The following is a 72,089-nucleotide window of genomic DNA, read 5'->3' as shown; positions in this document are numbered from 1 at the left end:
ATGGATTTTGTATCAAAACAGAAAAAGAAAGAGGAATGGAAGATTGAGCGGTAAATTGGGCCGCTGAGAGGGATACCTTTATGGTGGGAACGGGTTGACCGTGCCTATGGTAGGAAGGCCTCCAGAGGCCGACACGTGTTGCATGTGAATGGATTGCAGACGGAGACGTTTAACCGTGAAATCGCGCGTGGAGATGCAACGTATGTAATGTTGTCCGCTGCTGCAAGTTAAAAGCAGAGGTTCGTACAGCCGTTTGCGTTTTCCAACGCAGTTTGGTGGGCGGGGGCAGTGTAATTGCAACTCAGAACCACTGCTCATTTATACATTTGCAAATCTACCCGTTAGCAAGGGGAAAATGCTGCCAAGGCCCTGGGCAAAAAATTATGCGTAAAGAACGAACCGAAGTTTGAACAAATAATAAATGTAAACCGCGCATGCGAGCGGGATAATAACTTGGAAGAAGGAAAAGCAGAGGAGAGGTATCCGTACTACTCCCTCCATCGTACTTTGATAGTCCAATTTTGCTCTTGCGTCTGTCCCAAATTCTCGTACATTTTTCAATTGAATTGAAAAATTTAGTTGTATTTAAATATTCGTAAAATAGCCTTATTAAATGTAAGTTGTTGTTACTATATACCCACTTTATATAATGAGAGTTGATTCATTTTTTACCAATAATTGAAGTTTCCATAAAGTTGTAATGTAATTAATGTGATGGTATTTTAGGAAAAAAGTTAGTTAAATTGATTGTTCGAAGAAAATGAACTGCTTTTTCTTAGACCGTGCGAAAAACAAATTTGAACAGTCAATGTGGGACGGAGGGTGTAGTTTCGAGACAACGGCTCCAAACACAACCTTTATGGTAGGAAACCTTTGAGCAATCGTAACGTAGGCAGACCCGTAACATGTGTATTTGTAAAATGAGGAGTTGACGCTCTGTTATCTTGCAATGGTAACACCCGTGCAGATAAACAAAACAAGACGTATGCGGATGCAGGCCTTTTTCCCCTCCAATTGCTGCGTTTAATGTGCAGTGTTTCCCCAGTGCTTTAATACATTTTTAAAAATTGTGAAACTATAGTCTTGTAATAAAATTAATAATAACATACCAACAACAAATACCCATGACATAAATATACTAAGCAATTACAAAAATATTTATGATTATGCACGTGTAGTTTAGAATTTGCTTCGAAACACCGTGGAACTAAATTTTTGCATTAAATTTGAAGACAGTACGGAAAAAAGACTGATTAATGAAAATACGATGTTAAAAAATTTTGAATTCACCGTCACAAAACATGAATTGGTGGGCAAAACCAAAAAGCAGGGTACTTTAATCATATAATGAAGCAAAAGTCATAAATTTGAAGGCAAAGTTTTCATTCATAAAAATGCCAGCTCTTCACCGCTTTGTTATCAGGCGTCCGTTGTATGAGGAAAGTGGCAATAATTAATGTGGTAATTTATTCGGTTTATATAAGTTATAAAATTCTTTTTGAATTTCGACAAAAAAGAAATGAAAAATGTGTAAGACAAAGCACAAAAGTCAATTTGATTGGTGTGTTAGGGGAAAGAATAGCAGATATGTAATGTACCTGTATTTCACGTTCAAAATACTGCAGTGATGTTTGTGAAAAACACCGTAAAAAACATGTAATTAAAATGGAACCAATTTTGATTATTTAAAATACCTAATATGTGAATGTGTTATAACTGATATCCATTGATATGCTAAAGCATCGGCATCCCACGAAATACCAGCACCTTAACACCCATTTTTTCCATAAACAAATTGATTGATGACATAAAATAAAACTATACCCATTTTCCAATAAATGGGTATTTCTTTGAAATACCCAGTGTATTATTAGAAAACGGTTTTATTTGTATTTTATCCAATAAATAAATTTGTTTATGGAAAAATGGATAGTATGTTGTTGTAATACATAAAGCCATAAAGAGGTGGGGTTGTATTCGAAAACAAGTACATTAAAATTTAATCGGGTTAAAGAAGTTGTATTCGGAATAAGGGGTTTTAAAGAGATGAAATTTGATGAAAAAATGATACATTACGATATCAATGAATAACAGTTGAAACACATACACATGCTTGGTATTTGAAATCACAGTATTCATCATTTAAAATACCAAATTTGGGAAAGTATTTGAACAGGTATGCAATGGTTTCGTTAAATAATATTTTTGGTGAAATAGCAGTTGTTGAACAGCTCTTTTGCCACAAACAAAATAATTAATCGGAATAAAAAAATCCGTCATCCAATAAAACACCAGCTTTTTATGGCGTTTATGTATTACAACAACAGAGTACCCATTTTCCCATAAAACAGCAGCTTTTTATGGCTTTTATGTATTACAAGAACAGAGTACTTTTCTTTTACATAAGAAAAGTTATTTAATGGATGAAATAAAAAAAACCCATTTTGTAAGACAAAGCACAAAAGTCAATGTGATTGGTGTGTTAGGGGAAAGAATGGCAGATATGTAATGTTGCTGTATTTCACGTTCAAAATACTGCATTGATGTTTGTGAAAAACACCGTAAAAAACATGTAATTAAAATGGAACCAATTTTGATTATTTAAAATACCTAATATGTGAATGTGTTTTAACTGATATCCATTGATATGCTAAAGCATCGTCATCCCACGAAATACCAGCACCTTAACACCCATTTTTTCCATAAACAAATTTATTGATGACATAAAATAAAACTATTCCCATTTTCCAATAAATGGGTATTTCTTTGAAATACCCAGTGTATTATTGGAAAACGGTTTTATTTCTATTTTAGCCAATAAATAAATTTGTTTATGGGAAAATGGATAGTATGTTGTTGTAATAGATAAAGCCATAAAGAGGTGGGGCTGTATTCGAAAACAAAAACATTAAAATTTAATCGGGTTAAAGAAGTTGTATTCGGAATAATGAGTTTTAAAGAGATGAAATTTGATGAAAAAAATGATACTTTACGATATCAATGAATAACAGTTGAAACACATTGACATACTTGGTATTTGAAATCACAGTATTCATTATTTAAAATACCAAATTTGGGAAAGTATTTGAACTGGTATCCAATGGTTTCGTAAAATAATATTTTTGGTGAAATAGCAGTTGGTGAACAGCTGTTTTGCCACAAACAAAATAATTGATCGGAATAAAAAAATCCGTCCTCCAATAAAACACCAGCTCTTTATGGCTTTTATCTATTAGAAGAACAGAGTACCCATTTTCCCATAAAACAGCAGTTTTTTATGGCTTTTATGTATTACAAGAACAGAGAACTTTTTTTTTTCATAAAAAAAGTTATTTAATGGATGAAATAAAAAAAACCCATTTTGTAAGACAAACCAGAAAAGTCAATTTCATTGGTGTGTTAGGGGAAAGAATATGAGATATGTAATGTACCTGTATTTCACGTTCAAAATACTGCAGTGATGTTTGTGAAAAACACCGTAAAAAACATGTAATTAAAATGGAACCAATTTTGATTATTTAAAATACCTAATATGTGAATGTGTTTTAACTGATATCCATTGATATGCTAAAGCATCGTCATCCCACGAAATACCAGCACCTTAACACCCATTTTTTCCATAAACAAATTTATTGATGACATAAAATAAAACTATTCCCATTTTCCAATAAATGGGTATTTCTTTGAAATACCCAGTGTATTATTGGAAAACGGTTTTATTTCTATTTTAGCCAATAAATAAATTTGTTTATGGGAAAATGGATAGTATGTTGTTGTAATAGATAAAGCCATAAAGAGGTGGGGCTGTATTCGAAAACAAAAACATTAAAATTTAATCGGGTTAAAGAAGTTGTATTCGGAATAATGAGTTTTAAAGAGATGAAATTTGATGAAAAAATGATACTTTACGATATCAATGAATAATAGTTGAAACACATTGACATACTTGGTATTTGAAATCACAGTATTCATTATTTAAAATACCAAATTTGGGAAAGTATTTGAACTGGTATCCAATGGTTTCGTAAAATAATATTTTTGGTGAAATAGCAGTTGGTGAACAGCTGTTTTGCCACAAACAAAATAATTGATCGGAATAAAAAAATCCGTCCTCCAATAAAACACCAGCTTTTTATGGCTTTTATCTATTAGAAGAACAGAGTACCCATTTTCCCATAAAACAGCAGTTTTTTATGGCTTTTATGTATTACAAGAACAGAGAACTTTTTTTTTTCATAAAAAAAGTTATTTAATTGATGAAATAAAAAAAACCCATTTTGTAAGACAAACCAGAAAAGTCAATTTCATTGGTGTGTTAGGGGAAAGAATATGAGATATGTAATGTACCTGTATTTCACGTTCAAAATACTGCAGTGATGTTTGTGAAAAACACCGTAAAAAACATGTAATTAAAATGGAACCAATTTTGATTATTTAAAATACCTAATATGTGAATGTGTTTTAACTGATATCCATTGACATGCTAAAGCATCGTCATCCCACGAAATACCAGCACCTTAACACCCATTTTTTCCATAAACAAATTTATTGATGACATAAAATAAAGCTATACCCATTTTCCAATAAATGGGTATTTCAAACCCAGTGTATAATTGGAAAACGGTTTTATTTCTATTTTATCCAATAAATAAATTTGTTTATGGGAAAATGGATAGTATGTTGTTGTAATAGATAAAGCCATAAAGAGGTAGGGTTGTATTCGAAAACAAGTACATTAAAATTTAATCGGGTTAAAGAAGTTGTATTCGGAATAATGGGTTTTAAAGAGATGAAATTTGATGACAAAATGATAGTTTACGATATCAATGAATAACAGTTGAGACACATTCACAGACTTGGTATTTGAAATCACAGTATTCATTATTTAAAATACCAAATTTGGGAAAGTATTTGAACTGTTATCCATTGGTTTCGTAAAATATTATGTTTGGTGAAATAGCAGTTATTGAACAGGTCTTTTGCCACAAACAAAATAATTTATCGGAATAAAAAAATCCGTCATGCAATAAAACACCAGCTCTTTATGGCCTTTATCTATTACAAGAACCGAGTACCCAGTTTCCCATTAAATAGCAGCTTTTTAAGGCTTTTATGTATTACAACAATAGAGTACTTTTTTTTTTACAGAAAAAAAGTTATTTAATGGATGAAATAAAAAAAACCCATTTTGGAATAAAACAGCAGTTATTTATTTGAAATACCTATTTATTGGATAACGGATATAATTTTGTTTGTATGCGATAAAGATAATTTATGTATGAAGAAATGGTTGTTAAATAGCTTGTATTTGATGGAAAAATGATACTTTACGATACCGATAGATAACAGTTAAAACACATTCACAGATTTGGTATGTTTAATCATAGTCTTGATTATTTAAAATACGAAATTTGGGAATATATTGTAATTGTTATCCATTGGTATCGTAAAATTTCAAATTTCATGAAATAGTAGCTGTTGAACAGCTATTTTCCATAAATAAATAAATGAATCGGATAAATAAAATAAATCCGTTGTCGAATAAAACAGGAGCTGTTTATGGGTTTCGTCTATTACAAAAACAGAGTACCCATTTTCCCCTAAAACGGCAGCTCTTTATGGGTTTTATGTATTATAACAACAGAGTACCCATATTTCCATAAATAAATGTATTTATCGGAAGAAACAAAATTAACCCATTTTGTGAATAAAACAGCAGTTATTTATTTGAAATAGCTATTTATTGGAAAAGGGGTATAATTTTGTTTGTATCCGATAAAGATAATTTTGTTATGAAGAAATGGTTGTTAAAGAGCTGGTATTTGATGGAAAAATGATACTGTATGATATCGATGGATAACAGTTACAACACATTCATAGATTTGGTATTTTAAGTAAAGGAAAATAGTGGAAAACGTTAGTCATATTTTGCAAATTAAGTTTTTTCGTCCCTCGCTCTTAAAAATGTAATTTTAAATCGCTTACAAAATTACATCGGTCAAATTTGGTACGTACTAAATTTTCGGAGTAATTTTTTGATCGGAATTGAACCCGCGCAACGCACGTGGTCATGTTTTATATAAAATTGGTCAAACGAGATTTGATATAATTGGATTCATAATTGCTGACATTTCTTCAAATTTATTGATCATGTGTGTCATTAGTTTTATTTTTTAAATCAGTGTATATATGAATTTAATTTCACTTCAATAGTGGAATACCATGTGAAATGAAATACACATATAGCACACAGTGTTCGTATTGTGAGAGTGAAATGAAATAGACGTATACATCAGTTAAAAAAAATTGATACTTTTTCACTTATATTCCTTTTGTTGGAGTAAAAATTTGAATATAAAGAAGATTTTGAATCCAAAATATTAGCGAGTGTTTATATCGAATTAAATTTGGTTAGAAAAAGTAAACAAAAGCAAAACGTGACAAAAACAAATGAGTGATGGGCAGTTTCAAATTTTAACACAATCACAATGAAAGTAATTGAAGTGTTGGTTAGTGTAAATTTGTAAGCGAGGGAAAAATACACGCAAGCGAACTGGCGGACGAAAAAATTCATCCTCGATAATGCGATGAACATTTTGAACGATTTATGCTTTAAATGAAAATGATTGGATCAGTTTGAATTATATGTTTTTTAGGGCATTTTGCAAAAGTAGCACTGTAGCATTTGGAACGTGCGATGCGAGTAGTATACATATACGGTATTGTTTTCCCTTTTAGACCGATCATCTTCACAGTTGTGGTTTCGAATATAAAATTTTCATTGGTTTTCAGAGTAAATTCTTGTTATAGGTTACATTCGCGTACGTCAATTTCGGCGTAAACGGTAATATGCTGTTAAACCTAATGTTATTGTCATTTTGTCCTACTAATAAAATAAGTTATGAAAATAGATAAATTATGAAGGGAAGGCACAATTAGCTGGTGGTTTATTGAATAATGGATTAGTTTTAGCCAATAACTATATTTGTTTTTGACAAATGGGTACTGTATTGTATCGATGCTGGAAAGCCTTTTAAGAGCTACTGTTTTATTGGTGTTGAAATTGGTTTATGTTTATTTTATGGGGAAAAAATTATGTATGCAAAAAAAGGTACTGTGTTGTTGTAATGGAGGAAAGTCATAAAGAGGTAGTATTTTGTTGAACAATTTATTTATTTTGAATTTAGTATGAACGTGAATACGATGAAATCTATTTTCTGGTAAAGGACACGTAATAAGATTTAAACTTGCATTAATGTATACGTTAAAAAAATGAGACAAGTGCTGTAACAACTAATACAATAATATGAATAACACATTTGGTATAACAAATTTAGTATACTGTGATATGTTATGTTGGTGGGCAGATAGTGGCAGGAATGTAAGATGCAAGCAGTAAAAAGAATGACATGCATATGTAATTTAAAAGTAAATGTAACACTTTGTGATCCGAATACCCGGTCGTTATTGGAAGCCGCTTCAAATATGCAATGCCATATTTGAAGCGAACTGCCGACGCCGTCGCCAAGAACCGGGTACCATATAATTGGAACAAAGGAAAGACCCGGACGGGAAACAGGCGGGAAACCTTTGCAGTAAATGGAGGGAAAATTAAAAGACGGTATGCAACTGGCGGGAAAAGCGATGACAGCTGGCACGGGCCCACACCCTTCTGGCCAAAAATGCGTGGTGGGGGTCAGGTTTCTTCTAAAAGAAGCATTGACGTAAGGAGTGTGCAGTCCAATTACACCGTCTTTGACTTCATCCCGCCAACCGGACACAAAACAGTGCAATTGTTGTTGCAGAGGTATTGTTGTTGTGCACCGTTCTTTGCTTTGTTGGAAGCCCAGTAAGCATGTAAGTATTTGAAGTTTTTAGAATAGTTGCTTGCATATTTTGATTTTCACTTTTCACGCATGTGCACATGCTTACCATAAGCGCTGTAAATAGTTGTAGTAAATGCTGATACACAAATCAATGGTGATCACCATAAATGAGGGAGAATTTACAGCCACCACAGTTGTCCGGTTTAACCACAATAAAGACATGCAGTAATCATGTAGGTAAACCGCGCCTTCTTTCATGCCTAAAGTTTTGTGTGTGAGAAACGGACACGCTAAAGTTGGAAATGGTTAACAGTACCATGCGGCAACTACTTTATCGTTTGTTGGTAGCACAGGGCCAGTCGCGGGCCACGAAAACTTTGTTATTTGTTTATTGGTCCGGATAGGTATTGAACAACAAAATTTTGGATTGTGCACAGGCGACGACAAAAGTAGGACATATAAATGTATATATAAAGCCAAATACACACGTATATATATATGTATGTGCATATAATATATGGGTTCGAAAACAACAGTTAGAGCAGCAAAACTGTTTTCAAGCCACATCACTAACTTAGCAGGCAACCCATAAACCACACCCCTGCATATATTGTTTGGTACGGTCGTTCTTCTGGGGTTTGCTGTGTAGGGGAAGCAAATGTTTGTGGATGTGGAGGCGTTGTGTTCGTTAGAGCATATTTTCCCAATTGCGGCTTGCATCTCATGGATGTTGTCTGGCGGTGCAACCGTAAAACGCAGGGACGACGAAGATGGGACTATGGACTGGAAGGTGCTCCTGTCACTTTACTCCAATTCATCCACAACTCCAATACCTTGCACAGAGGGGGAAAATTGCGCAGCTACTGTCGCAGGTGGCGCAGCTTTGTCAACGGATCTTGCCTACTTGTTGAGGTGTAGTCCGATGGGGGGAATTTCAAACAACCGCAGTACTCGTTCGTCACAGGGCCAACGTAGTGCAGGGCTGGCACTGAAGGTGAGTGAAGGTTCAAAAAAGGCCCCACTGTTTGCAGTTTATGCATAAGTTTACAAAAGAAGCATATGTCGGCAGTTTGCATTTACTAATTTCGTGAGTGTTGGATTGTTGCAGGGATGTACGTTGACTAGTCCAACAAACATGCTAAATGTGAAGGAAATGATTGATTGGCTGACAAGGGAGCAGAGAGAAGTTGTATGTGGCTGTGGTTTCACAGGCATTCTTGAACTTATGCCGTTAACGCTGGATCCACAAATGTTGTCCTGGATTATTAACAGTTTCAACAGCGAAATTGGTTGTGTGAGTGTTGAGGGCCACATTGTGCCAGCCACCGCATCAGATGTTGCGGCATGTTTTGGCCTCCCGCAAGGCAGCAGGGACATATGCAATGGTCTACGTATCACAGGCATTAGTGCAGCAGTTGAAGAGCAGCTCCACATCCCAGTTACAGAAGGATGCATTGTGTATTCTGAAGTGCATCGAAGCCTTCAGAATCTAGAAACGTGCGGCACAGAATTTAGGGTTAAATTCTTTGTACTTTTGATGTACTACCTGCTGTGCCCTGGGGAAAGTGACACTTTCTGTAGGGAGTTTGCGCTGTTTGTTGCGCGTGCTGGCGAATTGGCAGAGTATGACTGGAGCGCATTTGTATTTGATAAGGTCGTGTTTGGGGCGAGGACAGCACAAGCTTTAGCAGTCCGCGAGATGTTCGGATGTGTGACGTTTCTTGTGATGAGTGGTACGACTTATGTCGGCGTCACGAACTATATTCCACCATGGAAATTGCTGAAGCACTTCCCAAAAGAAGTAGTACATAATAATTTAAATAAATTGGGGAAGTAATGATTAAAACTGATGCGTCCATGTTTGTAGATAACGTACTTTGGCCGGTTTGGTTTGGGAGATGATCGTTTGCAGTGCAATGACGATGGTGGAATCCCATGGATTAGGCGGTGGCGGCAGGCTGACATTGATGCTGGCATGTCAAGGTTGAAGTCTGCGGGCTACATTCACGGGCAGATGAATTACCCGATAAGCAGATGCTAATTTTTTTTTGTGGGTTAATAAGTATGGAGGTATTGGGTTAGAGTTATGCAACTGTTATGTTAATCCACCGTGTGGCGAGGGATGAATTTGATTTGTGGCAGGTAAATGTGACTGTGAAGACACATCGTGAACGTGGAGAATGTTCACGCCCGGTTGAACCTCCTTCGTCGGTTGACCTAGACTCAGTCTTCTTGAGAAAAGTAACGACGAGTTGAAAGCGCACATAATAGCTGTAAGGGAAACGATGAGCAGCATGGGGCGGTTGTTGGATTTGGTGAGGGAAGCATTAGTCAGAGGGGACGAAAGGGCTTGTGTAGCAGATGACCACACTACAATTATGGGCCGACGCAGAGGTGATGCGCACCTCGTCCCATCAAAGGGTGCGGAGAGCAGCCGCGGGCGTGCCAACCGAGACGCGAATCTGGCCAAAATGAAGGCGAGTTCGGTTGTTCAGGTGTCGTCGTCCGGTGGCGGATACCAGCCTCAGTATACAGATGTGCAGGACTCTGGACATAGGATGAACCCTTTACACATTCGGGATTCCGACAGTGGCCAATCAAATGATATAACCTCCTCGATAAAGGATACTAATGTGAAGGTGAGCAGACGTAAGAAACCTCGGTGCATGAAAGCACTGTGGCCCTCATCAGCTGCACCAAGTGATGCAATTCCCCTGGTTCCTATTGCGTCGAGGGAGAACTCTCAAATGTCGTCCACAGCATCAAAAAAACTTGGGTCCGGTGTAATAAAGAAGTGTAAAGGTTTGAAAAGGTCAGCAAGCTGCAAGCTCAAAGGCAAGCTACAGACATCAGCGCGGCGTCGACAAAAGGTGGCTGTTGTATAGTGTCCCGTGCGTGCTTACGTTAGTGTCCTTGACATGTACCCAAATTCCTTATCCCCGTCGGTGTAAAGCATAAGTATGATGTGCAAGCAGTTGTCTGTGTGACAGATGACGTTCATTTTGCTAACAGCTTCATAATGTGTAGGGTAAGTTTCGTGGCGTGAGTCCACCGTCGCAACCAGACACTTCAGCGCTTAACCAAATATTCAACGCAGGAGTGAGTGATGGGTATTTGTATGTGTACATTTGTTTGTCGACTAAATGCTTCACAGTAACCCCTGTCTTACTTGTTCTCGTCTCCAACGCTGTCATGTGGCGATCCAATGGTAGGACAACAATGGAGTGGACTGCGGATACTTACCACTTCACACATTTGCCCAGGTTGTTGACTTCATCTTCCACAACCGGCATATGCAAAGGTACTATTATTTTTTTGGTATACCGTTGTTTTCATACCTACACATGCTCACGGGTTGGCATTGTAAGATGCAGTGAAACGCTGCTCCTCATGTTGGGTCAGATTGCATGTCGAGAGCATCTAATGAGTCTTTCTCCCGGAATTTGGATAAGTTCGGAGGTATCACGGTCTACAAAAGCACTTCGGTGCTTCGAATAAATTCCACCCACCACGTCTGCATTTTATTACAAATCTAAATTATATCAATACTGCTGTGCTTCAGGTCATCAACTGTTATGCTGCTTGGCTAACTTGTCGATTTCGGCGACTCAACCCATTTGCCACGGCAGCAACATGGTTTCTCCCTGCGGTTGTCCAGGTGCGTATATGCCGGTCTTTGGGCTGTGTTACCATAAGTTTGGTTATACGGACCGCAGGTCTTGAATATATGCATTAAAAAGTTTTCGGTTTACTTTACCACGAAGTTGAAGTTCGTCTTCAACTTCCGTCACACCCAAGTAATTCTTCCCCAACACACTCATTTGCGCACTCAATTGGTGTCCACGTACGGGTGGACGAAGTCAGCCTTCACGTGTACGTATTATGCATGTATGCGCATCATTTACTGAGAATTTGTTGCGCTGAATAGCACCTGATTTTGTCAACCAATGTGGCTGCCGAGACAGTGTACACCGACTACCTGACGGATGCCTCGTTTGGCGGACCTGTGTATGCCTGCAGCAAGGTATGCGTATGCCATTTGTAGTTTTGTTGGATGGTTGTTGAGTTACAGCAGACTGTGTGCATGGTGTAATTTGTGTGCATGGTTGTTGACTTTTCCGCATGCAATTTGTGTGCATGGTGTAATCAGGACATGTTTTGTTTGTTGCGTTGGTGCCTTGCAGATTTGTGTCCCAATGAATCATCGTTGTGAGCATTGGTTCCTGTGCATCATAGACATGACCGCCTCGAAACTGTTTATATACGACAGTTTGCCGGATGAACAACAAACTGCTGGGCGTGAGGCGATTACAAGAGTAGTGGTTAGTTTGCCAGCAGTCATCCACTCACCCATGACAAAGTAGTATTGTTTCACATTTACGTGTACTTCTTCAGTGTCATGGAAACTTATACGGGCCTACTTATGTCTGATAACATAAGTCCTGTGTTTGTCCAACTAATGTAATCTGTATACATGTTTGTTTATAAGGCAGCAGATAAGATGGTAATCCCTTTTTGTTGGTTTGACTCCATGTAGGTGCGCAGAATTCATGAGGCTCTGTTGTTTGGTTTTGGACCACGGTACAAGCAGAACATATGCCAGTTTCCCCTTGAAAGTGCATCGTGGTGCCCTCGGCAAACCAACACGTTACGGCTCCATCCTTATACTTCGTATCTTCTCTCAGTCCAACATCCCTAACCCATTCCTTACTCTGTTTCAGGTTTGACTGCGGACTATACGTGATGAAGTTCATGGAGCACATTTATGAGTTTCGCCCGGGATTGGATCTTCAGGTTTGACCCAACAATAAGCGCGCCTTATACAAATGTCTCATAGGCTGCCTTTTATAAACGCTAACGCAGTATTGTTGTCAACGCAGTTGATGTCCAGCCAGGAGCGGTTCAAGATAGCCGTGAACATGTTTCTGTCAGAATGCAACGCAGCAATGAGGGAGGTGGTGCTGCGCGGCGTCCCGGGGTTCGATCATCTTCTTCGTGTTGCACTTCCCGAGCCACCAATATGAATGGCCGCATTTTGATTTACCTGGGAATGTATGTAGGGGGTCTAGTAATTTTGTAGTTCTTATATGTTACAGGCACTGTGTGGTCAAATTATTTGCAGGCAATGTGTAAAAGTGATAGTTCTGCGTCTGGTTTCAGCGCAAATGCCTGACCTTAAGCGGCAGGCTTGAATGTGTTGGCCGTAGTATTGGTGATTATAATGTCGCCAAAACATTTCTATATTTTGAATTGGAACCACGGTACAAGCAGAACATATGCCAGTTTCCCCTTGAAAGTGCATCGTGGTGCCCTCGGCAAACCAACACGTTACGGTTCCATCCTTATACTTCATATCTTTTTTCAGTCCAACATCCCTAACCCATTCCTTACTCTGTTTCAGGTTTGACTGCGGACTATACGTGATGAAGTTCATGGAGCACATTTATGAGTTTCGCCCGGGATTGGATCTTCAGGTTTGACCCAACAATAAGTGCGCCTTATACAAATGTCTCATAGGCTGCCTTTTATAAACGCTAACGCAGTATTGTTGTCAACGCAGTTGATGTCCAGCCAGGAGCGGTTCAAGATAGCCGTGAACATGTTTCTGTCAGAATGCAACGCAGCAATGAGGGAGGTGGTGCTGCGCGGCGTCCCGGGGTTCGATCATCTTCTTCGTGTTGCACTTTCCGAGCCACCAATATGAATAGCCGCATTTTGATTTACCTGGGAATGTATGTAGGGGGTCTAGTAATTTTGTGGTTCTTATATGTTACAGGCACTGTGTGGTCAATGTATTTGCAGGCAATGTGTAAAAGTGGTAGTTCTGCGTCTGGTTTCAGCGCAAATGCCTGACCTTAAGCGGCAGGCTTGAATGTGTTGGCCGTAGTATTGGTGATTATAATGTCGCCAAAATATTTCTATATTTTGAATTGGAATTGCATTACTATGTAAATGTCACCTTATGTGTCATGTATTTCTTCTTATTTGTGACTTTTTTTGAACTGTTAGCCGTGCGTATCCGATATTCATGAAAGGTAAGTTGGTGGTTTATACAGGTAGCGGCAGCTAAATATGTACAAGTAAATCACCGCTAAGGAGCGGGTGGTTTGTGCAATATGTTGCATGAGTGCCATAAAAACCAGGTAAGGTATGTTATGGTAAGTGGTGGAGTTCGTGCAGCAAAGCTGGTAATTGGCAGTGTTTAGTTGTAATGGCCACTCAATATGAAAAACTGTTGCAAGTGTGGGGGAATGGGTTAAATGCGGTGCTGCTTCCATTTTTCTGTCCAACCAAAAAATGGTGCTTTGCCCGATTTTCCAAAAATTTATGGTGCTTTGTGGTCTCGATATTCAGTTCGCCGGTTTCTTATAATGCAGGCTACTCATAAGCAGCTGGTGTTTTATTGCAGAAAAGAATTTTTTGATAAACATTATTCCGGAGAACTGAATATGCAATTGTAAAAAAAAATGTGCACAATTTTTTGGCAGTGGAAAGAAAGTTATAAATGTGCCGGTGGTTTATTGGAAAACACAGATTTTTTTCTGCTTCCACCGCTCTGTGTTGTTTTTTTCAAAACAACGCCCTGAAACCTATTGTGCAGGATGAAGGATGTAAACAACTGGTGATTTATTCGTAAAACTCCCTTTTTTTTTTAACGTCGTTTTGTCCCATATGCGAATATGTACATCGCTAAAAAATGGCCACCCTTTCGTTCTCAATTGTGGAAAACAACAAGTTAAATTTTTAGTTCCAATTTGTGTACGCTAATTGACTGACTTCGGTACGGAAAATCTGGTACACTGTTGTGATGACGTAGCACACCCACACACGTCGTTTATTTATATTGCAAAACCGGTTTAGCACAATAAGTTTAACATTCGAGAAATTCATATTGAAGGAGACATGGTTGTATGTTGTTGTCACGGACGAAAGCTCCGAAAAGAGAGGTTATTTTGTTCATAACGGGTTAATTTTTATGTTATCCGATGAATAAAATGATTATTTAACGCACAATCGGCTACTCGTGACTGTATAATGACAAGCCCTAACCTGCTGCTCTTTTATTTAGCAACGGATTGAACTAAAATTGATCCGGTAATTAGCTTTATATTGGAGGCAAAAGTACTGTGTCAGCTTAATGGACAAAAGCCATAAATAGCTGGCTTTTTATGGCCACCGGCTTTATTTGCATTTTAACCGATCAATACATCTGTTTCGCAGCCACATAGGGTACTATGTGGCTGTAATGGAGGCAAACCATACAGAACTGGTGACCTATAAATGAACCACGGGTAAATTATTTGTAAATCTCAAAAGTAAATTTGCATTTACGCAGAAGGGTCTCTTCGAAAGCCACTTGCAGATGGTGCAGAAATGTATATCCATAATAAATATGGATGAATATTGAGTGTCACTATAGGTCAAATCAAACAAGCAGTATTCCTATCTCTTGATGACCTTTGTCATAAACGAAAGGTTATTCGAGAATATGTGAAGGAGATGTTTGTGTAGACCAAGCTTGCAAAAAGCCAGAATTGATAATGAAAGTTAAATGTCATGCTTGTACTCCATCCAGAAGAAAGAAAGGATTCAGAAGATTCAAGAAGTTTAAAAGCTTTACCAAAACATACAACAAATTTCTTATAAAATCGTTGACGAAGAAATGGAGATATTATAGACGACAGTGTAAAAGGTTCAGAGGCAGAAAAGGTTATGATGGACGAAGGCAATGAAAAGCTCGTCGTTTACGCATAAGTGAGCATTTATATAGCAACACGTTAGATACGGGCTAAAGTACCTAATTACATTGTCAGCATTTATATAGCAACACGTTAGATACGGGCTAAAGTACCTAATTACATTGTCAGCATTTATATACGAACACTAAAACGAAACGGTTAATTAATTATTTCAAAGATAGTAAAATGTTGTTCGTTAAAAAAATGTGTCTACATTGCATGTCCACACATTCACAGTTACACAGCAGTTTGAGGTAAGGCATCACAAATTGGTCCAATTTCTTCATCGTAAGCGCAGCCTTCACATGTAGTCTCCACTGCGTCAAGTTCATCCGGACCCCAACCTGTTTTCCTCTTATGTTGGCTGGCACAACAAATGGGCCTTTTGCCTAGAACTAAAGAATTTTGAACCCAAATCATCTTCAGAATCCTTCGCAAATTGTCGCGCCATTGTTGAACTCTCTGTCTCTCAGCTGCTGATTTTTTCATGCCGCTAAGCATAGCCATACCCTTCTGCTTTAATTCGTCCCCACCAAACACGAAAATAACTGCCAACGCATAGGCAGCTTCGGCATGGCCTGCTCTTGCAGCTTCTTCGAGGCATTGCAATGCTGATTCAACATTCTTACCTCTAAAATAATTAACCTATGGAGTTGAAGGTTGAAAGTACACTGTTACATCAAACTGATTAAAATATGTAGCAGACAATGACAATTAATAACTGCATGGGGAACATTATACAGCACATAAGGTTAACAAAACTGTTCAGCACAACCGAACCTGAATTCCCATAGTTACCAATTATGGCATACGAGTAACGATTTTTAGCAACAAAAGGGCAGTGGTAGTGTCCGTGCACGGTTGGTAGTTTGTATTTCCCTTCGGTACGACGTGTAGGGGTGACCAAAATTCGGTTCATACCCAATTCATAGCAAAAAAAAAATTAAATTTGGTAATTTAAAACCGGGTATTTGGTCATTTGGTACCAAAACGGTTTTGACCAAATTCACCGAATTTTAATATGGTATGAAATATGTAATGAAATTAAGAATTTGTTAATAACCGATTTCAAATTCGTTTTTTAACAATTGGTTTACTATTAGTATATATTAGTAATATATTCTTATATTATATACATAAATGGGATTAATAATAGTTAGTATATGGGTATTATAATGTACTTATGATAATAATAATATATAATAATGTACAATATATTATTTTCATATTTGTGAATTGTTACATGACTATAATAATACACAAATTTAGAAAAATACATAACATTTTATAATACATATTATTTTACACATGAGTACAAATACATAATAATTAATAATTATAGGTATAATACATAAGTATATTTAGTTTAACTATACTACTTATTATTTTAATTACGCTGGAAACTGCAATTTAAGGATTCAGCAATTTTTTTCAGATTAAATGAATTCGGTTAACCCGAATACATTATCATTTTCGAATTCAAATTCAGAATTCAATGATTTCAGATATCTCCAATTGGATTTTGAAATCGGTTTAAATTTATATAAGTCTAATAACTGAATTTACCGAATTCATATACCCAATTTACCGAATGTACACCATCTGCTCCGTTTCCCCCTAATTACGTTTGCATACACTATTTCATTTCTCTGGTGACAATCAGTGAAGCAACTATTTTGTTTGTAGTTATTATGCTGCAAACACACTGAAGTTGTCCTAATTGTGACCTCCAATTCTAATGTCCCACACCACACTAAATTCTTCATTCGTAGCTTGAATAGAAAAAGCAGTTTGACGTTCAAAATGTGCAGGAAACCAGATGCTTACCACCCCTTTTCGATACAATGCTTCAGGATTTTTGCATCGTCTACAGTTCTTCACGAACATTGAAAGTTTAGGATTTGTACTCCATGGAACGATGTCAAACTTTGCCAGCGACACACGTTCGTAAACACGGTTGTCTTCCGCAACATCCGCAAACCTCTTGCAACTAAAAGATAAAAATCAGGAAAGAACAAACGCAAAACAGAATGACATGTACAAATTACTAAATGCCGCAAGTTTGTATCATGAATAGGTGAATGTACCATAGCTTTGCCCGGAAAAGATCACATGATGAAGAAGCTGCGACGCGTGCAAGAACCTCGGATACCAGCTCTCTGGGAAGGGAGGAGAAGGAGGTATTCGACTGCAAATTCTGGGCGTTGGCCATGTGTGGTTGCCTCCTTTTGCTGCCTGCAGACAATCCCCGAAATGTCAAGAGATAATGTGAACATTTACCACCCGCTGCTTTCTTATCAAACCAAATGATGATCGCCAAGGTGTAAAATCAAAATTTTCGCATGCATGTGTATAACAGGCTACTTTCTTGGCTTGCATGAGGTAAAGTTAGGAAATATTGTGCAAGTTATACAGCGTCGTAGTCATTATCTAGCCTTCACAATTTAGTAGAATGGTTTCCAAACCGGAAGAACCTCAATACTTTGGAACACCATATGAAACAGACATGTTTCTGTTATGCGCATAAGTTAACCAAAAATAAGACAGAAAAAATATAACAGTCAAACGCATTGCATGATGCGGGGGAGTGGGGAAAGCACAACTGCAATAGTTCAACTGCAGGGCAAATTTTGACAAAAATCGTATTGTTTTTCCCCCACCGTACACACTGTTGCACCGCAGTTGTGGGGACCCAGTCGTCGGAGGAAACTCAACCTGCGCGAATGCGAAAAAGGTAATTTCTGGTCAACACCAAATACAATACGCAAATGGTAAACCTTTCATCGGAAACCCTTTCGAACAACACATGCATGTAAGTGTGGCATGGGCAAATATTAAAGAAACGAAACCGTTGAGCGATAGGAATACAGACCACAGTTGTGAAGACGACTTATATGTAAAACGTCGACAAACAAGCAAAGCATGCTACAAATGAATAACTTAGGAGGATGAGCCGGTACCTGGTGTCGATCGGCAAACGATTTGCAGATGCAGTACCGTGACTTTGGGAGGCGAGAAACTATCCGATGAAGGTGACGCAGACACTTAAGGGTTGGTTGCGATTTGCCTCCCTGACTGCTCAATTACTGTCTGCCGTCGTATTGCATGCGCATTGAATAGTGTGCGATTTGGCTCCCTGACTCCTCAACTACTGCGTCGCGTGGGTTTGTATAGCCATTGACTAGTGTCACGAACCGTTTGGTCAAACGGTTCGCTACACTAGTCGCGCCCTTTCATTGTACAACTACAATTTTTTTTTCCATTTCTTTTATAACTTTTGTATTTATGCATTGCACTGCAATATCAAATTTACCCACATACACACCATTTATAATATTATTATTAATTACACTTAGCTCTGTAATGTATGTTAACGTACGTAATGTAATTCGTACTATCCGTAAGTCGAATAGTGATACATGTTTGTTGATACAAAATGTAAATTACCGGGTCATAGTTTAATTGTTTGTAAACGGAATTCAAAATTGAATCACAGACTGTGCTTTTGGAATCAAACTTTTCATTCCAAAAGCTAGCTTGGTTCACACCTCCGAAATGACGGCATTGCAGTTGCTGATGCTTGGTTATATAAAAGTTTCGAAATAAATTAAAATTATATTTCAGATGTACCCGTGATATAACAATTGTTATAAAACAAAGGGATAACAACAAGTTATTTGTTGGAGTATTTCATAAACCAAATCGCGACGACTGTCACAAAAGTCATATTTTGCCTTGAAACACCAGCTCTTTACGGGTTTCCTCCATGACAAGATCAGAGCTGGCGTTTTCCCATTACGGTTTTTAATGAATATGCATTTACCCGTCATACAACAATTGTTATAAAAGAAAGAGATAAAGCCAATTTATTTTTCGAAAATTTTCATAAACCAAACCGCGGTCACTTCCGCAAAACTAATATTTTCGCATAAAAGAGCAGCTGTTTATGGTTTTGCCTGCATTTGAACAACATAGTTGCCGTTTTTCGAAAAACGTTTTTAATTTAAGCCATTTACCCGTGATATAACAATTGTTATAAACAAAGCCATAAAGCCAAATTGTGTTTGGGATCATTGCATAAACCGAATCGCGGTGACTTTGACAAATGTCATTTTGGCCAATAAAACACCAGGTTTTGATGCCTTTTCTCCATTACAAGAACTGAAATACCATTTTCCCGAAAAACGTAGTTATTTAAGTCATTTACCCGTTATAATTGGAATTGTTATAAAACGAAGGGATAAAGGTAAATTGTTTTGGGGATAAGTTCGTAAACCATGTGGTTGGGACTTTCACAAAAGTCATATTTTCCCGTAAAAGAACAGCTATTTATGGCTTACCGTCATTACAACAACGGAGTTCGCACATTCCCATACAGTTTATAAATGACTGGCCAAAATAAAAAACTTTCCGAACTGCTTTACAACACCAGCTATTTATGCCTTTCCTCCATTATTTGAAGACAGTACTTATTTTTCCATTAACGTTTTTAATTAAGGGTTTTTGGGGTTTTTGGAAAGCCATAAAATGGAGGAAAACCATTTGTTAACTTTCACAAATGGAGGAAAGCCATAAAAACCTGGTGGTTTTTCGGGGAAAACGGTAAACATTAATGTAGACGGAAATATTTTGTTGATCTCTTCCAAAAAAATGCGTACAGTTGTGAGGTAATTGGTACTAAGGCATACCCTCAATCCTGCTGTGTTGGAAAACACCAAGTTGTTATAATGTAATTCCAAAATAGGTTTGTGCAGGCGAAAAACTACTTGGTTAATTTTTTGATACTAACATCGTTACACTGCTGTTGTAACTGGGGAAAGCCATTTATTTGGTGGTGCTTTGTTGGAAAAGACAGCTTTTTCCCCCACAAAGCTGAACCCAAAAACAAGTTGATGCATTTGTTGTCATCCACGAAATCCATATACAGCTGCATTTTTTGTGAAAATTTAGTGCAATACCACACTTACTTGAAAAAATAAAATGGGGACACTTCTGTTGCACTGCCAACAAACATATGAATGTGCTGGTCCTTTGTAGCCAAACACACAAATTTCTGCTTTACTTCTTTAACCAAGTGTTTTCCGAACCCAAGATACAGCTTGCTTACACATTCCAGTTGCTTTATGTCAGTAATAATACACAATGCTTTGATCTAGTAAGACAACCGTTGAGCCTAAAGTCAGAACCACAAACAATCTACCACTAGCAGAAACAAGCACCCGTTACCTGCAAAGTTCAACCATTTGCTGCAGGACCCGTATGTGCGGCACCTGCATGGATCCTGGCGATAACATCTGCCAAATTCTGTTGCAGAAATCCATCAATCGGTGTCTGTTTTGTACTGCAAGTTCTGCAAGGATGTCAGCACCACCCACATTCCCGTGTCCGACAGCAACAGCTTGGCTACGTCTGCCACCACCCAATTTCCCCTGCCAACGACATGTTTACGCAGTGCATTAGCAAAAGCAATAGCCATCGTACAGGCTTCCCTTTCACCAAAAGGATGTACATTGTAAGTATTGCATCTGTCTGGAGGATGCTGGAGATGGGGAGATGGATTCACTGGCATTTACGATTGACTCAGAGACGAAAAGATGCTATCAAACAATACGATAATAAGCACCGCAGCAAAGCTGACAACATTTGAACTGATAAGGGTGGAAAAAAATAGTTTCGGCCCACATACATAAGCATTATCAGGCGCAATCCTACAGGGACAAAGCGGACAATTCATAATGTTTCAACATATGTGTCAAGACACTGAAGAGGCACAACACTAGAAGAAATATTGGGTTCAATACGACAGACTCTTGAAACAACAGTACAAAAAAAGTGGAGGCGTAGAACAGTGTTTCAACTGCGTTGCGAGTTTCTTGTCTCAACAACCACAAACAGGTAAATACATGGACGACGACTAAGTTGCGGTGTACGAACGACATTCCATTTGTATTATGCTGTCATGGACAACTTTATTTTGCATGTGCATTCCGAAACTCCCATCCGTAAATCATATTGGACGTGGCCATTTGAATACCATGCATAAAGACGCTCAGCCCATGGAAGTTTGTAAACAAGGCAGACCTAAGGGAATAAAATATGAGCCAAAATGAAAACATGAGTACCTGCTCGAAGCGGCCGGCTGTGAGGCAGCAGTGTTGCTTCTGTCACCTTTGTATACACACCTTGTGTTCTTTGAACACACGCTTACTCAAGCATCGTCTTCATGATAGGTCCTCATCATGATCTTTGTCATGCTTTCACATTTTCCTTGTCGGTTTGGTCTGTGCGCAACACACATGCAATTAAGAAATATACACAGTACACTCCTGCTGTGCAAAACATGTTGAGAACATGTACCCCATGCCTACCTCAGGAGTATATCGCTTTGGGGGTTCCCGCTTTCGTTTCAATTGGTCCAAGCTTGGCTTTTCCAAGCCAAGCTTGGAAACAACTTCACTGTAAAACTTGCAATCGGCGCTGCCTTCAGCTATGGGTGACTGGCCAAAAGCGTTGTCTTTGATGAATTGTTGTACGTTCTGTGCATCGGCCAATTTCTTCAGGTACTCTACAAAGCCTCCTTCAGGATCTGCAAAACACAAGCTTTCACGAACCCTGAACAATTTCCTCTAAGTGTAACCGTACACATTATTAAAACGAAAATCCAGCTGACCTAGATAATTGTCTGCCGCATTGGGTGATGTGTAACTGCTGGGGAAGATTGCATTGTAAGGCTACATAAATGATGAGTGAAAGAACGTTACAGCTTCATCTGAACTGGAATAGAAGCATAAGTGCCAAAAGCAAGTTTTACATGGTTTGCTTACAGAATTGATGAATGATTTGTACGGAGAATCGTCAACTAATATTATGTTAGAGCTGTTGTATGACCTATAATCTGCCCAAACACTTTTCAGTTTCTTGAACATGACCTTTTTCTCCGCATTTTCCTTAAGTCTGGTTTCTGCCACAATGCAACGGGACTGATCCTGCAATATACAAAAGCGTCCCAATTGCACATTAGCACAATTGCGGGTGCTCGATTGAGTACCGGAATCGTATATAATACTAAAGAAGTCTCACCCACACAAAAACCAGTTTATCTTTAATATTTTCCTTCAACAGTGTTGATAAACTTTCCAACACTGGTTCAATATTATGCCTGCAAAAAAAATGACATTGAGAACATAGCAGTTATCGGAAACACACAACCCGTAAAGAGTTCAGCAATTCATGTACAATACACACTGTCGTATACCTTTGTTTGGATGACGAAACTGCCACATCAAAATAGGAGAAACAGAATTGCAAGAAAGCAAAGCAATGGGGTCTGAAGTTGAAGTCCCGATTTCTGGTCCTCCTACCTAATGCATTGCCAATAACAACTCCATTCAAATCCAGAATAAGAAGCTTCTTATTGGAACCCTTAGTAGAAGGACCTTGAGCTATGCTTGAAGACGGTCCTGTAGTTTCCGTTGCAAAAAAAATTGCCACAAAACAATTACATGTCTTGGATCTATTTCCCTGTCAAATCTAATATGTCCCACAGATGTGAAAGGAAGCAACATAATCTTCAGATTTTAAGGGAAAAAGGAATGGACTGGGGACACCAACAATTTGGCAACCAGTTGCCATTGCATGTGTTGGTATAGAAGACTACAAAACCAGTTCCCGCTGTGCTTTGTCAGCCACAGAGGTGTTGGAACAGGCAAACATGGGGAAGACGTGGGGTTTTTGTTTTGGTTTTTGAAACTGCTTTAAAGAAGCAGTTTGGCTACCAGTAAGGTCATTTTGAGCAAGAATTTTAAATGACGTACAGCGTTAACATTCACCGCTACATTACAATAGTAGGAAATGTACGGTACCTTGTCCTGCCTCCACCTGCTCGTCATGTTTGGTACGACCTTCCTGCAAATCTGCACTGCCATGCAACTGCGTCGGCTGTTTATTTTGTTCGAGAAACGCAGCGTAATTGATGGAGTTTGCCAGTTTCCCCAATGCGATCTCCCAGGCAATAAAATTTCTAGCAATCACAACGTCAAGCTGTACATACAGATATCCGTATTTAGATGCAAGACAGTTAGTCTGGTAGATAGAAATCATGCATCCCTGCACTTACAGGTTTCGGGCGACAGGCCATTGCCCAACATTGAATGAACTTCAAAGTGAAAACGCCACAACTTGCAGCATCCTTCTGTTTAATTCTGTGCTGTACAACGTGAAATGTCCAAGGTCCATCCTTAAAAAATTGGCCCAGAATCCATTCCTGCAAAACAAAGAAAACACTGGCATTGTAAATGTGATGTTGTTTGTTATTGTGAAGACCAAGAAGTTTGCGCGGAACGCACCACTGACTGCATCAAACCCTGGTAGAATGTGTTCAGGTTGTGCGAAGAATCAACAATGTACACTTATTTTTCGTTGACATGTGCAATCATGACAAACCAATGTTGCGAATAAATGATGGGGAAAAAAATCTGCACGGATACCACAGTGAACAGCGTCAAATTTGTTAAAATTGTACCAATATTAGGCCGATCAGCTGTGCAGCTAATACTGTGACCCCTCGTTGCTCACTGGGAGAAACCAATGACAATGAAAAACTAGAGTATACCTTTTCAGGATTTTTCATACTTTGGACATTGGTTTCATCCACGAAGAGCTTTTTGGTTGTGCCAGAAATGCGTGGATAATCTAACACGCATCTCACCTGCAATGAAGAGCAGCAGAGGGAAGAGTTACGTATAAATTTTGCAAAGAACATTTAAGGGAAGTTTAAAAACAGGGGTATTACAACGCACCCAAAACAAAGGATTGAAGAAACAAAATTGCTGGTACTGTCGCTGGAGTAAATGCAGGTACTGTGTCACAACCTTCAAACAAAGGAAGAAACGCACAGTTAGAATGAAAACGGCAAAACACGAAACATGGAAGGACCTATTACATTCCCCAAAGTCCCAAAAACATTACTTTGTCATTCAGACAATGCTCCTCATGCAGCACTTCCTGCAATTCCTCCTTTTTAATACCAAATAGCTGTTGCTTATCCAGTGCACTGACACAGCTGCGGACAGTGAAGTTAAAGATCATAAGAACACGATGGACGTGCCATACTTGAACTGATGAAATGTACTACACTTAGCCGTAAATTGTGGGAGTGACATGAGTAAGATGGAAGGCCACAGCTGCCTTCAAGTCTGCGTCAGGTACACCACATTCTTCTGGATGCCACTGCCGAGTTTGTGGATGTCAATATACATACAGAAAACAAATGGTTACGAAACACGTAGCAAAAACCTCTTACATCATGTAGAAATGGCAATGTGTCGAAGCTGCTCCGTTGCACATGCACGGCACCAACCTTTTCAAATATTTCTTTCAGCTTATGTTGTAGCTAGCAAAACAAAAGCGAGGTTACGCAGTTTGGCTAGTTGGCAGAAATGTACAACAACATGAAATCAGAGTTTACATTAACATACAGTTGCTCCAGCTCTGGTTTGTTGCGAAACTATAACAACATCTTCAACGTCGCCGCTTGGTCCCAAAAACGGCGGCTTATCCACCGCAGCACACTCCCCCATGTCAACCAATTGCTTGGCTGCTTCAGTTATCTTTTCCTGTTCCACAGTGTCTCCGACCACTGCATCTGCAGGTTTAAACTTCTTCCACATCCAACCCTGACTTTCAGACTTCACTGCCATTTTCTTGAAGTACGAAACTCCAATGTTGTGACTGTGAAAGCCTTTGTCGATGTGGTCCGCATAAATGGGAACGTTAAAGCGCCTGAATATGCTGGTCAGAAAGATACCGAATGGGAGATGGGTTTTTTTATTGTCCCTGCTCCTAATCTTCCTAATTTTATTGAAGATTGTGGCAATCATCAGTTTGCCAATGTTCAGTGGTTTTTTGTTCAACAAGTGCCACAACAACATTCTTTCTAGTGCACTCACCGAACTAATACTGCCACCTTTGGGAACAATGTTATGGCATATTATAAGATGCAACAGCCTTGGCAGAACCTTCATGTCAGGCGCATAAAACTTTGATTTTTTCCCCATTGCCCGCCTACTGCTGTCATCATGTTGCAGAATTTGTCGTACAAACTCTGTGTCATCATACCCCGGGCACAGCCAGTTTATCCATATTCTTGGCACTTATTATTTTGTAATCCACACTATAACCAGTGTCAACCAGACCAAACTCTGCAAATAGAACCTCGGTAGACACCTCAACATGTATATTCCTAACGACAGATCGCACTACTAACTTGTCCTTATTTGCACTAGAATTCGCGTAGAATTCTCGAACCAACCCATCGTAACACTTATCTTTAACGGACAGCAAATTAATCAAATTTTGGGAACGCAGATATTCGCTAATATCAATACATTCCGAGGCCAGTGCTTCTACCTCAACTGGCATGCCTGCAGACACAGGAAGATTGAAACAGCTGTCCATAATAGCGCAAACCTCAGCTTCGGATGCGAATGCAGATATGAATTGCCTGGACACAGTGCAACATTCATAATGTTTCATAACCTTCATTTATTGCCAATGTCATCATATAGAACTAACAACTGAAGTACGAATGTTGCCTTCCACTTGTTGTGGAAGGCAACATTCGGCTACTATTCGTAAACATATCGTACAGAAGCTGAATTTTAACAAGGTCAATCGATGGTGTACAGGGTCTTTATGTACTTTACCCTCTCATTTTACCCTGGACCACTCACTTTACAAACAACAAAATGCAACATTTCTTTGCTTGTTCATCCCCATGATTTTGGTCCGCTTACATCTTGGCGGACCAATTACGGGATTAAGCCTTTGCATATAATGTAAGGGTTGATAGGTGTTCCTTATATGCAAAACATTGCCCTAAAGTGATGGAAACATTGGCCTAAAGGGTCTGTAAAACTCCCCAAACAATGTGAAGCATAGATGGAGCATACATGTTGAACTGGTGAGTGTGTTAACCCAAATGACAGACACAGAATAAGCTGCCCCAAAATTAAACTGTAACACATGCACAAGTAAAAATTACCAAAATTCGAATAAAATATGATACAAAAGGTCTCCACCGAATATCGATCAATACCTTAAGAAAGCGGGTGCTTCCGTTCTGCGGAGATGAGCCACACCTTAACCCTAACGGGGGGTAATCTAAGGCGCCACCGGTTTAACACATGAACTCCTTCAATCCAAATGATACCACAACTGAATCACTTAATGCCAAATAAAAGGGGCTGGCCAAACTGAGGACAAGAAGGGAAATTCCGGCAGGGGGGCCCTTTACCGACGCGCCAGTGGAAATGGCAGCAGATGGCGGACCACGGGGCACCAATGTCTTCCGTTTCACACCTCTGCTTTGTAATTCACAGATGTTTGCGAGGCACAATAGCTGTTGTAGTGGTGGGGGAAAAAAAGCAGTGCAGACAAAAAAGAATTTCTTATTGCGCACCCATAAAGAGCAGACCTTGTATTGCAAAAACTGTTGCGCTCATTGGCCATACAAGTTAAGTAGTTGGGGCCTGGGGGTAGTGGGCAGTGTGTTCAATTAATGCAAGATAGGCATACACAGCTAGCTTTTCATGTTCCGACGTACACGGATAACGGTTCAAATTCTATCGCTCCTGCCATAAACTCCTTATTCATGTGCCCGTGCGTATTGTGTACTTACAAAGGAGGAAACGCAGAATAATTTGGTGTTGTATTGCAGGGCGGGCTCAATTTAAATGCCCGCCATAAATTCGTGTTTATTACACGCAAAATTGTTACTCTCTTCTTCTAATGGAGGAAAGGCATAAAGAGCTGGTGTTTTATGGCACACGAGCCGAAATTGAAGTGTACCCGAAAATTTATTTTTGGTCTCCGGAAATTATGCAGTGTTGTTGTAATACACGGAACACGTAAACAGCTGATCCTTTATTGGGTAACGGTGGGAATTTCAATTTATCCCACAACATCAATTTTCGCGCAGAAACGAAAATGGTTACACTTTGTCTTCGTACGTTGTCTGGCAAACAAAATTGGGCTTGACGTACAAAAAAATTAGTATAACCCATTTCGAAAGGCCCGCAAAGAAAAAATGGGTACACATTCGTTCTTACAGTGGAGGAAATCCAAAGACAGCCGGTGCCGTAATCCAAAACGGGTGTAGGATAAGTTTATGGTATAAACTAATTTTGGGCCGCAAAGCACAACGGCCTGTGTGTTGCTATAGTGGAGGAAAGGCGTAAAGAGCCCGTCCTTTTTTGGGTGAACGGGATTAATTGATTGTAAATTTTACAATCAATGAATTTATGTTTTGCCAGCATTGGGTATTTTGTTCTTTTAATGTGGGAGACGCATCAACACCTGGGGTTTTATTGGTCAACTGGGTTCATTATAATTTATGCCATAAAGCCGTGGTGCCATACATTTAAAGAAAAACCATTACAATTTTTCAAGGGATTTTTTTACAAACCTCCCCATAAGTTGGTAATAAGTACGGGATATTTCCTTTTCCTCGTAAATACCTATTACTTTGTTCGTGTAATACAGGAAACGCATGAAGAGCTTATATGTTAAGTCGAATTAATTTTTGCAGAGTTTTACGTATTCAATTTGTGCAAAACGCTAAACCTACAACTTTTCCTGTACCAACAATATTATCGCATCATTTTTCAAATTTTAGTTACAAACATTTATGTATTTAACATAAATTTTATGATTCAAAGTATAATGGCTATAAATAGCTACTATTTTATTCATATAGTACAAGAAACCCATAAAGAGTTGCTAAAAAGTGGGTGACAATTTTTTTTTCTTACATTTTAAATTTATGTTACATACAAAACGTAGTAGAATAGCGTTGATAATAATCTTAGTGGAACACTTTTTCAGTTGCGATTATAAACATTTATGTATTTCATATAAAATAAATAATTGAAACTGAAATAATCATACATACCTACTACTTTATTCATAGAATGCAAGAAACTCGTAAATTGCTAGTATGTTATGGAAAATTTTGTTCTTTTACTTTGAAATACTTCTTTTATATTACATACAAACATGCTAGTTTTGGTATGGTAAAAGAATTTGTGTAACGCCTTTTCAATTATATTTCCAAAAATTGTTGTATTTAACATAAATGAAATGATCCCGAATAAAATACCCATAATCATCTCAAACTTTTTATTAACAAGCAATCCTGTACTAATATAGGGAGGAAGAGTGTATTCATGGAATATAAATATCATCTGTATCATGGTTGTAATATTTTAGGGATAATGGTCAGAAACCTACCCTGAAGTTTCTGACAATTGCACTGAGACCGGTCCAAGTTTTACAAATTTCACCTACCTCCCTTGCTTTTCAAATATCACCGATTGAAATTGTTACCAAATTTGAAAAGCAACGGATTTCAATTCTATACTGCTGTCACTGCAACTGTTAGAACCTTCAGGGGAGGTTTGTCAAATTATCCCTTTTTAAATAACTCAAAATTTATTAATTCTTTTTTATATAGTCAATTTCAACGTCCACCACCGCCCACTGCCACTCTGCCACCCCCCTTCACCCACAGCCACTTCCACTCCCACCCCAACTAAAGCACTCTCCGTCTGGAACTCTCTCCCTCTCCCTGTATCTCTTTCGCTCTCTCTGTCTCCTTGTCCTTCACCCACAGCCACTTCCACTCCCACCCCAATTTTGTATAGCACTCTCCGTCTGCATCTCTCTGTCTCTCTCTCTCTCTCTCCCGATCATCTTCATCTTTCTGTGCCTTGTTTTCATCCACCGCATTGGTCACACACCGCGACCGCCACCGCCTGTCCTTCTCTCTCTGTCTCTGTCCCTCTCTTCCTTTACCCCCCTTGCTTCGATTTCATTCCTCTGCACTGTCCCCATCCACATCGTCCCCTTCGTTTTCCGTCGCACCAGCGCCCGCCTCCTCATCTCTCTGTCGCTGATTTCTTTCTCTCTTTGATTTCTTCCTTGCTACGTGTCCTCTATTCTCCATCTCCTTCGTCCCCTTTCTTGTTTTTGTGAACCACACCGTCGCCACCATACACCCACCAGGGACGATGCCGCGTCCCTTGTCTATTTGCCTCTGTATCTGTGTCCCTCTTTATTCGTGTCCTTCGTTCCGCTCTACCTGATGTAATCATCCTCCCGATCTGTGATTCGTTAACATCATAGCGCAACGCTTACCTTTGGCCAAATCTCCGCAGCTGTACAATGGAAGTACCAATTCCCGTCGTCCAGAACCTTCATTGTCAACCACAGCTATATTTGACATGACGACATTTGCAGGTGGAAGTGAAGACAGCACCGCGACCTCGGAGATGCTCTGTCGCTGCGGATTGGTTGCCAATATACAAACTTCTTTCACGCGAGGCAACCCAGGGCGTCGGTTTGCAGCATGCAGCAATTACCCGGTTTGTTCGCTGTTGTAACATAGAGTTTATAACATCGTTATCTGCCCCTCCATTTATATTGGAGGGGCCACAAACCCCCTGCGCACTCAGCCACACAGATGCTCTTTTTTCAGGTGGATCGATGTTGATAGCTGCTGCAACAGGGGAAGAGCACTCGCGAGGCTAGCAGCTGAGAAGATATGTACACTAAAGGAAGCGCGTTCGGCTCTGCAGGCGACGAACGTCCATGCCATGAACTCCAATCAGTGTTTGACGCATAGGGTGACGGAACTGGAAAGGGACAATGAAGCTTTGCGAATCATTGCGCAATAATGCAAACAAAAGCAGCAGTTGCTGTGCAGCAAAATACGCTGTTACAACTTGTGCTTCTTCGTGGTCTTTGTGGTGTGTATTGCTGGTTTTGCATTTTGGTACAATTGGAGATCACACTTTCTCCCAAACGCTGCGAACTTGGGTTGTCTAATGCCAGCACACAGACATCCGCAACGATAGAACGTTTACTTCGTCAAAGGTCTGCACATTTACCAAGCACGGTTATTTTAATCCGACCTTTACGCCTGCTTTGCGAATATTCCATTCCTCAAGACAGTCAAACAATGCTAAACATGCCTCGGAACTTTTTGAGGTGCAGTTCCACTTTTTACGGTTATAGTCCAATTTTGTAAGCTACGTTTCATCAGCAGGACTGCTGTATTTGTGAACTCTGCGTAATTTCAAATATGAAGTCAGACGGTTGTTTAGTGCTGGCATAAAATATCTTCGCATGCACACAAGCACATTAAACCCAATGCCATAGGCTGAGTCCGTATGTGGACACCTAGTTGAAAGTATTGTTCATACTTGTTGGGAGCTTGGGAAGACGTGGTGGCCAACTTTTCAATGCAACCGTGTTTAGCCGTGGCTATGTTTAACGCCCTGCAGTTGACAGTTGAGGATGCGGTTTCACCGCCCCTCCCTGGAAATTCATAAATCTCCTTTTTCACTTCAATTTCGCGGGCAGCCGCCCTACAAACGAACCTGTACCTGCTTTTGTCCGCTTATATGCAACCAATGGCGGTGTCAATGCAGATGCCGGATGCATAGTGACTGAGTTGTCAACAAAAGGAGATGCAAAATGTTTAGGTCCCACGTAAATCTGAAACCCGAACGTTTCTCCCCTGACACATTACATTGCTGAAGGCCAAATACAGACCACTTAAAATACCACAGCAATTGCAAAAAAGTAACATGCATACTATTCAACTTTGAACTTTACAGATGACCGAACCCAGAGACTAGGTTGACAACTACATTTAGGTGCACACGTTACTGGACATCAAACGAGCTACAGTTGTCCACCGGGACCAACTACTTTACGGTGCACGTTGAAATACAGAAGCAACTGCCAATGCAGTGTAGCCGAAACAACATGCTTCACCAATCAGCAATGTCGGTTGATGCCGGTACAAGGCAATCAGCGGGTACATTTCGTGGTTCATCAACCTGGCCAACAAGGACACAACATAAAAAAAATAGCCCGCATCGAACTCAATAACACATTGCTCGCACATCAGTCCCCTGCTTGCCCAACAAATACAAACAAAATTTTGTAATGTGGACGAATACCTGATACGACGAAGTCCGTGATGAATGCAGGATGTATCCCAAAAACCCATCCACAGTGCCCGGTCGACCCTAATATTTTTCAACCAATAGGGTGCTCAGTTTAAAAAAGGCTTCACATGCAAGACGAATGACTCAGTATGCACTAATGTAACATGTGATTGCATACAACTACAATAATTACCGATTCCAATGACTTCCCTTACCGTACGCCATCTGGTCCTCCCTCATCCATGTCCTGCAACCAAGTTACACATCCCATATTAGCACACGCACTCGCATACAGCCACACAGGGTTTCAGGCTGACAGTTAAAGGCAACAATGTGTTGTCCTTCAAACACCTTACCCCTATCATTTAGTGTCACTGAACTAAACAAATTATGCGTAAGACTAATTTTAGTGATATTATGTTCATTTCAGCATATTACTTCGGTCGTAATCGAAATATGGCAACAGTTTATGCACTATGTGACCACTGGACCACAACATGTACGCATTCCATATAAGGGCATGAACATGGGATTAATTCAACGCACAACTTAGCAGCAAAGGTAGCCAGGGATGTGTAGACACAGTTGTGCATATGTTGCACATAAAATTCATTCCAACCTGAATCCGTACAACAGGGTCCCTTGGTCGCTGCTGCTCCATTTCATTTGATAACTCAACACCGATTCGGCCAGGGGGTGTCGTCCCCGTGTTGCGTTGTTGTGCATGAGCAGTGCAACTACAATTTCCATGATGATCATCAGCGTCTGTGGCTCTGCGCTTTGATGACGCGTTTGGCACACTTCCTCTTCCCCTGCATTGGTAACAAAACAAAAAATTCAACTAAACCGCACACTCAGTCTTCTGTGTTCCATAGCAAGTCAGGTAAGTTAGGTAAGCCTATTTATGAATACACAGTTGCATTGTGTGGCGAAGTGCATTGTACATGGGATGTTCCTGTCATACGCCATACATATTGTTGCCTACCTCAGTTTCCCTCGACACACGACTCGTGCTGCAATGAATTCTGGGTCCTTAACCCAATCCCTTTGACCCCCTGTTTGATTGGTCAGTTGCACAGCTCCACAGCCCTGGTCTCTTTGCCTCTTGCCTTGCACCTTCTCAGTTCCAACTGACTCACTCTGGAACATTTTCAATGCATTTCTGAAGCCATCCGACGTCTTGCACGCATTCCTACATACATCATTTGCTGTCGAAAGCAGCGTAGAGTATCTGGACATCTCTGTGAGGTGTGAGCTGCTTGTTTCAGCCCCCTCGTCACTTATTACGCATTCCTTTGCCTGTCGAGTCCACCTCTTCATGATGCAGTTTGGAGGGATCCTTTTCAGTTCCTCAAATAGCATTGCACGAAACATGTGACAACAAGGCAGGCCGTGTGTTTCCATTTTCAGGCACGAGCACTTCATATGTCGCGTGGACCTGTTATACAGCACAGTGTAGTACGAGTAATTGTACGGATGCTTCATGAAGTGCACAGCATTTATTCCATCATCCGTGCCATTAATCCTACAAAATAGCCCCTGCTTCTTCATTTCCTCCCGTACCACAATGAAAGTGGACCTAGTAAACACTTCAGCAGCATGTTTTTCCAGCGCCTGCAGCTGTGTCGCACCGAGAAGGGTAGTGTGCTCTGTGACAGCCCGTTGACGCCTCTCTTCATGTCGCAAGCGGCCCACCGCCAAGTCATATGTTTGAAGGCACTCAAAAAACTTCAACTTGGGGGTCAGATGTAATTTTAAAACCTGATGCATTTTCTCGCACCTTTGGGTACTCCGCACTCCTCCAAAAAAGTTGCCTCTCAGGAAAGCCATAGCCCAGAGCTCCCTCTTGCGGTACATCTTCTTAACCCATTCGTTATTTTGAAGCCGAAAACGTCTGACAACCCCTGCCCACCTCGTTTCAAAATTAATTGTTGTAGAATTCATAAACATGCAGGTCTTGAATTCCTGCAAGAACTCTTTGTCCCTTACATTTGTAGCAGCATTCATTTCCAAATGGAAGCTGCAAAGTCTGTACTTAGCTGTGGGCATGAATTTTTTAATGCACTTTCGCATGGACTTGTCCCCATCTGTCACCACTGCTATCGGTTTCCTCCCATTCATTGCTGTACTTATAATCCAATCATATCCCTCATCTCCTTCGCGAACGATAAAAGCACACGCAAAGATACATGTCGAGTAGTGATTGTTAACCCCACACAACACAACCAATGGAAATATGTACTGGTTCGTATTATACGTGCTGTCGAACACTAGCACATCCCCAAAACATCTATAGTCGTCTCTACACATGGAATCAGCCCAAAGCAAGCGATTCAGGCGGCCATGGCCATCTACAGAATATTTGAAAAATAAATTCGGATCACCTCGTTGCTTGCCTAACAAGAATGCAAGTGCCGAATCGCTGTCCCCATCACCAACTGCTACCTGCCTCTGCCGATTCAGCGCATTGTACATATCTGTTTCATGGAAACCCAGGTTGCGGTATCCGCCAGCCTGTACAGCTAGTAGTCTCATAATGTGACTTGTTCTTATTCCTGCTTGTTGCATAAGTACTGCCTGTTGCAGGTCCGACTTACCAACCTTTCTATGCGACCTCATGAAACTAACACTTTCAGGACTGCACAAACGATGGCAATGTCCACTAACAAATTGTACAACAACGTACTTTTGTTTCGACTCGTGTAATCGAACCTTCAAATGTGCTTGACAGTTCACTCTTGTTACTGCCTTCGGTTCCCTTATTCGATCGCGCCTCTGTTCAGGTGCTTCTCATGTCTTTCGCCTTCCTTATTGCAAAGCCATGACCTCACTCGGACATCGCCTTTCTTATCTTTTCTCTTGCACCCTTTTCGTACCCCAAAACCGGTTGCTCTTGCGTACATCATATAGAATGCTTCTGCCTCTTCAATGCTGTCAAACTCCATGCTACCTACATCTATATCATCAATACACTGGAATGCAGCGTTTACATTTGGCCCGTCTTGACCAACAATGTCCCCTACAGCACCCTGCCCTAAAATCCGTTCTGTTCTGCAGTTGGTTGTTGAATGGACAATATTAAATGTGTTGCCACTTTCTTCACCTTCGGCACCTGCACCAACATCCAGTGTGCTCCATGGATGCCCTTCCACCATTTGCATTCGCAATCCCGTTTGCTTGATGTTACCACTTTTATTGCTAATTCTGTTATGCGGGCTTATTCAACTTTGTTGCGTTCAAAACTGTCTCCAACAAACTTTGCAATTCAACACCACCAATGGAAGACTCAAAAAGAGGTTACGAACCTGTAATAAGCAATACAGGTAATCATTCAGTGCCTTTATAGGTTACGACCATTATCTGATCGACACAATGTTGTTAACTTCAAAATGTTATGACATGATAATCCCCCAAAAAAGCCCCAAAAAAATTCCCTCTCTCACAATCAATGTAGGTTACAGAAAACACTGGTTCACACTTACGCTCTGGGTCTTCCATCTGGATGATGATAAAATAAAAACTTACGCTTACGCTTGCTTAATTGACGCTCTGCACTGCTACCTTATCTCCAAACAACCCGCGACGAAGGCGACATTGTACCGTGGGAGTCAATGACAGCAGATCACCTAAAAAACCTAAAATAAGGGATGAAGCTAATCAATCAATGGCATCATAGGTGACGAACAATTGTCTGATGTACAGTATGTTCTTGCATGCAAAAATGACTACATCACAATCCACTGAAAGTGGGCTAAAGATTCCCCCCGCCACAATCACTGTACGTTACACAACATACAGCTTAATCGCTACAGCCTTGTTCTTGCAATTTCATGATGCAATATGGCACAATATTTCAGTCCAACCTAAACGGAAACGGAACATAAACACATACAAACATGCGTCGTCGTTTGATACTCGCCACTGCTGCCTTCCATCCACGGGAAGTGGCGACGCGAGGGACAATAACACACACTTGCAATACCGCACCTCCTTATCTGCACACCGTTTGGATTCCCCTTTGCAGGTATTAATGAATTACAACGTAAATCTCCGGAATATACGGAAAACAACCAACGCACCTTACTCGCAGTCTTGTAGCAGACAATTGATGTTCATCAAATAGCCAGCATCGCTGTACCTCCGCTGACTATGTCGGACATTCACAACAAAAGACGGTGAAGACATGTACACATTTTTCCCCGCTTCAGTCCTGTTTTGGGGCTACACCGAAATTAAACAAGCAACAGTCCCGACAATCCATTACCTTTATTTAGGGTTTACTTTCCCAAATCAGTTTCGGCCCTTCTTTTTCCCGCCTCACCGTTCTTCGCTATTTGTTATTCAGTAAATGTAAAAAATTGGCATGCCCTATGCGCAGACAATAAGTTATTCAAATAATCTTTTTTCCGCTGTATACATATTTCATGATTTTGTTTTGCATAAAAATATAAATTTATAATAAGTGTATATTAAGGCTTGTTTTGCATACATATTATAAAGTCGCAGCTGTTTATGGCGTTTGTCTATTATATGAACCTGGAACGACATTTTGTTTCGCATGATTTGTTTTTGCATACATATTTCCGCTGTATATGATTTTGTTTTCCATACATATTATAAGTGTATATTAGTATAAATGTATAATTTAATATATATATTAATATTATGTACAAATGTATTTGTATAATTAGTATAAATGTATATACGTGTTAATATTATGTATAAATGTATAATTAATATTATGTATATTAATATAAATGTATAAATGTATATAATACATAATATAAATGTACATTTACATGTATAAGTGTATATTATTAAAAACATATAAATTATAAATCAATATTATAAAAATGTATAAATTAATATATTATAAATATATATTAATATTATGTACAAATGTATTAATATAATTAATATAAATGTATACATGCATTAATATTATGTATAAAGGTAAAATTAATATTTTGTATATTAATGTAAATGTATAAATGTATTATATTAGATATTATACATAATATAAATGTCTATTATAAATATACATAAATATTTATATATTATGTATAAATGTACATTTATATAAATGTGTAATATATTATATATTATATTATCTAAAATTTATGCAAATATATTATAAATATATAAAAATATACTACAAATAAAATAAAAAATTTGTAATCTGTATGTATAAATATATAATATTAGAAATGTATAAAATATATAATACACATTAATATTGAATTTAATTTATGCATAATATACATATTAATATATATTATGAAACAAAATTTAGTAAATATATTTATTAATTTATATATAAATAATTGTATTTATATAAATATATATTATTTATTTCAATTCATATAATATATATAATATTATACATAATTGAACTAAATATATTCACATTCATATAATATATATAATATACATAATTGAAATATACCTATTCAAATACATCATTGAAATATACAAATTCAAATATATTAAAATATAATTCAAATATACATATTAAAATACATAATTCAAATTTAGAAATTGAAATATACTTACTACAATTCACAAAATTTATTGCACGAATGCCGTAAATACAGGGTGTTTTATTGCAAACCTGATTAAAATTTTGTTCCCGTAAACAAAATTTTAATCCACCAACAACGGGTACTCAGTTCTTATAAGCTATAAACAGTTACTGTTTTATTCGAAATCGGTTTATTTTACTTTCTCCGCCACATACATACATTTTTAAATGGAAAACGGGGTTGTCTATTCTTATAATGGAGCAAAGTCGTAAAAAGCTAGTGTTCGAGTGAACACCGGTGTTAATTTTTTTTTCATCGGATATATAAATTGTGTTATGCAAAAAAAATAAAAAGGCTACTCTATTCTTATAATGCTGGATAAGCCATAAAAAGCTAGTGTTTTACGAAAAAATGGATTTATTATTTTTTATCCCAAAAACAATATGGCATGTCGAAACACGGACACTGTGTTCCATTAATGGACGAAAGCCATGAACAGCTACTGTTTTATTGAAAAACAGGCTGGTTTTTTTTTCCGGATAAGTAACCAGCCGTTATGCAAACAAAGCGTACTCTGTTCTTATACTACTGCAAAGCCATAAAGAGATGGTGTTTTACGACAAAATGGAATTATTTCAATTAATTTCCTAAATAAAGCGGTTTATGCAAATACGGGTACTTTGTTCGTATTACGCAACAAAGCCGTCAATAGCTGCTGTGTTATTGCAAACGGGTTTTTTTTTTCAATTTTATCCAAAACCTAGTTTTTTTTATGCAAAAATTGGGTACTTTGTTCCTATAATGCGGGAAAGCCATAAAGAGCAAGTGTTTTATTGTAAAACCGGTTTATTTTGCGTAATCCACCATTTACATTTTTTAAACGTCCAAAAGCGGTTTTACAGATGAGGTATTTCATGCAAACTTGGTACTTTACCATGCCAATGGATAACATTTCAAACACAATCAAAGGTTTGGTATTTTAATTAACAAACATTCGGTTCCGCTTGGCTTACATACTTTTCTGGGTTTCAAAAACAGCACTCTAGTCCTTCGATCGTGAAATACAAGCCCTGTACATTTCGGCAATTCCTTTCCCTTTTACACAAATCCTTTTTACTTAATTGCTTTCCAATCGCTAATTTTCATTAATATGTTTACATTGCAACAAACAATTTAATTCCGCATAAATTGCAAAAAATTAGTATCTCAACTACTGGGACTTTGCTGATTCTTTGGAGGTCTCATAACAAAGCCGTTGAGAGCTGGTATTTTTATTACCGACACCTTTTTTCCGTCAATGGACTGCTTTCTATGATTTTCCTTTACTAAATGTCAAAGTACCGCCATTTAACCAGCATAAATATATCTCTTCGTTTAGAACTTTAAACAATAATGCTATTAACCTGTATCTTTCCCTTTCAGACCAAGTTTTTTGACTTTTCCATTTTTTCTGCAGCACGGACAAAATTCTTCGGTTACTTTCCTATAAAACTTTTACACAAAAAATTTATATATGCATAAATTTTTTGTGTAAATAAACTAATTTATTCACATACGATCGAGTGTTTATCCAAGTATATTAAAACTCCACACTAAGTAACGTACTCAATTTTAATCATGAATACAACACTTTTCTGTTATTTAAAATAACAAAAAAAAAACTGCTTCGCATAAGTTTTTTTTCATAACTGCTGTGCGGCAATCATTTTTTCTTTCTTCAAATCTCTGAACCTTCTTTACGCACATTTTTTGTCCAAGGCATTTGCAGCATTTTTGCTGCGGTAATGGGTACATTTGCAAATACAATAAATGCCTCTCCTTCTAACCTGCAATAAGACATCCTGTCCCAACCCAGGACGATAGTACGGAACTCTGTGTGCTTTGTTTGCTTCATTCCGCACGCTGTGTGCTTCATTTCCTCTCCACGCGCTCACCATCACTTTAACGTCTCCGTTTGGACCGTTTTGCCCCCAACACGTGTCGCTCCCTGCCAGCATTCCTACCATAGGCAGGTTCCCACCATAGGCAGGTTCCCACCATAAAGGTATCCTGCTGAGAGTGTATTTAATGAAAGAGAAATGATTAGGGTGTACGAGTATAACAAAAGTTTGTTAAAAATTTTCTTCTTTTTCTTTTTTTTTTTATAAAAAAAATCTTACAAAACAAGAAAAATAGACATTCAAATCCATACAAATAAATGACCCCATAAATAGACAAAAATTCAAGAAAATATCAACAATTGACAAAAATTTGGTATCTACAAGAAATCTAAAGAAAAAAATCAAGAAAATAGACAACAATAAATGACCTCCTTAATTGACAAAAATTTAAGAAAATATAAAAATTTGACAAAAATTTGGTGTCTATATGAATTTTGCCTTTCTTTTCCCTCCTTTATCCTTTACATCCACGAAATTACTTTAAAACTATGACAATTTTAAAAGTTTTAAAGAAAATTTCCTCATGAACAACTTTCTTTTACCCTGTGTTTTTTCTTCTACTAAAGCTCTTCTTCTCACGATATGTACACTAATTTATAGCCATTGTCAAGTTTTATCAATCATAAAATAGTGTCATTTGATACATCAATTGATATTATTTTATAATTGCAAGTCATCGTTCATCATTAAAGAAATTTTCAACAATTATTTCAGTTAATTAGTTACTAATAGTTAATTAGTGCTCTAATTACTCAATCATTAGATATTAGTTTCGAATATGACATAATGTCTTAGGATATATGAAGTTATATATTATTATGCTTTTCAAATGGCGTTACGAGCCAAACATGTTTTATGTTTTATTTTTTTTTAAAAAAAAAAAAAGAAAAAAAGAAGACAAGTATTTTGTTTCATTCATATAAACAAAAAATACATTTTGGGATTTTCTATTATGGCCTCTTTTTCTTTTCTTCTTGGTATTTGGCGTTATCCGTTTTGACTCTCTGAATCCGTCAAGTTTATTTTTGCTCTAGAAGAAAATAGAAAAAAGTGTAAACCTACTTTTCAATTAAGACGTTAGACTTATCATAATTACAGGGTTAAGGTATTGACATTCCCAAAAATTTGTGTAAATTAGACGAATTTCTTACTAATTTTTCAAATGGGTTAGTTGACAATTCACTTTCTTTAACTGGTGACACTCAATTTACTTCTTGTTCTTTTGAAAAAACAATTAAAGGATAGAGCGTTGTTAGCAATTATTGAAATGTGAACATGATCATGCTAATTTAAAATTGGGTTAATTACATTTACCTCCCCTGAGGTTTGACCATATTACCAATCAATCCCTGTAATTTGTCCAAATAACGGTCTCACCCTTTGAATGATCAAACATTTAACAAAAACCCCCTTAATGCCGAAAATGCCCTTATTGAGGCCATGTTGCTTTAAAAAAAGAACATATTTTTATTTTATTAACCCTGAAGCAATCCAAAAAAATAGAAAAAAGTTTTTGCTTATTATTTTATAAAAACCATATTTTTGCTTCCATAAATAGTTTTGAATCAATAATTATTTTAAATCTTAAAAATAAATATTAAAAATTAGATAAATTGAAAGAAAAATAAAAAAAGAAGAAATTATTTTAATTCCTGAAGTATGGTTCAAATTGAAAAAAACATACCTTGTGCTCTCCGCAACATGCCTTGAACCACAAATTCGAACCATACTTGAGGATTTAAAACAATTGCTTCTTTTTTATTTTTCTTTCAATTTATCTAATTTTTAATATTCATTTTTAAGATTTAAAATAATTATTGATTCAAAACTATTTATGGAAGCAAAGATATGATTTTTATAAAATAATAAGCAAAAACTTTTTTCTAATTTTTTTGGATTACTTGAAGGTTAATAAATAAAAATATGTTCTTTTTTTTAATGTAACATAGCCTCAATAAGGGCATTTTCAGCATTAAGGGAGTTTTTGTTAAATGTTTGATCATTCAAAGGGTGAAACCGTTATTTGGACAAATTACAAGGATTGATGGGTAATATGGTCAAACCTCAGGGGAGGTAAATGTAATTAACCCTAATTTAATACTAGTAGTGGATAATATGATTCACCACTATGTTGACTTTATTGTACAGGAGATTTTCTAAATTTAGATGTAAGGAAAATAACTTGGCAAAAGTTCGTTGGTGGAGTGAAATGCAGCTTTAGCTGCTCTAGGAGAGTGCCTAAATGATGGTAAACCCCTTAAAAGTCGGCATTATAAGAAGTGTCTGTCCACCGGATGTCCATTGAATACTTGTTAAAATATATTTCAAATGTTATATATTTTAAATATTATATTTTTGGAGATGTACAATTAATTAGGAAAAGTAAATAAATATAAGAAAGGGTGGGTGAGATTAAATAAAAAAAGTATATAAATATAAGGGTGATAATAATTATTTGTGTGTGTGTACATTACAGGTTATGTAAATTTTGGATACGTTAACTAGTGTCCAATCGACATCTGCTAGAAAAACCCTTGTAAAATTTGTCCCTATCATCATACCACAATAAGCAATTTTTCTTTTTTTACTAATTTTCTAAAGGATTAATCTTCTATATACTGACAGCTGACAGTGTATACACTTTCACCATTGGATGCATGACACATAATCTAAATTTGAATTTGAAACCTAAATTTTGCATATGTGTCAAATGTATATACTATTAATGTATATAAAATTTACTCTTTTCTAAAACCCTCCCATGCGGACAAGGGGCAACGGTTCCAGGTGTGGCGGTTTTGGTCATTTTCAACAGCGCATAACTTTGATTGCACACGGCGTAACTTTGTTTGCATAACGTATAACTTTAGTACAAAATTTTACGGGTCCCACACACGTTGTGAAAATCGATGTATAACTAATAATATGAACCGCATATTTTTTTTTGCCAAAATCTGACCGTGAACAGTTCAGAAGCTGATGACCGCTCCTGCCCCTCATCCCTGCCATGCCTTTGCATACCCTTTTCATCTCCAACTGTCAGCAACAGGATAACATCATTGAATCTGACACACAGGAGAAGAACTTGTGAGGCACAATAACTAACGATACTAAAAATATACAATTGTCATGAAGGACATATCTTTTCAAGGAAAAAAAAAGAATTTAGTGTTTTCACCTCTTGATGATAGAATTCTGCAACAATAACGAGGATGAGCTAACTAGAATTCGTTACTGCTAAATGAATTAAGAAGGATTTATACTCAAAAACTCCTTTGGACATTTTATTAATGCATACATGAGCAAGGCATAATTATTAAAGGTTGAGACTTCAGGAATTACACGTTTTGAATTCAAATTTTTAATCTCATTGCTCACTTCTTAAATCTCATCTCTTTCCTACTTTAATTAAATAAAGACATGATTATTAAGCTAAAATTTCTAGATTTCCACAAACACATGATTCAAGTTTCAATTTGTTGAGTTTTCATTACAAGAATTCAAGAATACTACAGACGTTTGTGTTTCTAAAGGTTATAAATATAGATGCAATCGCATTGTGATTATAAGGGATTTATATGGTCCACATGAGGACTAAGGAAGAATTGATGTTGGCTTCTGAGGTTCATTTCATCATACCTATAAAGAAAATGGCAGGAAGAGTCCACATTGAAAAATCTCCTCCATTATGGTGGATGAAAGCTTCTTTGAGAATTACCCTTTATATTCCTTATGCCTTGTGAAATTTCCTCTTTTTGTCCAAGTGTGTGGTTCACCATAATGGTTTCATACGGTAAAGATCAAAGCTGATGTAAAACTAGATGAATGTAGAAGTCAAGTAAAGTGAAACTGCATATCATCATATTAATTGAGCACTTCATTTCCAAATGGAAATCACACACAAGAATAAAAGAATGAAAAGAGCCTTGGAGACTCGATATTTAACTAGAATAAGTTTGAAAACTAAACTTTCCCACTCTATTTTAGACTCTCTTCTGGAAATGCAGATACAGAACAAGGATTACCGATGCCGAAAGAAATTAAAAGAATTGGGGCCTATAAGAGCATAAAGTAAGTACTACATGACAGTCATGCCTTTTTGGATCATCACCTCCCTTGTAGACTTGAAATCTGCGAAAACTCCAGCTCCTCCAACAACTAACTGATCAGGTTGATCAGCTGCCACTGCTGCAGATACACCATTTTTACATGGTTTATCCAAACCACCTTCCTTATCCAGTTCTGTACTATCATTATCCTCAGGAAGCTCCAGAAGTTGACTACCAGTGAAGGACATTTCTTCTGCAATTGTACTCAGCCAAGCTTCCTGAATTTGTAAGACATACTCCAGGTGCCATAAAACTTCCCCCATGGTTGGCCTGCTTTTCCCTTCTTCTGCAAGACACTTTTCAGCGATCTCTCCAAATCGAGTTAAAGATTCTGGAGAATATTTCTCATTGAGTCGTGGGTCAATAATGGTTTCAAGTGATTTCTGGCGTTGCCATTTCATTGCCCATTCTGCAAGATTGATCTGATCTTTTGGCAACGTTGGGTTGATAACAGCTCGTGCACATACGACTTCAAACAATACCACCCCCAATGAGTAGACATCAGATTTCTCAGTCAACTGCTGCCTTCTGAAGTATTCAGGGTCTAGATATCCAAAGCTCCCTTTGACTGCGGTACTCACATGTGTGTGCTCCAATGATGGACCAGTTTTGGACAGCCCGAAATCAGCCATCTTTGCTACAAAGTTCTCATCCAACAATATATTTGTAGTCTTGACATCCCTGTGGATAATTCCCCGTTCTGATCCTGTATGAAGGTAATGCAGGCCCCTGGCTGCACCAATGCACACTTCTATTCGTTGCTTCCACGTCAATGATGGAAGGTCAGTCCCAAAGAGATGACTCCTAAGTGTACCATTAGCCATAAACTCATATACCAATATCATTTCATTTTGTTCATCACAGAATCCTATCATGGCAACCAGATGCCTGTGCCTCAGTTTGGATAGCATCTCAATCTCTGTTTCAAATTCTGTCAGACCTTGTTGAGACTGTGGATTAGCTCGCTTAATCGCAGCCAGTGTGCAATTTTCAAGTTCTCCTTTGAACACCTTACCAAATCCTCCAACACCAATCACTAAACTTTCGTCAAAATTGTTTGTGGCTGCTCTAATCTCTGCAAGGGTGAAACGCCTTCCGGACCTACTGGCTGCAAATCCACTGGGATTTTGACCTCGTGGAGATCCCTTTGCATTAGTACTGCTGTCAAGAAGGAATATAGGTCGCCATCCAGGAGAGGTCTTTTTCGTATCACCCTGTTGAGTGCTTGGCTTTCTACATAACCAGAAAATAAGCGCTACGATAGCTGCAAGAATGACAATAGAAGCAATGCCAGCACCAATTGCCACCCAAAGTATCAAAGATCTTGAAGACTTTTTCTCTTCTGACTTCTGATAGCTCTGTACAAAAGCTAGATTACCATCTCGACTCAACTTGAAAACTTCTAAACCATTCAAGAGAGCATCAGTTCCAGCAGCAGCAGCGCTTGCATCAGGACCAAGCTGTATCCACAGGTTGTTCGATTGGGAAGGCATCACATCAGAGTAATCCTCATGGTATGCCTTGTTCATTCCACCCGCTCGGGTGAAGATGTCAAAATTGTCGGCTGCAGTTTTATTGTTTATATAGATTCTGAAATTTCTTTGATTTGATATATTATATACCAGCTCACAGAAATGTAATCGGACAAGGTAATCAAAATCAGGATCCACTTCCAATTTCCATGACATATTAAACCTTTTCTCCAAGACATCATTATTGGACATAGTTCTAGCCGATTCATATACGGGAATGGGAGCAAAATAGGTGTCATTAGGTGAAGCATAGACTATGTAGGATTTGTTTCTGATTTCTGACCCTGCATCTACATTGATCATGTAGCCAGAATCCAGCTCCCATAATCTCCAGAGCTCCGAATCCTGATCAGGATTGATTGTCGATCCCCCTACATTTAACCTATACATAGTTTCAATCCCCCTTTTGCTCAAATTAAGAGAACTATTAGCACCATTTCCACCCACTTTCTTTACATAGTCAAGAAAGAGCTTATCTGCAACTGGAATAACTTCTATTGCATTCACAAAACCAAAAGAACCTTTGCTTGGAATAAAGTCAATTGCAATACCATTGCTTTCCACATTGAAGAAATACTCCTTCACCAAGGAAGTAAAACTAGAATTGCCTTTAGAAGCCTGCAAATTGCTATTCTTGTCTCCAATCTCACCAGGGACATTGAACTCAGAAACCAACTTCAAACCATTGGCCTCCACAGAAAAGTAAGATTGATTTGCATTGAAATTTTGAAATGCAAACGGATAGAAATGGAGCCGAAGAAAATAGCTGCCCTGTGCTCCTTGCAAAGTGTAATTTAATCTGTCCGTAAAAATTCTAGCAGTTTTGTATAGTGATGCATAAACTGTATCTCCACTGACCATGGCAGTGGATGCTTCAATACCAGGTGCACTCATGGTGATATTGTTCCCTGGAGATGAGTCACCAATCCATTTTCTGCCATTCACATTAATACTGGAATTCGATCCACAATTAACTAAAAATGCATTCATCTGAGCATCTCCTATTCTAACAAGTACACATATCATCCCTATAACAAATAGGCCAAAGAATCCCATGCCTTGGAGCCTCATGCTTGACCAATATTTCTTCCTTCCCCTTCCTAATTTACCTGTTCTTCTCTTTCTGTGTTCACCCTTTATCCCTTCAAAAAGGATGCAGAAAAAACCACCAACAGCTAGTCAAGAAAAGGAGCAAGAACAGATAAAAAGCTCAAATCTTGAATCACAGTAATGACTTGACATCCAAATACATCTCAGTAAAGATAACAAGTTTCTATCTTTCTCAACATCTTCAAGAACAGAAACAAAAATTAAGCAAAAGCATCTAAGTTACCTTCACTGAACCCTTCTGGGCATTTGCCAAATCTTGAGAAATGGGATGAAGAAACACAATCCCACAGGCAAGATGCTTCAAAAGATAAATGTCTTGAACTGACAAAAGCCAATCAATATGCAGATCTGGAAACAAAATCTTGTGCAGAAATTGCAAAAGAAACAGAAAGTTCAAGAGAAAAGAAGTATGGCACGAGTTTTCTTCAATAATTATGCTGAAAATGCAGTGAAGATTAACTATAAGTAGCTATAGTGATTTCTGGCATAATGCATCCAAGTTTCTACTCCCCTTTGTATAAAAAGAAGAAAAACACGGCATTGGCTGGAGTGGTTTGAAACAGACTGGAAACATTCATGTCAATTGCAATGGTCTGTTTTGTGTGGAAAAAAGAGTCAAGAACCTTACATAAGCATATCTTTTAATCAAGTGGTTATTACACTACTTAACTTTAATACTCATACATTTCTTGTAACTGCTGTAACATCTCAATTTTCTTTCCCAACAACCCAAAGTGCAAGAATTCCTTTTCTTTTCTTTCTTCTTCCAAAAAACAAAAAATCTACCATATAGTAGTAATTTTTTTTTTTTTTTGAAAACAAAATTGAGTGGACAGGTGGATTTCGACTTTGATCATTGCCATAGTTAGGAAAAGTAGATATTATAAGTTACTCACCAACTAAGTGCTTACGATGATATTAAAACTAATAGACGCAACCTATTTAAAAAAAAAAAATCCTTTATATCAATTGAATTAACATGCATAAAACAAGTTTGGATTGACCGTTTTTTAAAAAAACAAAATTTTCAAATACAATACTACAGTACTATAGAAATAAAAATAATTTAAAAAATACCTCATTCATATAATATATCAAATATTTTTTAAAAATTTTCATATATACTATTATAGTAAATTTTTTTAAAAATACTCCCAAAAAACAGCTAATTTAAACGGAGCAAGTTTTGCAAGTTTTTTTCCAATTTTATGGGCATGAAGCTGACAAGTGACAGGTGTTACAAGAAATTATGGGCATCCATTATTGAAGGGCAGGAGAAATGTTAGGGGGGGAATCACATGGATGTGTCTGGAAGATAATCAACAGTTGAAATTATTTTGATGCAATTTGCTGAATAAATTTCAGGAGGACCTTATGGGCTGTCTTGTTTTGTTGTCTGAGTCCGTTGACATTAACAAAGGCAAAATCTTGTCTTTTTACTTTCCGTACAAGAGTACTCCATCCATTGGACGTCAACATTTATAGTAATTAATTACTACTCCCTCCGTTCCATTTGATAGTCTTGTATTCCTTTTTCATCTGTTTCAAATTATAGTACACTTTTCAATTGAAAAAAGTAGTTGTATTTTAATTTTTCTAAAATACCCTTATTCAATGTAAGTAGTTGTTACTATAAACCTACCCCATTTAATGAGAGTTGATTCTTTTTTTACCTTCAATTCAAGTTCCCATAAAGTTGTACTATATTTAATGTAAAGGTATTTTAGGAAAATAGCAATCTAAATTTACTTTTCCAACAAAGTTAACTATTTTTTCTTAAACTGTGTGAAAAAAGAAACATGACTATCAAAGTGGGACGGAGGGAGTAGTAGTGTTTAATAAATAATTGTACTGCTCCAATTACTAGCACTGATTAATGTTTCTCCTAAATTGTAGGCATCCGGGATTAATTGTGTATTATTTATTCATTTCCTATTGAGATTATGGTTTCAAGTGGGACGGTAGATTTGAAGCAATTTTGTTTACTTGATTATGTACTACATAGCATTTTGTCGTGACTTGGGAGAAAATTTTTTTCTTAATTTTTTATTTACAAAAGGAGAATTATATAATAAAATTTGAAGGCCACTAATTAATAATTCAATTAAATTAGATTTAATATATTATCTAATTAAATGCATGTAATAATTAATACCCGTTGCTTCCTTAGCATTCAGATATTTTCTTATTTTAAATTCATTTTTCAAAAGAACTAACACCTCTAATTCCTCTTGTCTTTTTTTTTTTTTTTTTCTGCAACGGTAGATTATGTATTGATTGGCAAAAATATACACTTATATGAGCAAAGGCTCAACTAGTTCTATACAAGAGTGTTAGACACGCTGAGAATTGATCCATTCCTCATCTTGAGATATGCCTAAAGCATAATCACTAATCCATTCACATTTAGAATCTAGATTTCTATCTAAACAAAAGGAGCATTTCTGGAATAAAGCTCTGAGGCTATTAATATCATCAGTCAAAGTTGCCAATCCTTGGCCAACCCATTCGTTATCATTTTCAACAGCTGAGGGCTGAGGAGATGGACTGTAATTTTCTGCCATTGCTGCTGTCTGGCCTTTATGATGGCCATCTTCACAGCTTCCGCACTTGTCTGCAAATGGCTTCCTACGTACCTATCAGTTAGTGCCCAAGCAGACACCAACTGATGGTTGAAATTAGTTGCTATAATTCCAGTACCAACTCTATTGGTTTGTTTTTGCACATGAGTTGATAATCTGATCTGCATTTCTTCCCTTCCAACCTCATCTGTTTCTGCAGTCTCTCTACCTCTTTCAGCTTCCACAGGTGTCGATTTCTCCTCCCTCCAATCTGATGCTTGCTCTTGCCATTCCTGTAGGGCCTTTTTAATTGTTTCCCAAGGATGCCTTCGTTTGGCATTGAACTTCCATTCATTCCTTCTTTTCCAGATTTGCCAAAGGATGTTCACAGTTAGCTCTACATGTTCCCTTCCTTCTATCCTGTTTGTTGCTTCCAGCATAGTATTCCACCGTACTAATATGTTCCTTGTCTGTTCCGTTAAACCCATCCCATTGAATTGGAGCCATCTTCCACACTTCTTGAGTACCACACTTCCGTTAATTCCTCTTGTCTAATGTGGCAATTTTCATTGAGTACCAAACTTACAACAAACAACAACTTGTTGTACTGGGGTCTAGTCCTCATGATTATGCAAATTAATTCTTTTTTTTGAGCAACTATAGGAAACAATTTACTTATTCAAGTGATAAATTTTTTTTTTTTCAAAGAAGTTGTCAAACTTAAGCTTGCTCAAATTTTTTGACTTTAAGAGCATCACATTGTACATTTTCTTCAAAATTTCAAAAATCTCCAAATTGTGAACATTTTCTCATCATTCGAAATTTGCATGTCTATGTATTTTTTTTTTAAAAAAAAAAGTGCATTTAAGCTGGCTTTTCTGGCATAATGGATTGTAAGTTGGTTTTTTTTTTTCCCTTGTGGATAGAGGATTGGATATTAATGTCTTCACCCTGTGAAAGAAAAAGGAATTTGGAAACTATATCTTGAAATGGGAGATTACTATTTTTTTTGGGGTATGTTTTACAGAAATGTATTTGTGAAAATTTTCAAATATGTTTTTGGAGCAATTTTTTTTTCTTAAACATATTTATGAATAAAGATGCTATAGTAAAATTGTTGTAAGAGCACCCTTTAAATTTAGCCCTTCCAAACGAAGCAGAGTTTCATTATGGATCTTAAGAAAATTTGCTCTCATCAGCTAATTAAGTAAAGAAATAACACAGTTAAGCTAAGGTTCCCATAACCAGCAAAATATTATTTTGCTTGCATCACAATTGCAATTCCCAATTGGTTTTTTATCTTCCGAACAACTTTTTTATCTCACATACATTGCATCACAAAAAGTATTACAGTAATTATTTCAAATATTATATCACATAATCTACTGTTCTATGATTAACAACTTCTACAGGGCCAAGTTTCTTTTACTTCAACATTCGATGTGTATACTAGCTAATTGAATAGAATGTGTAGTGCTTAGTCAATTTTGTCATATTAGCTAAGTAGAAGTTTTATGTCTCTCCCACAATATTTTTTTGCATTGCTTTAAATGGCTCTGTTGTCAAAGTTTACTTTTAGTCGCATTCTTCAAGATTTAATAGTATTAATCAATTCGTCCAACCATAATATTAAGAGTAAAGGGCACAAATAACTTATTATTATCCAAAATGTTTACTTAACTAACAAAAAAAGCACATATTTAGTCACTTAACTTAAAAAACGCATAATTTTTATCACTTATTTTATGAAAACATATACCTATTGATCTCAAAATGTATGTTCTAATTCTAATTAGTTGAATGACCTTTTTGACTAAAATTTTTGTTTGATAACTAAAAAAAGAATGTTAAATAATTTTTTTATAGCCACATTTGCTCTAAAATAAGGAAGTGAGAGAAATGGAATGAAACAAAACTTAGTTTGTGTGTTATTGTTATGACAATTAATAGCAAGGATGAGTTCAAATATTAACAGAGTTCTTCTTATCCCTAAGAAGATATTAGGTTACAAATATCATTACTTTCGCTATAATATCTGATTCCCTACTTGTGACTAAAGAAATATATTGACACTATGTAATTTCTAATTTCTAATTTAGTAGATGAACTATTATTGTTTCCTTGGGCTTCATTTGGATTAAGGGAAGGAAAGAATATCATTAAGTAGATATTAACAAATAAAGTAGATGTTGTGATAGATGGAAGGAAAAAAATGCAAAGACTAAATGCATACTTTGGAAATAGAAAGGCAGTCTGAAATATCTCCATACCTCCTCATTTCCTTACTTTCCATTTTTTTTGGTAGTCCATTTGAAATATAGAACTAGTATCTATTGAAAAAGGAGAAGAGTGGGAAGAGGAAGAGGGAAGGGAGAAGAGGAAGAAGGAAAGGGAGGGGTGGCGGCAGAAGGTGGAGTGTGATGGTAGAAAGGACGGGGGTGGTGGTGGAGGGTGGTTGTTAGGGAACGACAAAATTTTTTTAAATTATCTCAATAAAAATTTAAAACTATCTCCAAATATATTTATAGTAAAAATTTTTCATGTACAAATTTAGAGTAAAGTTTTTCAAAGACACGCCTAAAAATACTTAATTCACATGGATCAATGTTTCCCCTAAATTGTAGTTTGTCTGTTCCATTTGGTCACATTTATGTGCCCTAAATTGAGGCTGCACATCTGAAATTTATGAATAAAAAAATAAAAATTTGAAATTGACGATTTACATGATCGTACTAGTATCTTATCGATCAACGACCTAATTTATAAGATACAGAATTTTGAATTTGGCGATATCAAGGGTTGTACAATTATTTGATCAAACAGCAAGGTTTATTTTGAAATTTGGACAAAACAATTTGCCTCTCTAAAGGTATGGGGTATTCATACTTTATCCCCTCCAATTTTGGAAATATATACTTCATTACTTCAATGTATTTTAACTTTGTCACTCCATTTGTATATTTCTCTTCGAAAAGTACCATTGACTTCTTGTAGTTGTAGCCTTAATAGTCAAGTTTATGGCAGTTGTATTAATACCTTTCTACCTTTCTATTCCAGGTAGTAAATATTCATCAAGAAGCTGCAATGCCAAACGAAAAAAAAAATGTTAAACCAAAATTTTTTGTAGTCTAGCTTCGCCAGATGAACCCAAAATTCTCAACTTTCAGATATCAAACTTCAACAACTGAATCACGGACAACTGTTCTTCGAGCATAGCTAAATGATCGATAGAATCACTTTAATACTTCTTGAATCGCCTAATTCGTCCTTTCATTGAATGAATAAACCTTTTTAAATTGAGTGAAAATTTAGCATATTTTTAAGGGATTTGGCAAAATTTACTGGTTTCTCTCAAAAAGGTTTTAGGACTTCTTTCCAAGGGTTGATTGCCCTACATACGCATGGCATGCCTTATTTTTATTCCAGTATAAGGGTACAATTGTACCTTCACTAACGAATCTTCACTATTTAAGTCATTTGGAAGAAGGTTAGATTGAATAATAACACCAAATGAATTATATGTTGAAGACCTTAAATTCAAGACTTTTCACTAATAAAAAGAAAAAAAAAAAAGAGTTAGTTGGCTGGAGGGGTGGCGGAGGGGATGTCGTTGGCATTTGATTGGTCAACAAAGGGGTAAAGTGTATATTTTCGAAATTCGGGGCGATAAAGCGTGACCATCCCATAGCTTCAGGGAGCAAAGCGTGATTAACCCTTAATAAGCCCCATTGAAAATGAGAAAATTGTGCAAATAAGGATCCAAAGAAAGGACAAGAAACCAAGTTGTATGTGTCTCAATCCTTGAACACGCACTCAAGAAAAAGTAGTACAGTACATTCAAAAGTTCCCAATTCCAATAAATATCTTATCATTCGCAAGAAAAAACAAACCTTTACGGTTTCTTCTTCCCTCTCAAAATTATACTACTGCTAGAATAACTAGGAGTAGGTTGCTTGCTTGCTTTGTCAATTGTCATTTCATTTCTGATTTCTCCATCAAAAAATATTTTCAAGAATTAGAAAAATACGGGGGAAAAGCAAAAAATTTGGGTTGACTTTCTGGATGGGGTCAGAGTCAGAATGCGGTAAGAGTGAGGTGGTCTTGGGTGTGGATGGCGGTACTACCTCTACTGTCTGCGTCTGCATGCCCCTTCTCCCTTTCTCCGATCACCTGCCGGACCCTCTTCCTATTCTTGGCCGGGCAGCCGCCGGTTGCTCCAATTACAACAGCGTCGGAGGTATATTCTTGCTATTGTATTTCAATAGGAAATGATTTCATGATTTCTGGACGGTTATGTATTGTGAAGGGTTAATTGATTTTTGAAGTTAATTGTTAGTAGCAGGTTGGTAGAAGGTCAAAATGAAAACAAGGAAGGGGGAAAGAGGGATTTGGTTATCATGGATTTTATTGTGGCCTGCATTTTGTTTTCTGGGTTGAATTTAGATTTTGATGGCTTTCATTATGAAGTTGATTTCAGTTGATTTCTGTTTTTTTGGAGTTGAGGAATATTAGTGTGTGTATTATAGAAATAATTTGCTGGTTTTTAGTTTCTGACCTGAAATGAAAATTCATGACAATTGGTTGTAGGCTGTGGTTTGACTCTCATCCCTGCTATTTGTAAGACCTATTCCTAGTGTGCTTGAGAAAGGGGAAAAGATAAAACAGCAGTTGCTCGTTAGGGATAAATGTCATTTGCTATTTTGCTGTTTTGTGTTCTCAGAAGATGCTGCCAAAGCTACATTGGAAAAAGTTATGGAAGAAGCGCTTTCGCAATCAGGTGTGAAAAGATCGGCTGTTAGAGCTGTCTGTTTAGGTGTATCTGGAGTTAATCATCTGAAGGATGAGGAAAGAGTATTAAATTGGATAAGGTATGGTATCTTTCTGTTTAAGTATGATCTCTTTTATATTATCTTTTGGGTTTGGTAAGTATTAGATCACGTATTTGTTAAGTTGGAGTTAATGAATCCATTCATCTATTATGATTTACAATCCATTTTATCTTCCTTGATGGTAAAGGATCCTAAACCAATGAATGATTAATTTTGAATAGTGCTATTTGAATTTTGTTGATCATCATAGTGTTTACTGCATAGACGGCTACATGGATTTTGGAACGTGCCAAAGTAGCTGCTCTTGTACAATTTTTAGATGATTGTATGTAGCTACTCTAGTATATTCTTCCAATGATAATACTGATTGATGAGTCCTAGGACATTAGCATGCCTTAGAAAGTTCGGGCAATAAGTAGTTTTACAATCTTGGGTCAGTATGCTTGGATGTAACATTATGTCTGCCTATACTGCTTTTTCTCTATTGTGTAAGAAGGAATTGAAGAACCAATGCTTTAGAAGGTTTCTCGTTTTGCTTGGGGCAATCACTTTTGGCATTTATGGTTGTTATTAAAGTTGAAGCATGCATACAAGCATGCTTTGCTTGCTATTACCCACGGGAAGAACATAATGCACCTTCTGCATTGAAGGAAAGACTACTTTGTGGTACTTTTTTTAAACAATTTTTCTCGCTTAGAAATCTTCTTTTATAGAATAGGAATTGAAATAATGTTTTTTTGGGTGAGTCAATAAGTAAAAACCTAAGAGTAGGAAGAAGATTTTACAGATGGTTGCTGATATTGCCAGAGTAGTTCTTATAATCCTGGAGCGATTTTTCATCAAATGGAAAATTACCCTGTTGACGCCAACATTTCTATGGGACTGACCAACGAATTTTTCTGTTACTTATACTCCTCACTCTCCCGTTTCCATTTTCAGTTTCACTATGAATCTTTTTCTATTCTCAACAACCGCCTTTAATGGCTACTGACATTCATACCTGATGTGATGTTGCTGGTTAAACTAACTAGCTCCATTTTCAAAGCGCAAAGGTTAAAATCATATAGAGCCATCACTTCCTAAAACACTTTTTTGAATGTAAAGGGGAAAAAATTTGAAACATTATAAGACATCAAGGGCCTTGATTTCATATTCCTAAATTTTAACTTGAATCAATCTTGGTAGAACCCCGAAATAGCTTAGTAAATCAATATTTGGTCAATAAAGATCAACCGCACAACTTAGTAATTTTACGTGAAAGCACAAAATGTAAGTTGGAAATGTACAGATCTATCATGAATGGACTAAGATTCAACAATACAAATGAGATGAGCACCATATAGAACCAGAAGGAAAAAATCATGGTATCATACAATACCAGTCAAAAACCATTCTGATAACTGTACCAAACTTGGGAAGGAAACAAATCTGGAAGGCAGCAGGGTAGGGAGGTTGTAGAGAGATACTCATCAACAAGAGCAAGAGAGAAGCTGGTTGGGAGTGGTACTTGCAGAGACCTGGGATTGGGGAAGGAAATAAAGTGGATGGTTGGTGAAGGGGAAGCAGGACTGAGTGGAGGAGCAGCAGGGCTGGTAGGAGTAGGGTGTCAGAGAGAGAGGTAGAAGAAGGGGGAGGGAGTTGAATACGATAAACAGAAGTGGAGGGAGTGGGTTCCATATGAATTAATGAAGATGTTGGGGTTGACTTGGGGAAGGTTAGTTTGCCATTTAATGAATAATGGCTCCGGTTTTAAAAGAATTTCTCAGGCAATATTGCCAGCCTTTTAGAGATTCGTCATTTACATGTCTTGCTCATGCTCAATACTCCTCGAAAAGAAAGTAATCATGGGCAGTATTGCCAGCCTTTTAGAGATTGGTAGTTGACATGTCGTTCTTGTGCACGGTGCTCTTGAGAAAGTAACCAATTTACCTTGAACTGTTTAGCCAATGGTTTAAGCTTCATGTCTTATGTGATCATTTAGTTTTTCTGTTCTTTCTACCTTCTCTTTCATGCTTGTGGGATGTTTGTTAAGGGCATCATAACTGATATATCATAGAAGGCTTGTTGTGTTTCGAAGTTGGAGAAACTGTGAGCTTTGCAAACTGTAGTGCGAATAAGTGCAGCATTTAATTTGGATCACATGATCCTGATTTGAAACCTCTGTTCTCTGAATTTTGGTATTAGAAAATTATGGCTCCTTTAGGACAATTGAAGAACTGTTAAATGCCTCATGACTTGGATGGAAACATTGTTTGAGCTTATGGGAGTTGAAATTAATGGAAGAGACTAGCCTGTATTCTAGAATTATTGCTTCATGAAAATGGCAAAACATCTCTTGGTGTACTTCTCAAGAATTTTGTTAACAAACGATATTAACTGTTTGCTCTAAATTTTTAGGCAGCTTTATTATGTGTTCCTTTTGAGTTATTATTTAACGGTGTATATCAACCCCAAACTTTTAGGCTGCTTTATCTGTGTGTTCATTTTGTGTTGACATTTTATGTTCAGAAAAGGTTACAAGGCCTAAAGAAGACAAACATAAAGTACTTTTTATTGAAACATATGGCAGATTCAAAAAACTCCAACAAGTGGTTCTAAATTACTGTAATTTTGCAGGGACTTTTTCCCTGCTCATGTGAAGATATACGTTCACAATGACGCTGTTGCAGCTCTTGCAAGTGGGACTATGGGGAAACTTCATGGCTGTGTGCTTATTGCTGGTACAGGGAGCATATCCTTTGGATTTACTGAAGATGGAAGGGAAGCTCGTGCTGCCGGTGCTGGACCTGTATTGGGTGACTGGGGCAGGTGATGTTAGGAAATGTGTTTTATCGTATAAAAAGTTGCTCTTTGTGATTCTTTTTGTCTTTTATCTAGGCGATGAAATGGACGTGATAGTTCTAGCAATCAATATTAGTCTATCCTCTTAAATTTAAGTAGAAAGCAAAAATCAATAATTTGTCCTTCATCATAGCTTGATTAAGATAACTGAAGATGGTGCTTATTCGACTCTTCATTTGGCAATTGTGGGCGCATAACAAACATCTAGGAATACGAAAGTGGCAAGGGCATTGGGGAGACAGGAAAAGAGGGATATACAACGCGATGCAGTTCCCAAATATGGTACCTGTAGTTCACCATGCTGGATGAGGGATTTTGTTTTCTTAGCTGTGACTCAAAAAATATGCACACTGAGTCAACTTTGGCCCTCGAAGTTTATGAATTAATTTATCTTCTGATTTAATGAATCAACTTTCATAATTTTGTATTTTCTTTGTTTAGAATGCTTCTACTGAAATTCAGCAGAGACTGCAAAAAAAAAATTGCAGATTATCAAATGAAAGTGAGCTAAATATTCTTTCTCGCATGGAGAATCTTAGAGCTAAATATTCTTTCTTGCATAGAGAATCTTGTGAAATATATTGATCAATCTTAGGACAAAATGTCGGTGTCCTGCTGTTACTTTAAAGCAATGGCAAGGATATTTGGCATAGGTTTATCTTAGGTTGCTGGAGCTCTGTGATCAAATTTTAAAGGAATGACGAAAATTAACATTAAAGTTTGTGTTGTTTACAACCAAATGACAGGGACTAAATGAGATGGCACAAAAATTTAATGGACAAAAACTGAATTTCTTCCCATCTCTTGATGATTTTGTTTACTAACTTCAAATAATTAGAATCTTGAAAAAGAAAATGACAGAGAGCCATTGCAGATTTTTCTTTGCAGCAATCTCTTTTTTTTTGGGGGTATTGTTGTTGTTGCTATTCATATAAAATCTATGTTGGACTTGTATGCTTTCATAGCTCCAAACATTTGCATTTCTGCGAATGGATGGTCTGAAACATTTTTGTGAAAAGATTCCTATAATTACTTTTTCTGGAAGATTGTTTTTGCATTTTTCTCCAATCAGCTTTTGTTTCTGAATTTGCTTGTCTGACCTGGACAAGACAGAATTAACAGTATAGCTCAGAAAATGCTCTACGTTGGACTTATCAGCTTCTGAATTCCTTGTAGCATGTTTGTGAGATGATTAAAGAAGATGGTGTTTTTAAACTATATGAGTTGACCATATAATATATATATATATATATATATTTTTAACCGTATAGTTGGTTTTTTTGTATCTAAGATATATCTGGTTCCGTGCAGTGGCTATGGAATTGCTTCTCGGGGATTGACGGCTGTAGTGAGGGCTCATGATGGTCGTGGCCAGCAGACAATGTTGACAGATCATATTTTGGATTCACTTGGTCTTTCTTCACCCGATGAACTCATAGGGTATCTCTTCAATACTGATAAAAAATTGTTGTCAGTTCTGTCACTAGTCATTGATCAAATACTAATAATGATCTAAAGTTCAGCATTAGGATTAGTTGTGAGTTGGCAGTTTGCAGATGTGAGAATGCAAAGACCATCTCTGAAGTTTTCCTGAGTCATTAGACTGAAGCCTTCTCACATGGAATGATAGTTCTTAAACAGGGTGAAATCATCTCTAGAATATTAAATCAAAGAAGTAAGATAGCAGTGCTTTTGAGGTTGATCAGCTTAGAGCTTTCTCTTGCATTTGGTTTTAAACCTATAGATCTCCATGATCAGGGAAGGCTGTTCATATTCCTGGTTATTGATTGGTTTTGTGGCTCACATATTGAATTGAGGTTAGTTATACTATGCTAGTGTTAATTGCTCTGCTAGCCATTTAAAAGTAAATGAGGGTCTAATTATTTGGGAGTCTGAAACGAAATGGAAAACCATTTAACATGCCCATGGAAGATGAGAGAGAGAGAGAGAGATCGCTATCAATCAAATTTTTAGTCTTAATCTACAGTATTCTTTTTTATTTTTCAAAAGATGTGTATCGCTAGATATTCGATATGTATATCAAGTATTTGCTTTTAAAGTCGTTTAGGCCATGATATAGATCTTATTGTGATTTTATGGTGCATTTGATAAAACTAAAATCTGAAATTTGAAATTTGAAATTTGAAGTCTGAATCCATTAAGTGTTTGAATTGTTAAGTATTAAATCTGATACATTTGAGTGGATATCACATTAAGTGATAAGTGAATAGCTTATCACTTATTTTTAGGAGCAAGTTTTGTTTAGAAAATTCAGTGCTACTTAATTAATTCAGATCAAATTTTGGTTATCAAACGCATCTGAACATGGTAAGATCTGAATCTATAAAGTTTAAGTGCTGAATTGGGCTGTCTGATCAAACAAGGCGTTAATGAAATAAATTATCAGACGAAAATTACTTCAGGCTTTAGTCAACCATTACTTGTCTAGGATTTGAGATAACAAACAGTGTGATTGCTGGGTTCAAACTGGTGTTTTTTCCTAGGAGTTTAATGACTAATTTGCCACTTACTGAACCATAAAATAGGACAATCCATTACATTCGGAATGTCTGAATGTAGTTCCTCAAATTTCTGATTTGGCTTTACTTAACTTGTATAGTTTGCTGAATGAGGACAACTAAAAAATTGACTCTCCATTTTAACCTATTAATATGCTTGAAGGTTGAGACTGAGGTAAATGTTCGCAGCCGTTTGGATAAAAGAGAAGCTTTTAGTATAATGTCATTCGTGTCATACCAGCTTTGAGTATAACATCATTCGTGTCATACCAGGTTGTAGTCCTATTTTGACTTTTATGTGGGTCTATTATTATGCGTTTCTCAAATGTTCTATCCTCTTAATAGCAACTTAATGTCTCTGGAAGATACTTAAGAGTTCGAAAGGGAAAGGTGGAAAGTGTGGGTCAAAAGCTACAGTTTTCATACAAGAGATGTTTTTGATCTTTCCAACAACTGTTTACGACTTCTAACTTAGGGTCTATTTGATAACATAAAAAAGTGTTGAAACTGAATTTTTTCAAACATTCAAGTGTTTTGAGTGTTTGATAAATGAAATCCCATTTGCTGAACTTGTTAACCACTGCTGAACTTGTGTGTATTTTTTTTAGTACAAGAATCCTAATTGAATGCTTAATTCTGATAAAAATTAATAGAATTACTTTAACTACCTTATCTTATATACCAAATCTACCATTATTTGTTAATTATGTTCAAAATTCTTTTCTAATTAAACAACTTGATATTCTTTATATAACAGTTTTCTATTTTTCTTTTCTCTGTTTTTATTGACTTTCACATCTTCTCCATGCTCCTCGTTTAATATATTTCATCTTTTATATTAATTTGATTTAAAAATAAATATTGTCATTTTCATACCTAACAATTTTAAACTAATTAAATCATAGGTTCTATTTCTTTTTTGAATGAAAAGATATAAGGGCAAAGTTGTCAAATTTAATTTATTAAGCATTCAGTTATAAATGTTTATCAAACAGTATACATAGGTTTAGCATTAAAATTCAGACATTCATATATCTCTTTTAATGCTTAAAATTCAACAAATTAATTGTTTCAGTATTCAGATTTCAGAATTCAGACTTCAGAATTCAGATTCAGTTTTACCAAATGGAACCTTAGTCTAAAAGTGCGTGGATCTATCAAAATTGAGAATAATTCTATTGACTGTCCTAAGTTAATGAGCTTTAGAAAGGTAAGGGACTGTGCCCTAATAGAAGTTTGAGATGGCTAAATTGCAGACCTTCCAAACATAACGGACTAAAATTGCAACTTTACCACTGGAGTATAAAATTTTTCTGATTGCGGTATATTAATTAGAAGCACCGTCAAAATTTCATGCTCTCTTTATTGGAATTTAGGTGGACCTATGCAGATCCATCTTGGGCTCGTATTGCAGCCCTTGTTCCTGTTGTAGTATCTTGTGCAGAAGCTGGTGATCAAGTTGCAATTGAAATATTAAACAATGCAGTAGAAGAATTGGGTTCAAGTGTAAAAGCTGTTGTTCAAAGGCTATCCTTGGCTGGGGAAGGTCAATGCTTAAGCTTAAGACTTAATTGCATTGAGCACGCACGCACGCACGCACACACACACCCACACACCCACACACACTCTCTCTCAAATACTTCAATGGAAATGTTGTTTTCTTTTTCTCTAAAGGCTGGATTATTTGAAACAGCATAGAAGAAATCTAAGCTCTTGAAATTTTCTGGTAATTACATCTTGGAATATGAGGATAGCTTTGAATTCTCACAAATTTTGATCCAGCTGTACTCAGCTTTAGGAAATGGTGGTGGGGGTGGAAGAACAATTTAATTTCCTATGGACATGCTCATGGGTTTCATTAGAACTGCAAAGCTGAAAAGCATGGTTTTATTTCCAGACGGAAAGGGTTCTTTCCCTGTTGTCATGGTAGGCGGTGTTCTTGAAGCTAATAGGAGTTGGGATGTTGGGAGAGAAGTTATCAATGCTATATTGAAGACCTATTCTGGGGCTTGTCCGATTAGACCAAAGGTTAGTAAAATCAAGTCTTTTGTTTGATACATGACTTCTTTCTTTTGCCCCACGCCAATGTAGCATTGTTACCCTTGTGAGAGTGCAGAAATGTGTTAAGGGAGAATCTTGAAACTTAGAAGTGTTCATCTTTCAGTATAGGGCTAATAAATTAATGCTCATCTAGTTTTTATTCAATTCAACATTTTCATAAATTTCTGGAGGGAGGAGGTCCTTTATATGGTTGACAATTTATACACATTACCATTTTAACTCATTTACCTCCTTTCCCTTTTTTCCCCCGTTCAAACTCAAAAGTAGCAAAGTGAAGGTGCATGCATATTTGGATATGATGGTGAAAGAGAAAAGTTATTAACAAGGTATATGTATCGGATGTCGCATCTAGTTTTGTGGATTTGCATTAACAATTTAAGTTGTTTTAGCTTATTGTTCCCTTACTTGCAAAGCATGAAAGAAGCTTTGGTTGAATTTTAATAAAGTGAGAGTCTGGCTGTACGTTTGATGTAGTTTTTCAGGTACCAAATTAACAAGCCTGCTGCTGTCTTTAGTCTCAAATAAATTGGACCAATGAAGACCTGCCTATATACGATTATTCTTCTCACTTTTATTCTTTGAGGGAATGCTAGATACGAGAACAATGAACAAAAAGCAAATAAGAAAAGCAGGAATCCTTGCAGAAGTTGCTTTTTCTGACTACTCAATTTACAGCCATCCACTAGAACTCTAAATAGCAACGCATTCAACTGTATAGTTACAAAAGATTTGCACTTGTTTTAGTACGAGGCATCTGGGATTTTAACTTGGCCTGCTTGTGCTTGTGTTTCTTTTTAGTGTTAAGAAAGCTTTTCTCATCATGCAGTTCCAGAGGTTCTTAATTTCAAACTGTTAACTTTTTAGGTGGAGCCTGCTATTGGAGCAGCACTTGTGGCCTGGAACTCCTTGATGAAAGAGCTACCGGCAAATGGCCATAGATGACTTGGAATGGAAAATTATTCAATTGTACAGAAATTATGTATTACAGATTGATGCCAATCATCAATAAATTGTGGAAATTGATAAAATAATCAGCCACAGAGGGATCAAAATTCTCAATGAATATTAATTTCTGCGATACTTGTTCTTGCTGCTTTGCATTGCCTTGCCGTCCGTATTTTATTTTATTTTTAACACAAGGGATGGGTGGGATTTAAAAAACGATAAAAGAGGGAGAGAGGGATCTGACCTTAGGACTTTTAATTCTTAAGGCCTACCTCAGACGGACGCGGGGCTGGAGCGGTTGTCAGAACAACCGCTCCGGAAGGTGTAACACCATTTGTATATGGTGTAACATCATCTGTATAAGGTGTAACAATTGAACAACAGCGAGTAAAATAAAATAACATTTTTGTGGGTCCCACACGGCATGAAAATCGAGTTACAAAACGTGATATGAGCCGCACAAATTTTTGAGGCTTCATCCAAGCCGTGAACTGCCTGGGACGGTTGTCTCTGACAACCGTCCAGGCCTCTCGTCCACCTCAGACAATTTTGGCAGTAAATTTTGGCTGACAGCCCAAATTTGCACCTATTCTCATTTGTTCCCTTTACAAGCGTAGTTTCTTTTCTTGGGTGATTGATTTCCAATTTCCTTTCTCTGAAACATTACTTAATCATGGGGAGTCGATCTTGGGATTATCGATGAAAATAAAATAAAATTCTGAGAAATGCATTTTTTTTTGTTGGATATGATAGACTTACATTATTCTATACTAGGGGGATGGGGGACCTGAAGAGACCTAAGGGTAATTCGGAGGGGATTGAACCATCACCTGATCAGACGAGTGCATTACACATGCGTATGGATTTTTTAAGTAAACCCACATATTGTGGTGGGAATCCTTGACCTCCCACCTCTTCGAGTTTTAATACTTTGGTGGTGACCATTAGTCCAAAGGCTGGTGGTTCTAAGAAATGCATTTACTTGTGTTGATTTTTAACCAAACAGTGAAAGAAAATTAAAAGTTACAAGACAAGGGATGCATAGTTGATTTTAGACATCAATAACCTGAACTTCCAGTTATACCTTTACAAATAATTTTTAACTTTAATATCAATTAGTCTATTAGGGAAAGTGTTGTTTTTGTTGATAGAGGTTCTCTCTCTCTCTCTCTCTCTCTTTCTCTCAATTTTGGCATTGTGGGAAAAGGAGCAACAGTGGGGGACTAAGGAAGTTATTACTTCTAATTAGTCAAATCCTATGTTCCCTTTTGTGTTAATTGTTGTAATAAATGAAAAAAAAAACGCAATTCTGCTAAGATGATTAAATTCTCTTGCTTTACACATTTTGCCATTCTCATCTTGGAGATGGCAAGGGAACTGTAAATGTTCTCTTTTTATTTCCTAGTCCTTTTCTTCTCCATTTATCTTCTTCTTTTTTCTTGAATGGTTTTCATCATTTTTTTTAATGGTTTTAATTTGGGAATTGGAAAAAAAAAGAGTATTACTCTTTTTCTTTTTTTTTTATTAACAAAATACTAATAGATAGATAAATCCAATCATAGGTTAGCTAGATCCAATTTTTTTTATTAACCAAATACTAAAAGATAGTAAATCCAATAATAGGTTAGCTAGATCCATTGAGTGGTGTAACTCTCAACACACAATGAAGGTGTTTTTACTATTAGATGTTAAGAAGATAAGAAACTTTATTGATTGAATGATAAAACTTTTTGTAGACAATGGAATTTTAATTAAATTCTAAAAATTACCATTGATCTATAAATCATTTTTATGGTTTATTTTCATCCAATCGGAAATTGCCACATGTCATGTACACCTGGAAAGGTTGGTTATTAACTGACCAGTTATATTTGACCACGTGTCAAGTTGAGGTGTTCCAAAATAATTCAAATTGCAGGGATATCTCCACCAACCAAATCATATCATATCACATACTTATTGGATAAATATCTAAGTATTTATTTCTTATTAAATAAATAATATTTAGAGTTATTTAATCCAAGTATATTTCTTATATACTGCAATAGCTTGGCCAGTCAAACGGCGCCATGTCACGTGTCCCCACGAGTTTGGCCAATCGATAAATTTCTTATCTCTTTATTAATAAATATAAAATGAAGAGATAATATTTGACTGGTGCAGTCCTAATATGACTGCACGTCTTGCAAGACAAGTGGAGTGGTACACAGGTTCTCAACCTCTACCTCTTGCTACAACTATAAATAGAGGTCTCTTAACCAAATCAAGGACACACACAGATACACAGAGGGACTTCAAGAGGCACCTCATACACTTAAGTATTGAAGTTTCAAGCTACGAAGGGTTGGATTTTCAAGCTCTCCAAGTCTTTCGCATATCAAGGCTTGAGCCTCCAAATATTCTCAAATTCTTCAAATCTTCCATATCAAGATTTGAAAGAGTCAGTGGTGGATCCAAGAACAAGCTGCGAAACCCTTGGATTGGTGTTCGAGGAGAAGAATCGAAGGAAACTCTCCATAAGCTCGAGAAACCCCCAGAGATTGTACCTACATATTTTTCTAAATTTATATATTACATATTTGTCGTGTATTTCCTTTTTCTTGTCATTTTGCAGACTTGAAAAATTTTATCGCGTACAAATTTTTGGCACGCCCAGTGGGACGATCTCTGCCTTCCATCTCTTCTTCTCGAATATTCAACTATCACCAATGGCACCAAAGAGCAACAAAATCATGATTGCATGTTCCAAGGCTACTGATGCTGAGCCTGTTCAGGAAGCTGCACATGTCGCTACCAATACCCGCACTATTGGTCCCGTGACAAGGAGCATGACTAGAGCCTCCACCCAAAGTAGCATGGAAGCTCCATCGATGCCAACTCCCGTCTTCGGTTCAACGTCACCAATAAGCTATTCGTCCACGATGGGAATCCAAGATGTTCCTGCCTCAATTGAGAAGGCTCTTGTCATGCTCGAACTTGGATCCGAATCCAAGTTCTCTAAGGATGACGATGATTCATCAAATACTGGATCAGCCTCTTCACATGAAACTCTTCATTCAAGATTTTCTATTGAAGATTCTGCTGCTTCTTCTGCTGCAATGCCTGCCATGATGACAAATACTTTAAGTCTCGAAGAACAAGTTTCGAACATGTCCAAGATGATGGAAACCATGATGAAACACATCAAGGACCAAGATGCTCTCATTGCTCAACTGCTCACTCAAAAAGATCACGCTGCTGAAGGAAACCATGCGAACCAAGAGCGTGAAAATCCCTCATCTAAAGGCAAAGACAAGGTGAAGGAAGTATATGTGACCGCCGATGGAACTATCCCCGTGGAACAACTGAAGGAACTTGTTGAAGGCGTGATCAAAGATAAAAATGAGGGTGGTCCAAAGTCGAGTTTTACCTACTGCAAGCCTTACACCTAGTGCTGTTAATCGAGCCGAGTCGAGCCGAGTATCTGAACGCCGAGCTCGACTCGTGACGAATTCGAGCCAAGCTCGAGCTCGCTCGTTAGCGCTAACGAGCCATAATATGCACTCGAACTCGACTCGAAAAAAGGAAATGTGACTCGAACTCGAGCTCGAGCTCGACTCGTTTATCACAAACGAGCCAGGCTCGGACGAGCTCGAGCTCGAGCTCGAAATATCTATCCGAGCTCGAGGCTCGATTTCGAGGCTCGAGGCTCGATTTTAGACTCGAGTTCGAAGCTCGAGACTCGATTTTGAGGCTCGATTTCAAAATTCAACAATCAGTTATTACGAAGTCCTGCTCCAGCATATCCAGATTTAGGCTATCCAAAATCAACAAAAAATATTAGGATTGGCAACCAATGCCATTCACATTCAACAATACACAAACTCTAACCACATTTCATCCAAGACAAATAAGACCATAACATCCATGATCCATACAACACAAACTCCAGGGACTGCAGTCAACAAATACACAAACTACAGTCTAATTCCATATGAGACAACATTCATAAGAGCCAATATACCATAACAGGTTTTGTCCAGCCAAATAAACGCACAAACTACAACTAAATAACCATGTAAAACACTGCTACATAGCTTAAAAATTGTCCAACTTCAAACACCTGACAAGAAAAAGTACAACCCCTTCAGAAATCACAAGAAAAAGCACAGCTTCACAAGTCCAGCTTTACAAATCACAAGAAACAGCATCACATATTCCAGAAAACAGCCTTCAAATGTCCGGAAGATCAATTTCTTCAATTGTAGATGATTCGGAAACATCGAGTGGTTCCTACAAAACGAAAACAAGAAAGTTACAACTCCTAGCAAGATAAAATGAGCTGCCAAAATAAATAACTAATAGAGTATATATTTTACTTACACGAGACTTGTTTTTTAACCCATGAAGATTGCGGATCCAATCATTCCCACAAAGTAGCATTTGAACCGTTTCAACGGACATAGAAGCACGCCTATCATCGATTATTCTACCACCAGCACTGAAAGTAGATTCGGACGCCACGGTTGTAACTGGAATAGCGAGTATATCACTTGCCAATCTTGACAATATAGGAAACCTCCACCTTTCCCCTTTCCACCAACCCAAGACATCAAGATTTGCATTTGCATCACAAACATATCTGCCCTCTTCCAAATAGACATCTAAATCTGATTTTTCAGGGGGAGCCTTGTCAATTTCACTAACAATCATCTGAAATTTTTCTTTCCCAGTTAGAACATTAACTCCAAGCTTTTTAGCAGCCCCTTGAGTAGATTTACTTGAAATTTCCGAATGTTTTCTTTTTCCAGCTTCCCTTGGTGGTTCCTCACTATGAGATGAGATGTAAGCATCCACATATTCATTATAAAGGTCATAAAGAATGCATCTCATCTCATCAATGTACCTAGGGGCTGCAACTTCTCCATAAATAACTGGGAAAGTATGATTAACAAGGACCATTTTGTACCTCGGATCAAGAATAGCACCCAAAGACATCAAAACATTGCTTTCACCCCAATACTTGTCAAATTTTAGTGCCATACTTTCAGCCATAAACCTAATATGATCAGAAAAATCGAGAGCTTTTTCATTTAATAGCTCTTTAATCCTATACAACTCTACAAGAAAAAGGTTAGCTGTTGGGTAATCGGATCCAGAAATAATATTGGTGATCTCATAAAAAATACCCAAAAATTTACATACTTCTTCAACTTTCATCCATTCAAACTCACTTGGGACATAGTGAAACCCAGGATCAATGTCCCCATACCTGGGAAATATATCCCTAAACTCTAGAGCTGAAGCCAACATCAAATAAGTGCTGTTCCACCTAGTTGGGCAGTCCAAAATGAGCTTTCTAGAAGGCAATTGAAGCTGTTTTTTTATTTTGGCAAATTCATTGAGGCGAGACTCTGAATTTTTCAAATATTTAATCCCCTCTCGAACAACATCAATCACATCAACAATTTGATTAAGCCCATCTTGAACAAGCAAATTAAGTATATGGGCACAACACCTAACATGAAAAATTTTTCCTCCAATGCTCAACCTTTTTCTTAGACAGAAATCCTCTTTAACTCTCCTAATGCATACATCATTATAAGAAGCATTGTCCACAGTGATAGTAGAAACCTTATTTTCAATCCCCCACTCAAGAAAACACTTACTTAACGCATCAGCAATAATTACACCCGTGTGAGGAGGTGGGACATTACAAAAATTTAGAACCCGTTTTTGCAACACCCAATCACTATCAACAAAATGCCCAGTCACAACCATGTATTGAATTTTTTGACCAGATTTCCACAAATCTGTGGTTATACTAATCCTATTGGCACCTTTTAAGATATTTCTCAGCCTTCTCTTTTCAAGCATGAAAGCAGTCACACAATCTTCCTTTACTGTTTGCCGGTTAATCTTTTTATAAAATGGAGATACAGCTTTCATGAACTTGTTAAAAACAACATGATCCAACATAGAGAAGGGATACTCATGTACAAGAACCATATGAGCTGCTAACTCTCGTACTTTAGCATGATCATAAGAGAAATTAGTTATAGAAGTTATACCATCCGAGGGGCCTTCGGTAAAGGATAACACTTGCTGCCTCTTTTGATTTTCCTCTCCAACAGCCAGCCTCTTTTGTAGGCAATTTTTGAGATGACGCTTGTGTTGAGAAGTAGCTCCAGATGGATTTTTGACAAATAGTTCTTTGCAGTGATTACACTGCACTTTCAATGTTCCATCAGGCTGTTTTACTATAGTCATATCCTCCCATATTGTTGACTTCTTTTTCCGTTGTTTTTTTTCAAACGGATTTGCTCCTTCAACAGCACCTTTTTCCCCTGTTTCTGTTCCTTCATTCGGCTGATCTAAGTGATCTAAGTCCAGCTCTTCTTCGCTCATCTCATCAGCATTAGACTCCACCTCAAGTTCTTGTTCGACAGCTTCATTTTCAACCTCCATAATTGGACTTGTTGACGATCCTTGGTGACTGTACATACCTATTATTTAAAAGGAAAAATATACTTGAGTCAAGTCCATAAGGAACATATGCAGGAATATAGTGAAGAAACGCTATAGTGAAGAAATCAGTAAAATTAAAATACAGAGTCCTTAAAAGAGGGGAAAGGCAAAAAAGAAAACAATAAAAGAGACAAAAAAAAAGTAAAAGGGAAAAGCGAAAGCAGAAGCACAAGAAAATGTCTCATAACATTAACAGCAAGGTGCTGGTTTAAGTAAGGCATCCAGGATAATCTTTTCCACACAAGAAAACACATTCACACTCCATGAGAAGTAGTAAAAGTTCATAAAAATAGGGGCCTGCAAACAAAATTTTTTTTTTTGAGGAGTGCAAAATGGCCAGTTATATATCTTTCTTTCACAGGAACTAGTGTATCCCCTAATCATTCTTCTTACCAATCAACAAGCTTTTGCAATTACTGCAAGAACATTTCAAAGTGTACACTTGTTTTTATGAAAAAAAATGGCCTAAAGAGCTCCAAAAAGATTATATTCATGACCACATTAACCTGCTTTCCCTGCCTATCCAAACCTGCCCCCATTCCCACTCCAAAAGAAGAGCAATGATTACTTAAAACTTATCCAAGAGAAATCAAGTACAGTATTACAAATGAAAGTACTTCAAGACGTACGCAAAAAGTTCAAGACATAACTCATATTATCCATAATTCGCATTCCCAAAAAAAAAAAAAAACAGCACAACATAGAATCAAGTTCCATATGTTGAGAATCAGACATAGCTTAGTGGTTAAGGATCTTTGTCCCTGCTTCGTTTTTCCAACCCCTCTCTTTTATAATTAACCTACGAAAAGAGACGAGACTTACCAGATTAACCTGCTTTCCCTGCCTATCCAAACCTGCCCCCATTCCCACTCCAAAAGAAGAGCAATGATTACTTAAAACTTATCCAAGAGAAATCAAGTACAGTATTACAAATGAAAGTACTTCAAGACGTACACAAAAAGTTCAAGACATAACTCATATTATCCATAATTCGCATTCCCAAAAAAAAAAAAAACAGCACAACATAGAATCAAGTTCCATATGTTGAGAATCAGACATAGCTTAGTGGTTAAGGATCTTTGTCCCTGCTTCGTTTTTCCAACCCCTCTCTTTTATAATTAACCTACGAAAAGAGACGAGACTTACCAGAAATCACGAAGGATTAGAGAAACCAGTCAAATTGGACTGGTTTTTGGCCCTGGCCGTGGACGGGGTTGTTAATGGCAGAAAACAGAGGCTGTGGGCGGCAGTGGAGGCAGAGGTTGCTGTGGAGTGCGGCTTGCTGTGGAGTGCAGGGTTACGGTGTTGCGGGGTTGCGGGCTGCGGGGTTGCGGTGTTGCGGGGCTGCGGGGGTTGCGGGGCTGCGAGGTTGCGGAGCTGCGGCGTTGCGGGGCTGTGGGTGCGGCTGTGGGTTACTGGTTGCCGGTTGCGGGGTTGCTGGGTGCTGGGTGCTGGGTGTTGGGTGTTGCGGAGCTGTGGGTTACTGGGTGCGGTGTTGCGGGGTTGCTGGGTGCTGGGTGCTGGGTGTTGGGTGTTGCGGAGCTGTGGGTTATTGGGTGCGGTGTTGCGGAGCTGCGGCGTTGCGGGGCTGTGGGTGCGGCTGTGGCCTGTGGGTTACTGGTTGCGGCCTTGCGGGGTGCGGCGGAGAGGGAGAGGCAGAAATGAAGAATGAGAGTATGAGACGATGCAATATCAACCCTAGTCCAAATTTCTACCTGTTGACTGCTAAAATGACACAAATACCCTTCTTTGTCGAGCTCAACCGAGCTACTCGATAAAGAATCGAGTTCGAGCTTACTCGGCTCGATAACTAAACGAGTATTTGTCGAGCTCGAGCCTTATCGAGCCGAGCCTTAACGAGCTTTCGAGCTACTCGTTTCGCTTAACAGCTCTACTTACACCGCTAGAATCGACAAACTAGCAATGCCTGCTGGATATCAACCGCCTAAATTTCAACAATTCGATGGGAAAGGTAGTTCAAAGCAACATGTGGCCCATTTCGTCGAAACCTGCAATAACGCTGGAACCTATGGTGACCTGCTAGTTAAACAATTCGTCCGATCCTTGAAGGGCAACGCGTTTGATTGGTACACTGATCTCACTCCAGGGTCCATCGATAGTTGGGAACAGCTAGAACAAGAGTTCTTGAATCGCTTCTAAAGCACTAGAAGAACCGTTAGTATGTTGGAGTTGACTAACACTCGTCAATGGAAGGACGAACCTGTGGTCAACTACATTGATAGGTGGAGAAGTCTGAGTCTCAATTGCAAGGATAGACTGTCTGAACCCTCTGCCATAGAAATGTGCATCCGAGGAATACATTGGAGCCTGAGCTATATTTTACAGGGTATACGTCCAAATACGTTTGAAGAATTAGCTACTCGTGCTCATGATATGGAGTTAAGCATCACGGTCAATGCAACTGATGGGCTTTCCATTCAAGCTCCATGAGTGCAGCCGCCTCGTCAAAGTAATGAAAGGCAAGAAAATAAAAAGGGGGGCAAACCTCCTTCAAAATTCAGTAGTAAGGAGTTCATGGCAATAAATACAGCTCCCATGAAGATTGCTATCAAAGTGAGTCGAAAAGTCACCGAAAGAGTATACTCTCTTCAAAATAGGTCGGTAAGAAGGCCTACTCTAAAAGAAATGCAAGAAAAGGAATACCCCTTCCTCGAATCCGATTTACAAGGAATGTTTGATGATCTTTTCAAGGAGAAACTCCTTGAACTTCCCGACATGAAACGCCCAGAGGAAGCTGGTCAAGTCAATGATCCAAATTATTGCTGTTATCATCGCTTGATTGGCCACCCTCTCACTAAATGCTTTGTCTTTAAAGACAAAATTATGGAATTGGTCCGTCAAGGAAAAATCCTTCTCGAGGAAGATAAAGTATCGGCAAATCAAACAACCATAATGTTTGGGTCTGTGTGTCGTCCGATATAAGTTTTATCCACAACAAGCGGTGCTTCGTCCAAGAAGCTTGGAAAATCCTCAATTGAAGATGTTATTGAAGATGACAACGAAGGATGGACTTTAGTCACTCGAAAGAGGACTTGCAAGTCAAAAATAAAGAAGTACATCTTTTCAAAAAGCATTCGTTCGACAAAATCTGAAGTGACAATGAGACGACGAAATGCAACAAAGAAACAAAAGGGAGTGGCCACAAAACCAATTCCTTCAGATTTTCAGCTCCTTCAAGAGGTTCGACAGCCCGTGACACTGAGAGAATTTATACCTAAGGGGTATTTAAGTGACGATACTGATGACTCCACCTCTTGTAATGTCGTCAAAGTTGAAAATTCTCAAGTCACACAAATTAGCACGGAATTTGAGAAAAAACTCAAAATCGATGATAAATCGCCAGTAGATTGTGCAATGACTATCATTTTTTATGATGACGATTTGACTGTCGAGTTCAAAACTCACAATCGACCTTTGTTTGTTAGTGCGTATGTTCGAGAGCAGAAGATGAATCGGATACTCATTGACGGAGGATCTGCTGTCAATATCATGTCCGTGCGTGCTATGAAAGAGTTAAGAATCTCAAGCGATAAACTTTCCCAGAGCCGCCTCATGATCCAAGAATTTAACCAATGGGGGCAAAGAGCAATTGGCCTTATAAGGCTTGAATTGCTCATTGGCGAGTTGTCTTCAAGCGCGTTATTTCATATAATTGAAGCCAAAATCTCTTATAATATGCTCTTGGGAAGACCCTAGATTCACGAGAATGAAATTATACCGTCTACTCTGCATCAATGTTTCAAATATTGTCGAGACGGTATAGTTAAGAAGGTTGTGGCCGATGATAAACCTTTCACTGAGGCCGAAACTCACTTTGCCGACGCCAAATTTTACCTGCAGAAAGAAGCAAAAAGAAAAAAATCAGTAAAAGAAGAAAATCAAGATTCCAAGGTGCCCATTTTGCGGTATATTCCAAGATCAAAGAGGGAAGAAAGTCAATCCTCTTTTGTCAGGAATGATACATTAAATGTTCCGCTTACCAAAATAGAGCCTGTTAAGAATGAAAAAGTGAGC

At 37.5% G+C, this 72,089-nt stretch overlaps 4 protein-coding genes across 6 annotated transcripts in view; 1 reads left to right on the top strand and 3 right to left on the bottom strand.

Moving 5' to 3' along the window:
- The window catches only part of LOC113707991 (uncharacterized), a 3,556-nt gene extending 3,520 nt beyond the window's left edge, over positions 1–36 (bottom strand). Inside the window, exon 1 of the mRNA XM_027230413.2 lies at positions 1–36. This exon is cut by the window's left edge and continues 329 nt beyond it. The gene's annotated coding sequence lies outside the window, so the exon portion shown is untranslated.
- Positions 37–41,863: 41,827 nt separating this feature from the next.
- On the bottom strand, positions 41,864–46,378 carry LOC113708899 (probable receptor-like protein kinase At1g30570). 2 transcript variants are annotated; one of them, XM_027231606.2, is made up of 3 exons: positions 46,015–46,378; positions 43,152–45,823; positions 41,864–42,105 (listed from the first exon to the last, which is right to left on the bottom strand). In XM_027231606.2, exons 2-3 carry the CDS (start codon positions 45,750–45,752, stop codon positions 42,097–42,099), a joined length of 2,610 nt encoding a protein of 869 aa, XP_027087407.1. In that variant the 5' UTR covers positions 45,753–45,823; positions 46,015–46,378; the 3' UTR covers positions 41,864–42,096. The 2 variants fall into 2 exon arrangements, with proteins under 2 accessions (XP_027087407.1, XP_027087402.2); XM_027231601.2 differs by lacking the exon at positions 41,864–42,105 and having other exon boundaries at positions 42,880–45,823.
- Positions 46,379–52,118: 5,740 nt separating this feature from the next.
- Positions 52,119–61,682, top strand: LOC113707631 (uncharacterized). 2 transcript variants are annotated; one of them, XM_027229895.2, is made up of 7 exons: positions 52,119–52,589; positions 53,073–53,220; positions 55,798–55,989; positions 57,334–57,462; positions 59,918–60,087; positions 60,439–60,569; positions 61,467–61,682. In XM_027229895.2, the coding sequence occupies exons 1-7, from the start codon at positions 52,415–52,417 to the stop codon at positions 61,542–61,544; spliced, it is 1,023 nt and encodes a 340-aa protein (XP_027085696.1). In that variant the 5' UTR covers positions 52,119–52,414; the 3' UTR covers positions 61,545–61,682. The 2 variants fall into 2 exon arrangements, with proteins under 2 accessions (XP_027085696.1, XP_071920854.1); XM_072064753.1 differs by lacking the exon at positions 60,439–60,569.
- A 3,671-nt stretch (positions 61,683–65,353) lies between these two features.
- LOC113708237 (zinc finger BED domain-containing protein RICESLEEPER 2-like) lies at positions 65,354–67,994 on the bottom strand. Its single transcript, XM_027230699.2, has 2 exons — positions 65,910–67,994; positions 65,354–65,819 (listed from the first exon to the last, which is right to left on the bottom strand). Exons 1-2 carry the CDS (start codon positions 67,992–67,994, stop codon positions 65,760–65,762), a joined length of 2,145 nt encoding a protein of 714 aa, XP_027086500.2. The 3' UTR covers positions 65,354–65,759.
- Positions 67,995–72,089: the final 4,095 nt, after the last annotated feature.

This window comes from Coffea arabica, chromosome 9c, assembly GCF_036785885.1.
Source record: "Coffea arabica cultivar ET-39 chromosome 9c, Coffea Arabica ET-39 HiFi, whole genome shotgun sequence".
Classification (NCBI taxonomy): domain Eukaryota; kingdom Viridiplantae; phylum Streptophyta; class Magnoliopsida; order Gentianales; family Rubiaceae; genus Coffea; species Coffea arabica.
This window is presented reverse-complemented; position numbering and strand designations above follow the sequence as displayed.

Excerpts from the sequence above, each read along its gene's own strand:
- LOC113708899 (XM_027231601.2), bottom strand. The coding sequence starts at position 45,752 with ATGAGGCTCCAAGGCATGGGATTCTTTGGCCTATTTGTTATAGGGATG.
- LOC113707631 (XM_027229895.2), top strand. The coding sequence starts at position 52,415 with ATGGGGTCAGAGTCAGAATGCGGTAAGAGTGAGGTGGTCTTGGGTGTG. Across the intron at positions 60,088-60,438 it reads GCTATCCTTGGCTGGGGAAG|ACGGAAAGGGTTCTTTCCCT; the intron begins GTCAATGCTTAA and ends TTTTATTTCCAG. Across the intron at positions 60,570-61,466 it reads CTTGTCCGATTAGACCAAAG|GTGGAGCCTGCTATTGGAGC; the intron begins GTTAGTAAAATC and ends TTAACTTTTTAG.
- LOC113708237 (XM_027230699.2), bottom strand. The coding sequence starts at position 67,994 with ATGGAGGTTGAAAATGAAGCTGTCGAACAAGAACTTGAGGTGGAGTCT. Across the intron at positions 65,820-65,909 it reads GGTTAAAAAACAAGTCTCGT|GAACCACTCGATGTTTCCGA; the intron begins GTAAGTAAAATA and ends TTCGTTTTGTAG.